This window comes from Ricinus communis, chromosome 1 (genome assembly GCF_019578655.1).
Source record: "Ricinus communis isolate WT05 ecotype wild-type chromosome 1, ASM1957865v1, whole genome shotgun sequence".
NCBI lineage: Eukaryota > Viridiplantae > Streptophyta > Magnoliopsida > Malpighiales > Euphorbiaceae > Ricinus > Ricinus communis.
In genome coordinates, this window is record NC_063256.1 from 33,944,259 (window position 1) to 34,016,347 (window position 72,089).

Genomic DNA, 72,089 nt, shown 5'->3' on the forward strand with positions numbered 1-72,089 from the left:
AACACTAAATTGAATAATGTGTCTAAATTAATACTCGCAAGTGCACAAACCGTTCTTATGGTAAAAATAGTAAAATACTTTAAGGTCGATCTCTTAAGAAATTATGAAGCCACTTATTATATAGACTAATTATCAATATAAAAATACTAAAAATAAATCTAAACTCTAAACTAGTATTTTGATAAAGTAGAATATTCATAAAGTAAAGTAACCAAACATTAAATAAATATGTAATGCAAATGTTTATGATTTAAAACTATATGATGAAAATAGTATTTAGTTTAGCCATTTACTTAATAATCTCATTATTTTACTTTAAGTATAGATTTAATTAATGAGATAGTAATGTGCCTTTTCCTTTAATTACTCAAGCTAATGATGAAATTAAAGTTTCTTCTACTAACATAGATTGAAGTAAAGATGGTATCTTTAATATATTCAACCTAGATATTTTCATAACAAGTATTATTATTAAATTAATATGATAGTCAACTAACAAGAATAATTGAAACTAGTAAAAATATGAAAGTAAAGAAATCACTCTTTAAATAAATAAATAATCCAATGATCATGGTATTAAATAGAAAGATATAAAAAATAAAACATAAAATAAAAGCTCCCTCTATATCCAGAATTTCTTTGATGTAGGAAGATGATTAGTCCTCACTCTTCATTTTTTAAAACCTCTTTAAATTTTGAAAGAATAATGAAAACTAATATTAAATATTTATAAAAGAACGGTAAAAAATTGTAGAAAGAAGAATGATAGACAGATGCAGATGGAAGATGTAGCAGAAAGCAGATAATTGGTTCTCACTCTCCTCTTTTTAGAACTAGGTTTGCGAGATATATATATATATATATATATATATATATATATATATATATATATATATATATATATATATATAAAGAAGAGTCCTCCTTAAAGATATGTATATCTAATATAAATATATTTAATAGATAAGACTATAGATATCCTTAAGTCCACCAAATATTATTCCATAAATAACTCTTAATATAAATCATACTAATAATACAAAATGACTAAAATATCCCTTAAATAAAGAATAATTTTTTACTAGCCCAGCAAACAGTAGGTCCAAATGTTCCAGTTTTGGCGTTTGATACAAACATGTCCAATTAAACTTCTTTTTTAGTATTTTTCTCTATATCTCTCTCTTGGCTAATATTATATCAGTATAAACAATTAAGCATAAATGAGGTAAAAGCACATATTTCCACTATTTTATATATAGAAATATATCATTAAAGCTTTAAATATCCTAAATAGTTATATATAATTTGGACCTATCATTCAACCAGACTTATAACCCATATCAACAACAAAATCCATATTGATTTGCCTTAAAGATTTGGAAAAATAAATTTCAGCGGAATATCATTTGTTACACTAGAAAAAAGATTTTTACATAGTCTAAGTGTATAAGTGCATGTCCATATTGTATACAAAATTGATAGATAATTGGCCATCTAATTTTAAATAATTTACTATATGATAATAATTCAATGTTAAAGTATAAAAATATAAAATTAACAAGAATAAAGGTAGAAGGCTCTAGCTTAGTTGCTAGATAGAAGTACCAAGGATATCTAAAATTCTCATTTCTCTATGATCCATATATAGAAATTCTCAATCTCTATGCTACACATATAGAACTCTTTACTGATCCATATTATGATCTTGTACCATGACCTCAAATTGTGGCTCCAGTTTAATTATTTAATTTCCTGCTTCATAATGAAACCTTTTTCTTTTCTATTAATTACTTTTATGTGTATTATTATCTTTTCCTATTACTTTATAATTTTTTTCCTCAAAATAATTATACCAAGAAAGGAAAATAAAGTAACATTATTTCATAAAAGAAAGACACATATAATAGCTCACAAACATGCTATTAAACAACATAAAGGAACATTTCAGGCCTAACTTAAGTGGCAAGAGTGTTTACTCATGGGAGTGAAAAGTCTCGAGTTCGAGTTCTCTCCTCTGCACTTGGTGAGTTTTCACCTTTATGATAACTGTAAGAGGATGACTGCCCCCTATTATTGTAGTCCGTAGCTTGTTGGCCCTCCAATGAATAAAGAAAACATATAAATAAAAGTTCAAAAGGGCAACAACCTTAAGCATTAACTAAGACTTTATGGCTTGGACAAGGGTCTACAAGCTTTACCAAGTACATGCACTTGGTGCAAGCCTAGGGTTAACCCTAGCAGAAAAAGGGACAGCTTTCTGCAATGCCAATCCAAAGGCCTCATCCATGTTAAATCTATCAACTCCATTGGTTATTTTCCAATCAAAAAAGTGTACTATTGTACCCAAAATGTACTCCACTAGCACAATTCCATCCTGATTCCTACACAACTTCTTCTTCCAGCCCCGAATGGAATCAATTCAAAGTCACTTCCTATTAGATTAATTTTTGCATATTTTTCAATTAAAAATTTTTTTGGGGTAAATTCTAATGGATTTTTCCACACATTAGGGTCTCTTCCTATTGCTCAAATGTTAACGATAAGTTTAGTATTTTTTGGTATATAATAGCCATTCATTTCACATGCTTGGGTTAATTCCCTTGGCAAGATTAAAGGTGTTGATGGGTGTTTTCTGAATGTTTCTTTACATATAGCTTATAAGTATAAAGCTTTAGTATGTTGGACTCTTCAAGTCTCCAGTTCTAGCCGATCACTTGATCCATCTCATCATGAGCACGTTTAAGTATGCTAGGGTTTTTAAACATCTCACTTAACGCCCATTCAATTATACTCGATGAGGCATCAGTGCCTGCAGTGAATAAGTTCTTACGAAAAAATAAAAAACAAAATAAAATTAAGCATATAAATTCTTAGTCAATATAAGGAAAAAAAAAAAGCAAATAAATAAATATGGAAACTAGATACGTAGGAACATAGAAAAACTCTAATTCTCTTTCGATAATCTCTTACTTAGGTTTGGTATATGACCCCACACTATACAGCAAACTGATAAATAATTGAAATATATTCACCAGTTTTAAATGATGGAGCATATAACAATCATCTAATACCAAAATATAAAATACTTATATATATCTATCATTCTCTTATTAGTTGTGGTATATACACCAAGGCTGGATAAAAATTTTCCTTTCTTAAAGTAATTGAAGCAGTAAACTTTATTATAAATAAAATATATGCATGTCATATCTACTTCTTATACTAACTTTATTATATACAATGTATTAAAACAATATACTTTGGCATATATAACCATACACCTAACCTTTCCCTAATCCAACTCATGCACATGAGAAATCTGAAGGTGATTTTTCACATATTTTACTAAATTAGTTCCAATATCGAGTTTGATTAAAGACAGCTAATTTACATAATTTTACTAGTTAAACTTCAGTTACTAAGTTAGTTAATAAATAATAGACATTTTCTTAACCAATAAAGATAGCCATTTTGTACTTTTACTAATAATTTATTGAAGATACTTATCCATACCAAGAGAAGAGCTTTAATGTTTGTGATACTAAGCCTTTCACCGTTAGAATTTTCTCTGTTAACCATAAGATATCAAGAAAATCTCGCTTCCCTTTAGGATGATGTGCAGTGGCCATATATTCCTCCATCATTTTTTTCAATGAAACATCAAACTTCTTATGCAATTTCTTCATCCTTGTCCCTATCCTTTGCAAATCCATCCAAGCAATGGAGGGTACAAAATGTCCAATGTTAAAGAATCCTGCAGAGGTCATGAGCTCTACAATACAATGTCTTTGAACTCATTAGACTCTGAACCTTTAGTGACAAACACTCGACGACCGAGTATAACTTGACCTATCATATTCGCTAGTGCATAGGCCAACATTTCAGGGACAACTACATGCTCACCTTTTTGGCTAGTGTCACACATAGCTTGAACCATGTGACCTAGCTCAATGGCTCGAACCTGAGCCCAATCTTCAAGAGCTTTGCCGCCGAGCATATGAAGATTACTCAACTTTCGTAAGAGTTTCAAGCTAAATGGATTAAAGACCATATCTTGTGCATTATAAGCTAAATGGATTGCTCCTGCATCTACAAAGCATTTTGAGAAGTTCAGGTCTAGGGTTTTGAGAAATGCTCTAGCAGCATCAAGAGTGGAAGCTACAAGCATACCACAAGTACCCATTTTTAAGTGCATTATAGGACCATATTTTTTGTCAACTCAGCTAGTTTAACATGAGGCATTGTTCCTAAAAGAGGAAGAGCACCTATTATTGGCCACCCTTTTGGCCTCGGAGGAAGTGGACGAGAGGGTTTTCTAAGAAGAGAGCAAATGAAGAAGTGAGTAATGAAGAAAAGGATAGTTGTTATAGCCATCTCAGAAAGAATGACTATGCTTAAGGCCATGGAGGAGTAGTGTAAGTAATGTTGTAGTAAGAAGTGGACTATGAATAAGGGTTGTATGAAAATTGTTCAGCGAGGCATGTTATTTAATATAATTGCTAATTTATAGTAACTCTTACTATTTTAATTTTGGTATTGTTGTTGTTAATTTACACAATTAGTATAGGTAAATTTTATTAGTTGTCTACTAGTTGGTTGCATTGATGCTATTATTTTCTTTAATATAGAAACTTTTAATTTGAAAAAAAAAATAAAAGTTATGCTTCTTTATTTAAAAAAAAAACTCATGCATAAATTTTAAAAATCATATGCTTCAAAATGAATATTATATTCTAGATATATTATAAATATAATTGTAGCACAATAACAATTATAAATAATTTAATGAAATTCTTTTAATATCTCAAGATTTCATAATTAATATTAGAGTAAAATAATACATCTACTTTTAAGATAGGATTATTGAATAATTATAAAAATTAATAATAATATCACGTAAGTAATTTTAACACATGAGAAAACTGGACATTACATTAATAATCTAAACACTTTTAGCACTCTGCTTTCTATATATGTATAGACTAAAAATAAACATATCCAAGAACTTTTAGGGTCAAATTTAGGTTTAAATTTGTATGTTGAGTAACTAGTTCGAGTTGGGTACCTAGAGTACACCTGAGTCGGTTCTTTTAATAGAAAAATAATGATAACATTAAAAGTTTAAGTATATAAAATTTTATTGTTTTTTAGATAGTTAAAATTGAATTTAAATTTATAAGAATTTAAATTTTTAAAAAATAAGTTTAAGTATATAAGAAAGATGATTCCTAGAAATTTGTTAACCTTATATTTTTATAATATTACTCTAAATTTAAAAGATAAGATTTAATATATTATATATTCAAATTAAAATTCTTATTTTGATTAATCTTTTCTAATAAAAAAATATTTTTATCTAAAAATTTAGTTATCTTATTTTCTATATGAAATTTCTATTTTTTATTTTAATTATGATTTTAATATAGATATTAAATATTTTTTAAAATAATAAAAAAACTAAAATCATATTAGCATGTTTCATATATTAAAATATACAAATCATTTTGATTTATTGTGAAACTTTTATATAATTTCTAATATGAAAAGAACAATGAGATTTCATATATAAATAATAAAACTTCAAAATCCATCTATAAAAAATAATAAATTTTAAATTCTTAAGAATTATAAAATTCGAGAATTATGAGTTTTATAAGACTTTAAATTTTTAATAATTTAAATTTTTACAAAAAGAATTGACTTTTAAAAAATACAAAACCTTTTTTTCACGTGCCAAATCAGAATGGAAGCTGCACTTTTAAAGTCGCCAAAAGAAGAAAAGTTCAATTATTAATATCTTGAAAGAAGCAAGATAGGTTGTCATCACTCTCTAAAGAGCACTAATTCCTTCAAATCCATTTAATTATATAAATATATTTTATAATTTAATTTATAAATAGTGGAAGCAAAAGGGATTTAAATTGTAAATTAATCACCAATCATGGGATGTAATTACAAACGAAAAACATCCATCGGTTCACAACTTAAACTCCTTTATTTTTTTGTAGAGAAATTAAAAGAGAGATTTTGCTTCTTCTTTTTCATGCTTTTTTTTCAAACATATGAAAAAGGTTATATATTTAAATTATTTCATTCACTTTATATAGATAATTCTCCTATGTAACTTTCATTTAGAAGTTATATAGTACCTACTATTTGAGAGCCACTCTTATTTCCTTAACTTGAGATTTACCATCTATTATAATAGAGCCGGATCCAAAATCTAACACCTTTTAAATCGGAAAAAAAGAAAAACATATTTGGATTTTTATGAGATGAATTTACATAGTGCAGAAATGATGTCTTGGACCTAGTATTTTTTACTCTCAAAAGCAAACGTTTTTATTGTATCATTCATATCTAAAATTAATATATATTTCCTTTATGATTTTATTGCAAGGAAAAATGGGGTTAGATATTGTAACACCCGAAATTTTTATATATTTAATAATGAATTTTTATTTAAGTTAATTTTAGCTTCATTATTATTGGGTTTAATTTGAAATGATTTAATGAAAAATTTAATATTAATCAAATAAATGAGTTATTTTCTATACCCAATTAGTTTGAAATTTTAAGAAATTATTCAAGTAAATTATTTGAGAAATGATTATATTTTGGTTATTCAAAATTTTCCCAAATGCATATTTATATAAGTAAAATTATATATTGAAAAATTTTGGAAGAAATTATAAAGGATGTTTTTATAAAATAATTTTGAGAAAATTGGTATTATAATTGATTAGTAGTATTAAATTTTAAGTTGGAAATTGATTATTTAATTTAATTGTGTGTTAGGACTAAATTGAAAATTTATTTTGGAATAAGGATTGAAAGTATAATGTTATTTTTATGGGGTTTTAATGGAAATTTGTGAGCTTGGTATTTTTGTAAATAAATATGTCGGTCAGGGGTATTTTTGTAATTGGGTATTTTTAATAATTCGGATTTGGCCCAAATTAATTAGTTAAGGGCTTAATTGAAAGGCTAAAGGAAAGTTTTGGGGTTAAATTGGAATTTTGATGGATGGAACTGTAAGTAATTAAGAAAGTTGAGGGACCAATTGTAATAAGAAAAAGTTCGGGGGCCCAATGTCGATATTGAAAGGAAAGAAAATTGGGGAAGAAGAAAGGAAGAGAGAGAGAGAGAGAGAGAGAGAGAGAGAGAGAGAGTCGGTGGCAAGCTCAGAGGCGCGGGCCAGGTGACGGCCCAGCAATGACTCCAGCGGGAATCGGCGTGTTGCGGACTTTCGGCCCGGCCGATCTCGGTGGCGATCGGCCTCCCCTTGGAGAGCTTCCTTTTGGCGGCGTGTCGGTTTAGTGGCCGGGATGAGAGAGTTCTGGCGAAGTGGTGGCAGCCGTGTTTTATAGTTTTTTCGGCGAGCTCCGGCGGAGGATGGACAATCGGAGGACGTATCCCGACTCTCCTCAGCTCAAGCTTCGTGATGGCACTGGTTTCGTGGCAATCGAGCTCCGTTTGCAAATCGACGGTCGTGATCGTCCGCAAATTTCTCCGGATGATCGGGTGTCAGATCAAAAAATTGGAAGCGGGGATCGTCATCAGCGCGTCGTTGTGAGTCCGATGGTGTGTCCAGATCGTCGATCGGACTCCGGCGGCCGAAGGCGAGTCGACCGAGCGTCTCGGTAATTTTCTCTGGCCGTTGATCTTGAAAATCCTTTGATTTTAAATTTGTGTTTATTGGGTTATATTGAGTATTTGATGATATTTGTGAGTAAAAAATAATTGTCTGTCAGTTTGCCTGCCTCGTATTTTGTGTTGTGTGGCGGAGTCGGGAAAAAGTGAAGTTTGGGGACCCGACTCCCGTTGTTTAAATTGTTGGATATTTGAAGTGTTCTTCTGGCAGGTCCTGGACCCGTTTTTACGGGGGGTAATGTTCGTGTTGTTGGGGAGGTTCTGCCGGATTTTCGGTAGAATTCTCCTGAGTCGAGATTCTTAGACAGTCAATCCTAGGAGTCTAGACCTAGGATTAAAGATCGATTGTTTCAGCGTTTTGATAAATTATTTTCCGTGACTAGATTGTCTGTTTGTTCGGCTCGCTCCAACCGAGGCACCGGAGCAGAGCTAGGAGGTCGCCCAATTCTGTGAGTTAAAGTCATTTAATCATTGCACTATTGCTAAGTTTGATTTTAATATGCTATTTTAGAAGTTTATGCTTAATTTGGTTATTAGTATCATGATGTAAATAATTTTACTTGGATTATTAATTAATGAAGATAATATAAGTATTATTATAGTAATGTTATAATAATACCAAATATAGTCAGTTTTCCACATGAGTTGCCTGATGTCTTACTCTTAATTGTTAATTGTTATTTTGATATAATTGAATGATTTCATTATACAATGATATTTATTATATGTGATGATTTCGATTTGGGGATGTGGCTTTCGTAGAACATGCCGTCTGATGGGTTACATCAGGACCGCGTGGGCACCGGTAATGATCATGAACATGTAATCAGATTTTTTATGGGTTTGCCCTAGTCGAGCATGGCTCTCTGGGCTGATTTGTGTAAATTGCCGGAGGTAAGGTCCCTGGTCGAGCATTGCTCTCGGGGCGCCGGCTTATTTGGATACTTAAGTGACCAAACTGGAAGTAAGGTCCCTGGTCGAGATTTGCTCTCGGGGCGCCAGTCTTATTGGATTAAGAGAGCCAAAATGGCTGTTAGAATTTGGGGTTAGGGTTCTACTGAGCCACTCGTCCCGTAAAAGTAAAAATATTTTTTCTTTTATTCATTTATTTATTTATTATGGTATGATTATAATATGGATTGTATTTACGTGCATGGTTGATATATTGATTTGAATAATCTATGTTTTCTGAGAAAAATGCAATAGTTCCCAGATTATTTGATTTTAACTCACTCTCGAGACTGACAGTTTCATTTGTACTGTTTTTCAGATTCGTGACTGTTAGTCCTCTCGCGACTTTTATTCAGTAACCCGACTCCTTCATCATCGGGTGATGTATTTGATTTGGTATATAAATTGGTAAATCTTAGATTCTCCGCAGTAGTAATAGTAGATGTATCAGTTGTAAATTTTCTGAGTTTCAGGTCTCGCCTAGTTTTTCTGGCAGACCGAAGTATTTATGTAGAATGTAGCTGTTAATATAAATTGTGGCTTCAATAACACATTTATTTATTTTGAAATAAATACTAGGTCATGCAAAAATAAACGTGTCATGTCATGCTTAAATAAAATAATTTTTCACCTACTACAGGATGGAGTACCTCAGCAGAAACTTAATCCCAACACTAAACATCTCGACTCTCTCTCATTCTAACAGAACTGGTGCCTAGAGAGCGAAGCTCGACTGGGGTTCTTAAATCCAGTTCAGACACTTAATTATCACTAACACTCTTAGCCTTTCGGCTCTCTTACTCCATTAAGACTGGCGCCCAGAGAGCGAAGCTCGATCAGGATCCTTAACTCTAGTCTGGTCACTTAGGTTTCCAATTAAGCCGGCGCCCAGAAAGCAATGCTCGACCAGGAATATTTACTCCGGCACACTCACTCTACTCAGCCTAGAGAGCAATGCTCGACTAGGGCAATTCCTAATTTACTCTTTTAAAATTTACAAACCTTATCCCCTTAATTTTTTGTCTCTGATTCATATACCGATGCATCTCATCGATAGCAAGTGCTACAGCTGCCTCATCCCGAGTCAACACGAAATAATAAAATCATAATGCAGAAAATGAAACTTATATAAATAGCGATTAAAATAACTGATTAAAATATTAAATCATGTAATCAAAATTATTTTGTAAAGTCTCAACATAACACATGTAAACGGACATATGACTTTAACTCATAGCTTTGACGACCTCCTAACTCTGCTCCGATGCCTCGGGTGGAGCGAGCTGAACTGACGGATTATCTAATCACGGAATATAATTAATCAATAATGTTGAAATATTTGACAATTAACCCTAGGTCTAGATTCCTAGGACTGACTGTCTAAAAATCTCGACTCGGGTAAATTCTACCTGAAATTCGGCAGAACCTCCCCTAGAATACGAACAATTACCTCCCGTAAAACGGGTTCAAGACCTGCCAAAAAACACTTCAAATATTCAACAATTTATTTTAACGGGAGTCGGGTCTCCAAGACTTTACATTTTTTTCCGACTCTGCCACACATCATAAGTCATGATCTAAGGCAGGCAGTCCGACAAATAATTATTTTTACTCACAATATCTCTAATGCTCAACACAATCCAGTAAACATAAAATTTACCAAAGAATTCTAAAATCAACGAGCTAGAGAAATTACTGAGACGCTTGATTGCTAGGTCGACTCGCCTCCAACCGCCGGAGTCCGATCGACGATCTGAATACACCATCGGACTCAAAACGACGCACTGATGACGATCCCCGCTTCCGATCCGACTCCCGATCATCCAGAGGGATTTACAAACGATCTTGGCCGTTGATTTTCAAATGAAATCTGATCGCCACGAAACCGGTGCCATTGGAAAGCTTGAGTTGAGAGGAGTCCAGATATGCCCTCCGATCATCCATCCATCACCGCTCGTAGAAAATGTGCCACCCGTTCTCTCTGTACCATTTACGACACTTAAAATGAAAGCCGAGTCGATCGCCACCAAGAGCGGTGGTTGTCGATCTTTGGAAGCATACGGCGAAAGGAAGCTACGACCCTTTCCTCGCCTCCACGCCCCATCATTGTTGTCGAGGCTTTGGCCACGCGGTAGAGCCACTCCCTTCCTCCTCTCCCTCTCTTCCTCAGCGACCCCCCGACGCCTTCTTCTCCTTTTCTTTCTTTTCTTTCTTCTCTACAACAACAATGTGTCCCTGAAATTTTCTTCTTTACCATTTAGTCCTTCAACTTTTTTAATTATTAACAATTTCATTCTGCAAAATTTTCAATTAACCCTTAAACTTTTTTTTAGCTTTTCAATTAAACTCCTAACTATTTAATTTGGGCCAAATTAGAATTATTGAAAATATACAATTATATATTTACCCTTACTTTTAAATATAAAATTACCAAAAAGCCCTTGCCGACATATTTAATTATGAAAATACCAAATATACAAATTTTCATTAAAACCCCAATATTAATAAAATTATACTTTTAATCCTTTTTCTAAAATAAATTTTCAATTTAGTCCTAACACACAATTAATTTAATTAATTAATTTGCTAAATGTTTTCCAATTAAGATTTAACAGCATTAGCTAATTTAAATGCCATTTTCTCCAAAAATTCTTTTATAAAATATCCTTTACAAATTCTTCCATAACACTCAAATATAGAATTTAATTTATATATATTTATTTGGAAAAAAAATTTGATTAACCAAAAATATAATTTATTTCTCATAGAATTTACTTAATTAATTCCTTAAAAATCAAACTAATAGGATATAGAAAATAACTCCTTTATTTGTCTAGCATTAAAATTTCTATTTAAATCATTCCAATTTACACCAAATAAAAATAAAGTAAAATTATTTTAAATAAAAACTCATTTATTAATTATTATTAACATTATCATTATTAAAGGGAAATTCTAGGTATTACAATAAATTACTAAAACATTTTTTTTCTACTAGTGACCAAAATAAAAGTTTTTTTTTTCTTAATTTTTAATGTGATATCTTGCATTTAAATGATTTTTTGCTATAAAATACAAAACTAATCAGCTCGGTAAATTTAATATTTAATATATATATACTGAAATATAAAATATTTTTGATATTTATATTTATTTTTGAGGCATAAAAAAAAATTTAACGTGTGCATTTATTTTTTTACATAGATATGATGCAGTATAATTTTTTTGAATAAATTGTAAGTTTATTGAATTGTTATATAGCGATTTATTAATATGTTGTATTCTAATTACATTAGATTGGACGTGAGTTGGAACTTAAGACCTCACAGTTTAAGAGAAAATTCTAGTACCAATTGAATTGTTGCCAATTAAATCTCTTAAAGCTATAGCCAATTGGTAATACCCATATATATATATATATATATATATATATATATATATATATATATATATATATATATATATATATATATATATATAAATAGTATTACTCATCATATGTAGTATACGCATAAATTTATTATTATAAAAGGTATAACATAAAAGTAATTGATTAATATATAATATAAAATTTTTAAACAAATTTAAGTATTTTACGACTTTTTTATCGAACTGATGTTATATTATATACTTTATAAAGTTAATGAATAGTTACTCTTTATCATATAAAATCATAAAACATTAAAAAAAATTTATTTAATGACTCATTATCAATATTAAATTTTATATATTTATTTTATCCAATTATATTTCTTATTAAAATTATTATTTATCAAAAATAATTTATATTAGTTGAATAATTATTTTATAAAAAATACTGAATTATTTTTTCATTTTAATAAAGAGACAAATATTAAAAAGTTCAATATTTTAGTTTTAATAATTATTTAATTTTTAATTTTATAAAATAATATTTTAATAGTGAAATCATAATTAACTAAAAAATAATTTATTTTAATTGAATATTTATTTTCATTTATTTTCTTATAATAATTTAATTATATTAATTTAATAATTATTTAATAAAAATATTGAAATAAATCCATGTTAACGAAAAAGAAATATAAAAAGTTCAATATTATAGTTTTAATAATCCTTAATTTTATAATATAACACTTTTAATATTAAAATTATTATAATTAAATAAAATATAATTTTTATTTTTAAAAAATAGTAAAAGAATATAAGAAGAGATAAATTTTATATTTTATGATAAAAAGGAAATTTTCATATCTAGATGAAGTATTATAATAATAATGAACACATGAATCAATATATAAATTAAATTAAATTAAAATTGTCATACCTATTTTTTCTTCTTATCTTCAATTTTTTGTGAAAATTGGTACCGAGTTATTTGAACTCCATCATAGGTATATTTATAGTGTGATGTGATAATTCCTCATTTTTTTATAGGATTAGAAATGTATATGAAATTCTGATAGGATTAGAATTGAACTGGATTAATAACTATAATTAATTCTATTAGGATTAGGAAATCAAATTAATTATATATAGAATTTGGATAAAAAAAATTATCAAATAATTAGAATAACATTAATAATTATTGATTAACATTAAGAAAATTTTAATTAGTTAAAAAATTCTCTTAGTTCGTACTTATATATATTTATATAAAAGTTGTTACTCATATATTATAGATTTTATTTTTTAAAAGTTGTATTACCCAATAATTACCTCTCTAGGATTTTCATTCTTGTTGTATATACTCTTGTTGTAAGTACAATTATATTTCTTTCTATAATAGGCCTAGGATTAAGGGATTTAATTATGCTTACTATATTAGACCTAGGATTAAGGGATCTGACCTTTTTTGATGTTTTTATATTTGTTATTCTTTTAATGAAATGATACTAAAAATATTTTAGAAATTCTCTTTTATTTTGTCAAATATTAAAAATAGAGTGAATTCACAACTCTCAAATTCTACAAATAAAGAACAAGAAGGTCTAATAATAATTTGATGGCTCAAAGATGTACAAAAATATTTCTTACTTGTATATAAACTTTGGAGACCATGAGAACCTCTTAATTTCATATTTCAAATGAGTATTTATAGTATCTTTCCTCCATATAGCTTAAAATACATTATAGTAAAAGGGGGAAGTGAATTGGTTGTTTACAAAAATTAACTTCAACTAAAAATTTTTGCTTTGAAAAACTTGAGTTTTAAAACTAATATAAGCGGAAGTAATTAATCAAAGCAATTAAACAATCCAATATAAGAATGTATGCAATAAAATAGACATAAGTAAATATAAGAGTTCAAGGAAGAGAAAATCAAATTCAATAATTTATAGTAGTTCAGCCAACTCCTTGCCTATGCCCACTCCTCAAGCTTCACTTTAGTTTGCACTAACAATGATCCTTTTATGGATGCAAGATCAAAACCAAGTATTTTCAAGCCTAAACTTAAACTTCTTACAAGTGTTTCAATGACTAACACTCAAACAGAAGTATCTTCTATGGCTAACACTCAAATCTTTACTACATAACAAACTTACTTCCTTCCTAACTCAACTCTCCTTTTCCAAGAAAGTGTTCCAAAAGTATTTATAAAGTTTTCACAAACAACCCAATCAAAATTCAACCTTCAATCTTATTAAAAAGATATTTTAATAATGTTATAAGAAAAACTCAGCTCACTCTCTATGAATAAGCTCAAGAACAAAAGTAAAATGAGTTCACTACCCTCAAACTAAGTGTTTCAATCCAAAAAATGAAGAACAAGAAGGTTTGATGATGATTTAATCTCACATTGATATTTGAAAATATTTTTTACTTATATTTACACTTTAGAGAGCTCAAGAACCTATGTATTTCATGTTAAAAATGTATATTTGTAGCTCCAAGCAAGAACTAGTAGTTATCCCCTCCAAAAGATGAAGCTATAATTGTTTAAAGGGTGTCACGAGCGTGAATAAACTTTCATGGGCATGAGGGATACAACAGCTATAGTTTTTTAACTTTAACAACTCTAAAAACTAAAATTTTTAAGTGCCCATAGCCGCAAATAATTGTTCATGGGCGTAAAGAACCTTTTACATGGTTGTGAATGCAAGTTGTAAATATTTCTGCTAATTTTCTACTATTGAGTCACATGCGTAAAATTTGTGTCACGGGCGTGACTATTTTAAAACTCAAAACCTTGAGATATAAAATTCCAAAAAGATAAAATTTTTATTTTGTTAGAAATTTTGGTCAATCCACGACAACTTTGTAATTTTGAGCAACTCCAAGATCAGCTATCTTCATGTTTTAAAAAATTAAAACATATTATTGTTCATCTAGTCTTGGTAGTTTGAACATGCTTTAGTATTTCGGCTATTGCACCTCCCATACACCTCGGATTGATGTAAGACCTTTTACATATGAAACTAGACTTCTAGAACTATAAATCTGGGGAAGGGCATATTAAAATTTCTCTTGTATAAATAATGCCACTAATTCTAATTGACCCCATCTTTTGTAATCCAATATGACAGCTTGAGTATAATTCACTTAAAAATCCAAAACTCCATCTTCCAAGCTCCTAAAATTATACTAATTTTTGTTCATGAAACTAGAGAGTAACCATCCATCCATACATGGCTTGTCTTTATAAACGCTTTCAAGTAGTACAATTTATTCTTTAAACTTCAGCAACCGTTTTACTCTCATATAGATCATCCTTGCTCATATGAGTTTCTTGTCTATACATGCTCATTGGATTGTCCTTATATGCTCTATCACTCTTCTTATCTTTATTGTTTCATGATTTTATCTTGATTTTTATATTGACTCAAGTTTTCAAGTCCTTAACTCTTAAATCAATATTCATGCTTACGTCTTTATCTTCATCTTGCATAATGCATACTCCAAGCCTTGCTATATGTTTGCTTCATTGCATCAATTGAAATGAAAGAGTACCTACTAACAATAATACTAGACAAGATTGCTAGCAGTAATAATATTTTGTATTGTCAAAATTACATATGAAACCTTACGGTCAACATAGTCATTACAATAATTAGTTAGAGCACCATTTATTTTAAAAAGTGCAATTTCTATAATAAACAACATCTTAAGAAATATTCAAATATAAATAGTAAAATATTTTATTTAAGTTTAATGGACTCTTTATTTCTTATTATTTATTTTACTTTTATTTTCATATGCATTAATTGTTTTAATTTTTATTAATAAAAAATGAGAATTACAAATATCAATTAAGAAACTTATAATGTATTTATTAAATATAAAGTAAAAAATGAAGTTTGAATCTCCATATATGAGAGTCAAATCAATTCTCTACTTCATATGTAAAGAATAAAAAGTGCATTAAAGTGTTGTTTTATGTTATGACTCTTTAAAGTAAAAAAATTTGACATATATAAAGAGTGCATTGGAGATGCTTTTAGGGTAAATATTCTCTAACAAATATAAAATCTGCATTTAAATGCATTGTTAGTTACTGCCAAAATCGTAATCAAGATTGTCATTTTGCGGTCAATAAATGAAATTCACAGTTGTAAAAATTTGATTGCATCTAATGGCTAGTGCCTATGGCTCTATCCTATTGGAGCACAAAATAATTGTTGGTGATTTACTTATTAGAAGATGAATCACGGTCTCTTTCACAATCATGATATAGGTCATGATCTCCATTATGGTTTTCTACTCCTTTTCGTAGGCACAATATTTTGTATTGTAGTAATTATTTCAGAACTTAAAATCTTGAGATATATAAATCCAACTGATGAACTATTTTCTTTAAAAACTTTAATCAATCTACTATAAATTTATAGTCTTGAGCAACTTCAAAATCATCCATTTTCATGCTCCAAAAGATTAATACATTTTATTGCTTATCTAGTCGTGATAGTTTGACTATGCTTCAACATTTCAACTATTACACCTTTCATACACCTCATATTGATGCAAGACTTTTTACATATGAAACTAGACTTTGAGAGCTACAATTTGGAGAACAACATGTTTAAAATTCTTCTTATGCTGTGATATACGCTTCCAAATAATACAATTTATTCTCTAAATTTTAGCTAATTGTTTTTGTATAATGAAAAGATCATCCTTGCTCACATGAGGTTTATGGCTCCATATGCTCTTTGCATTGCTCTTATCTGCTTTATATCTTTTCCCATTTTTAATGCTTCATAATTCAGTTAGATCTTCATATTGACTCAAGTCTTCAAGTCTTTGATTGTTGAGTCCATCTTCATACTTTTTTTTTTGCTCATCTTGCATATTTGCATATGAAACTTTAAAGTCAATGCGTCTAATTCTATCTATGTGCATTTTCTTTAAGGTATGCACAAAATGAAGAAACAAATAATGATCAAGAAAAGACTGATTGGATATACATACATATTATTGGGCCCCACTAATTAACTTTATTAAAATACTTATGACACGACAATTTTGAGATAATGATAGTTTAACTCAAAATTTATCACTTTCTAAGGGGGCATGCAATAAAATTTTTGTGTGATTTCCAGTGTGATTCCCAGTTTAATTTAAAAAAAATTGACTTGCCAATGTGAACTTACCCTAAATATAAAGTGTGTGCATCAGTTGATTCGGTTACTAAATCCAATCGAAAACTAAATGTCAAGAAAATCAAACCGAAACTGAAGCAAAATATATTTAAAATCGAATTGGACCGAACCAAAATATTTCAATTAAGTTCGATAAGTTGGGATTATAATATTACTAACTTTTACTAATTTACTGATAAAATCTTACTATTTTTTAATTATATGAGTTAATTTGAGTATTTGTTAATTTATTTTAATAATAAATAATATTAATAATGGATTAAGTACAAGCTTGATCTTAAAAGTTCATCTCTATTAGGACTAATTAATTATCATGTACAATACATAATTTTGCTAGGTCTATCTATTTCTTTAATAAAGTAAAGTTCATTTTTCGTTTCAGAGACTTACTAATCATCATAATTCTTTTGTGATTTGTCCCCTCAAGCTTTTGAATATTTTTATATTTGCTATATTTACTAATTTGTAATTTATATTTCTAATTTTTATTAGGCCATGTTTAATAATCTTAAATAATTATTAAGTTTAATTAACTCTAGAAGTCTAAAAAAAATAAGAAAGTAAACTTATTTATATTATACAATATTAATTTTATTTATGATACATGTTGGACCAGTTATAATATGACTTAAAATTATTCTTATAAAATATTATTTATATCTTTACTTTTTGTATTAATATTTACTCATTTAAAATATTTTTAAAATTAAAAATATGTTAGCAAGTATTAATGTTTATACTTAAATTAGGTTATTTTGGTTTAAATATCAATAATGTAATTAGGTGGATTACAATTATAGTTGAATAGAATCAAATTCGAATTGTAAATGTGTTAATCTATTATATATATATTTTAAAATTAAAATTGTTTATTTTTATTTTAAATTTAGTAGTTTTTTTTATGAATATAGTAATTTGTGAAAAATGATACAGATATGGGTGACCCGACTCCTATTGAATATTTGATAAATATTAGAAGTGTTTTTAGCAAGTTCTAGACCAATTATACAAAATGTAAATGTCCAAATTTTAAGGGAGGTTTTATCAAATTTCTAGTAGAATTTTCAAGTTGAGATTCTTAGATAGTCAAATTTTGAAGTATAGGCTTGAGGTTGTTTATAAAATATTTTTTTATTAATTGAATTATTTCCATGAATAGATAATTCGATGGATCAGCCAGTTCCGCCAAAGGCGTAGAAGCATCTAAAGGAAATTCAACAGAACTCTGAGTTAAAATCGTATAATCAACTGTATCATGTTACTATTTAATGCAATGTTATTTAATTATTATTATTAATATTTTTATTTTTATTATCGTTATTATTATTATTATTATTAATTATTATTATTATTATAATATTTACTATGAATATTACATATAACTATAATTTCATTTAGACCGATGCTATTCAATTTTAGTATTTAATATTAAATTGAATAATTATATGATTGCTTGTGATTTGTGTTATTCAATATTATTGATGCTAAGATTGTACTGTAATTCGGGATGAGAGGATAGTAAAATGTCACATAATATAATTTTTAAATGATTACTAATTATTCCATTATTAAAAATTAATTATATAGAAAAGTGAATATAAGAAATAAATTTTACTGTAAAATATGAATAATGTTAGTTTGACTTATTGATTAAATCTCTTTTATAGATCATTCATTTTCAGGTGGAGTAATGTAATAATTAAATGTAGAGCTGATCAAACCAAAATATATTTTGGTTCATGGTTCAATCAGCCAGGCCGCCGAGCCAGATTTAATAACTATAAACGAAACCCATAAACAAAAAAGTCTTAAAACTGAAATTGAAAATCAAACTGAATTTATAAAAACTGAATTAAAATTATTATTCGGTTCGGTTTTCTATTCTAACCAAATTGTGCACATCCGTACACATGAGGGGGCAAAATCTGCACCTTTTCCTATATTAGAGATAGACATGTTCATGGGCCGGGCCTAGGCGGGCTCGGACCGGGCCTGATCGGGCTTGATTTTATTTTGAACAAGCCCGAACCCTCCCAAGCCCGAAATTTTTTTAATATCTCTCAGCCCAAATCCGAGCCCGAAATTTTTTAAAAAGCCCGGCCCAGCCCGTCCCTACCAATTGTTAAACTTGTATCGGGTCTGAGCGGGTTCGGGTCGGGCTTGAGTTTAGTTTTATTAAAATATATTATTAATAACAATAAAACTATAAATAGAAATAATAGGTAGTTAAATGGTATGTAGCACTTAATTATAAGTTGAAGGTCAGGTTACAATGCTAGATACGACATTTTTTTTTCTAACTAAACTAAACATCGGGCCAGATTTGGGTTTTTATAAAAATCTTAAGCCCGGCCCGAAAAGTCCGGGCTTTATATAGATTCGGACCGGACCGGGCTTGGGCAACATGCGGGCCTAGGCGGGCCAGGCAGGTACCGAGGCCCATGAACAAGTCTAATAAGAGATTGCAGATGGTAGAATGAACCGTGAACGGAACAGCTTTGAATATTTCTAAAGAAACAAATTTCCGGCGCTAGTAATTATCGTCATATAACACGCCAGTTCCTCAGCTCTCGTGACAGAATATCTATTTACGTGCTGTTTTTTCTGTCTTGTCCAGAAAGAAAAGCGATACAAAATGGCAGACTCATCGTCGTCATCGGCGGCGAAATCTGATGTCGAGACGGAAGAGTTGCTGGATCGAATGCTTACTCGATTGGCTTTATGTGACGATTCTAAGCTCGAGGCTTTGCTCTCCAAGCTCCTTCCTCTCACTCTCTCCTCTCTTTCCTCTCAATCCACTGCTGTTCGCAACAAGGTAATCTCTCTCCCTTTGTTTGAATTGGTTTTTGTCTGTTTAAATTAGTCAATTACATTGAAATCTAGTAACAATTGTGTATAAAGCACCAGCTATTTTCTTGATTTTGTACTGTCAATATCCTAGTTTTCTACAATATTCAAATGCCTGTTTAATCGACTGTTAGTAATTTTTGGCTTTTCTGTTGGCAGGTTCTTGAGATTTTGAGTCACGTGAACAAGAGAGTGAAACACCAGTCTCAGATTGGTTTGCCATTACTGGACTTATGGAAACTGTATACAGATCTTAATGCTACTCCAATGGTTAAGAACTTTTGCATTGTGTATATTGAGATGGCATTTGAACGTGTACATGTAAATGTATGTATGCTATTTGTAATAGGATTCAAAAACTTTCTTAATTGAAATTTCATTGTAATTAATCCTTGACTACGTTATGTAGGAAAAAGAAAATATGGCTCCTATGCTTGTAGCTAACATTTGTAAAGTTCCTCATCAACACCAAGAAATCATCCTGAGAATTGCTACTAAGGTATGTTTAGCTTCATTAGCTCTTTGTATAATTTGCTATTTGTTAATAAGTTCTCCAATAATTGTTTTTGTTATTCTCTTTCAGTCGCATGGAGACTTATAGAGCTGTTCTTTTATCTTTATTGGTCCTTCACTTTATAATATTTCAATCTTTTCTTCTCTTGTGATTTTCTTTTTATATTCAGGAGATATATGATCATTTTCCTAATTATTACCTTCTTTCCTTCTATCTAGTTAATCCCCACTTGAACAATCTGTTGAAAATATTTTATCTTATTTTTTATTGTTATAAAAAAATTACAGATGCTTTTGGAGCTATTTTAACATATGGATGCCTTTGCTGACCGTCATTTGTGTTTATTGATTTTTCTTGAATTCAGGTGATTGGTGAGTGTCATGCTGGTCGGATTGATGATGAGGTTGCCATAAAATATAGATCACTAAGTAGTTCTGAAGATAGAGAATTGTTCATCGACTTCTGCTTTCATTTGATGTTGTATCAGCAGCCATCTCAAGGGTCTGTATCTTAGTTCATCACAATAGTAGCATGATCTTTCAGTGGTCTCAAAATTTCCTCAGGAGCTTATTATTTTGATGCAGTGGAGGATGTCCAGCTGGGCTTTCAATTGCTCAGAGCAATCGTGTTACTGGAAAGCATCCTTTGAAAAATGATGTGCTTCTGATGAGAAAGGTGATAGTAAAATCTGAAAAACTGTCCTGTACTGGAGCTTACAGTTGTTTACTAGTTTTCTACAATTCTTAAAGTGGTACTTTCTCCTGTTGGCTTCTATGAGCAGTTGGGCATTTTGAATGTCATTGAAGCTATGGAGTTGGATCCCGAACTTGTTTATCCTTTATATCTAGCTGCTAGTGCAGATTGGTACATCTTATGTTTTTTTTCTCTCTTTGCAACTTAAAAAACTTCCTTTCTATTGCATACTTTATTATGTTAAAACAATTTGAAATGTCGACTATATCTCGTTGTTTGGTGATTTGTTTTTCAAGCCAAGAGCCTGTTAATAAGAGGGGAGAGGAGCTTTTGAAGAAGAAGGCGTCTACTGCTAATTTAGATGATATGAAGTTGATGAACAAGTTGTTTTTACTTTTAAATGGTATGTGCTTTAAACCCATTTAATTAATTTTATTTTAGTTTTCAAATTTGTTATGAAATTTTTTATACTGTGTCCTGAATGTTGTTGCTAATTTTTAACTTACATAAGTTTGAGTACTCTTTTTATGATTGTGGCTGTGTAGGTCTTCATAGTTTCCACTGCATCTCTGCTTATATAAAATATGTGCATGAGTGTCTCAGATTTCTTATTTGAAAATAAAGATAGAAAACCAGTATCAAGATTAGTCAGTTTCAGTTTACAATTTAGATTGACAGAGACTTGTGTATGTTTATGGTGAATCTTTACCCATTATGCAATAGCATGGTTTTTGACGTGGAGATCATGGTGTCAAATGTTGGAAAGTCTTGTGCATTGGGACATCCTGATGTTATGGTGAATCTTAAAAAACTGATGTATGCTTTATGCAGGTTCTGCTGGAGCTGAAAATGTTGCTGCAGAATCTAGAGTTGCTCCTGCAGGTGTTGCATTGAAAGTGAAATTGATGTCTATATTTTGTCGCTCTATTAGAGCGGCAAACAGTTTCCCAGCAACTCTGCAGTGTATTTTTGGCTGTATATATGGTATGCATTATTTTTATTTTATTACACATCATTGCAATGCTGATGCCATATTTAGTATGGGTAGCCAAACTCTTCAAATAGATTGTAGATGTAGTCCTAGATAATAATTTATTATGATGAATTAGTGTTCTAATATTCTGACAATTTATTTTAAGCCAATCATACTGTATACATGTTAATGCATCTAATATTACATGTTTGAATGGCTAGAAAAAAATAAAAGCAAATAAATAATTGGTGAAATAATGCTTGTCATTAATATTACATATCAGCTAAAAACACCCATTTAAAAGCCCCTGAAGCCTAGAAGCCACAATAATTGCACAATTGATTTTGGTTCTCAAATATCATAGTGTTTCCTATCCAACCAACGCTCGAAATAACTGCAAATATAACACAATGCCTTAACCCCTGTTTGTTTTATCAAAATTTCCCTTGCCTAAACTTAACAATTTAAATGCAAAATTCCTCCATATACACATGGCTCCTTAAACATGCCAAAAAGTACAATGAAGAAAAATGATGGCGTTTTCAGTTCCCATATCATCTTAGTATTAATGCACTTCATAAGTCATTGCCCTACTATTGACATCCTAGTTTGCCTTTCAGTGGTATGTATCTTTTATATATATATATATGTGTGTGTATGTATATTTGTTTATTTATTTATTTATATATATATTTCTGTGCTTTTATACCAAATTTCTTATAATAATATCAGTTGCTGATAACTTGCTTTGTCTAACCTCTGTATTGCACTAGGAAGTGGCACCACTTCAAGGTTGAGGCAGTTGGGAATGGAATTCACTGTCTGGGTGTTTAAACATGTAAGGGCCGTATCTTGATTTGGGTTGTATTTTAATGTTCACAAAGTTGGAATGTGATGCCCCTTGACATCTTAAAAGAAAGATAGATGGATCGTTTGCTTAGATAGGAACTGTATACCTTCCCTTTGCTTAAGCAGAGGGTAATTTAGTTGTAGAATGAAAGAAGGATAATCATAAAGCAAAATTCAATATAAATGCTAAGTATATCATGCCATGCTAAAAGCCTGTCTTTATCTTTTAAGATCTTGCTGGTGTATCTGTTGCAATCAAAGCTTCTTTGGCATGAGAACTATCGAACCATTTATACCAAGTTTTCTAAAAACTTTGTTCAACTTCTGAAATTCCTTATCAAAGTAATCATTGTCATTAACATATATTACTTTCAAATTGGTAATTTAGGGTCTGGATAAAGAACTAAGCAACAATCAAAACCAAGAGAACTAATTTTCAAATTCGATTTTTTTAATGATCAATAATTATAACCTAATCATAGGGTGCCTTATCTTGGCACCCTCATATGTAATAGAAATTAGAAATGAGAAAATTGTGCTTGCCAACAGAATCGTAATGTACATAATACTTTAATATTCCCAAGTAGAACTTAACATAACTCAGCTCAGTTAAGCCTTAACCTCAAGTTAATTGGGGTCGCCTATATGGATTCTCTTTTCCATCCAATATAGTCTTTAATAACATCCTCAAAAGGATGTAAGGCCTTAAATTATTTTGAGCTACCTTTCTCCATTTTAGCTTAGATTTACCCTTCCCATTCTTACCTGCATCTACCCTAATATGATCTATCGGCTTGTTTAAAGTTTTGTGATCAGATGACCAAACCATCGAGAGCTCTGCTTCGTATCTCGTTTGAGTCTCATCTATGAGCATTATATGATCAGCAAACATCATACACTGCCAGGAATATCCTCTTGGATATGCTTTGTGAATTCATCCATGACTAGAGCAAGGAGGTAAGGGCTTGGTGCAACCTTGCCAATGTTAGGAAAGTCTCATCTGTCTTCTCCAATTTGTATGTACACTAGGTATCGCACCATTGTACATGTCCTTTAGCACTTGAATATATGGACGCACTCTTGCGCTCTAAAGCCCGCCATAAGACATCTCTTAGAACTCTATCATAAGTCTTTTCTAGATTGATGAACATCATATGCAAATCTTTTCTTTTCTCTCTATACTTCTCAAGTAGAAAGCTCCAAAATTTATTTGTTCACTATACAATAGTTACCTGCCTAAGAGACATGGGAAAATAACATTTTTGCCAAAATACACCATAATGTACATGAAACTGCAATATTCTCAATTAAAAGAGCTTCAAACTGCATTTTTAAAATTGAGAATAAAAACCTAATTTAATAGTCTATTAGGGTGCTCTATATAGGCAGCCGAACTTGCATAGAATAGGAAACTCCGGATGTGACTGGAATTGGAAAACTGCAAAGTACTTAATCAATTGCAATAATAAATTCTAGTGTTCTTAAAGAGAAGGCTTCTGAAAAGTAAATTTTATTGATAAAATTGCAAATCTAAAAGAAATACTTTTGATTTCTTTTATCGCTTATCTCAACTTTTCCTTGATGGGAGAAAAATTAATCTTCGATCTTGAAGAATCAAAATAACAATTGCTTGTATAATCTTGAATGGCATTTTGCAAGTAGCTTGAATGTGATAAGCCTGCCATTAGCTTTCTTAAAATCTAACTTAAAAGCAACAAGAACCTGTCCCCTTGCTGTTTTCATAGCCTAATACACCTAATGGAATACAAACTGACTTTCTTGATCATACTGTATTCAAACCGTTGATTAGTAATCTTCTACTCTATAGGATCGTTGATGTAGCTAATGAAGTGATCGTTGATGTAGCTTATGAATTTTATGTAGTGTATCTGTGTATGGCTCAATTGGCTTAAACATTTGGGACCCAGAAGTTTGTTCTCCACTTTACTACCACGGCTTCCACTGATTTGGTGCATCTTCGCACAGAAAATATTAGTACTGCTATGGAATTCTCATTTTAACTTTCCTCTATTATTTTCTTTCTTTCCATACATGTAGGCAGAAATTGATCAGCTAAAGCTTATGGGCCCAGTAATACTTAATGGGATTCTGAAGTTACTTGATGGATATTCAAATACAGAATCAGGTATTTTGCAAACAAGTTCTTTTATTATCTAGTACAAAGCTGCTCTTTTTAGGATATGTAGAATTTCATTGTCAATGATCCAATTTAAATTTATCATTCAATGCAATTGATCTAGTTTATCTCCAGATGTTATTGCAAGGGACACCAAGACCTTTTCTTTTCAAGCAATTGGTTTGCTGTCACAGCGCCTGCCCCATCTCTTTAGGTGGTTTGCCTATCTGTTCTCCTTTTTGTGGTTGTGCCTTAGTTTATTTGATACTTTAATTTGATGGCTATTCCCCTTACCTCAGAGACAAGATTGACATGGCTGTTCGGCTTTTTGATGCATTGAAATTTGAGGTTCAGTCTCTTCGTTTTGCAATCCAGGAAGCAACCAGTTCTCTTGCTGCTGCATATAAGGTTTATGTTTAACCTGGTCAATAGTAGCATGCTTTACTTTCGTGCTGTCAAGTGAAGATTTAACCTTCAGGCTTTATTTGCTGGCATTGCCAAATAGCGCAAATTACAGATTTTTTTCTTACTTATTCCTGCATTATGTGGTTATTTCTTCACTACATTTTTGTTATTAAAAAAAATAACTTTTCTGTACACTTCTGTAGGTATTCATCTTTCTTATTTTGAGTCGATTTATTTTCTTACTTGTTAAGTTATGGGTGGATAAATAAATTACAATATACTATGGCTGGAATTGAGTAATAGGGTAAGTACAGCTGCTTCTACTACTATGGTTATTATTAATTTATCTGGGACATTTATTTTTGAATGGAGAATTAGCAGAGTAAGTTTTCTTTTTTTTTTTAAATAATATTTGAAAGATATTCTATTGAGTTCTCCCTTGTTTTTAGGTGTTATTTGGATCTTTTGATAATACCCACTTTTTTCACCTTGGTAATGATTCTCCAAAATCTTCTGATATCTGGAATTTTGACTAGTGCCAAAGTCTTCACTATTCTGTACTGTTGTTGTTGCTGTCAACAATATTGCCATTAATGCTGGATGAGAAATGATTGTACTGGTATTTGGTAGGAAGGTGGAATGGTAGACATGGCATCTAGTAAGGGAAAGCTAAGAGATGGGAGATTGATTTGGTTTCTCCACGAGTAACATAAAATAAACAAAGTCCTGGTATGGAAATTAAAATTTTTGAGGTTGTTGGAGATAAGGAAAGGATGGGCAGAACAAAGATGACAAAGGGGAAAGTAGTGAGATAGGGATGAATGGCTCAAAATAACTCTGATGATTTGGCTCAAAATCAAGTGGAATGGAGAAAACAGATCCATATAGTTGACCTTAACTAGCTTCAGATAAAGGCTTATTTGACTTGAGTTCAAATGAAGCATAACTTGGAGGATAAGGCTGGAAATTAAGCAAAATAAATGTATGTGATTAGGAGATAACAAGAAGGAGGTTGGAGCATAAGGTATTCTCTTATAAAACTCTAAATGAAAAAAGCAAGCTAAACGAAGGAAAGGAAACTAAAAAAAATAATGCCTTCCATGTATTCTTATTCTTCTGCCTCAATAATGTTTCTTTTCTTGTGCTTGTCTGTTCGCCTGACATTAAGTTGTTCCATGCATGTCAATGGAGAAAATGTTGGGGTAGAGCAATAAGAAAATCCTAATCCTTAAAGTAAAAGGGGACAAGCCACAGGGTACACTTATGAACATTGCCTTCAGTCTATAATTTGTTAAAATTTCTATCATTCAGTGATCAGCTTTGCACCTGAGCTAGTTTTTGGCATAAAGACGCATATAAGTTTCTATCTAACCGTAGCAAGCTTTAGATTATAAACTATCTATATTGGACACAGTTTCCTTTCACCATGATACAAACTCATGGTGAAAGGAAATCTTGGAACTAAAATAAAAAATTTTCATGCTAGATTGATTTTGGAAACGATACAAATTAATCAATTTGAAAAAAGAAGGGGAGAAGATGGTTGGTGAGCTTGAAGAGTTTGCACATCTGTGCTTCATTAATATTTATCTATTGATATTGACAAATTTTTTTGAGGTTCAATACCCAATTTATGCAATTATACAAGCAAATAAGAAACAGAGATCTCATGAGTCATCAGTGTTCCTGTGGAGATCCCAAATAAAATTCTAAAAGCAGAAATTGATAAGGTAATGGCTTTTGGAATGTGTGTAATAGCTCTGTAAAATGGAACATGTGTTTTATTGTAAAACAATATAACTATTCTTGGTTCAAATATTATTGAGGATATTAAAGAAAGAAGGGTGTGGAAACATTCCGATTACTTTTCTTAATAGTGTGTTATGATTATAGGGAAACTTTACCAGGTTGTAATGCTTTAGAGAAGGCTCCAGTAGACCTAGACAAAGACAGAAACTTTAAACATAGTGAATGTGCGCTTCTTGTGACTTGTTTGGATCAATTAAGAAAACCCCCCTTCCATCATGTTCTTTGTTTACGCATGCATCACAACTGCTGATTTGCTACTTTATTCTTTGCCGTTATGTTTTGTCTTTCTAATTATAACTAATTCTGTAACACGATTAGTTTTCTTAAATTGTGTGGACTTGCTGCCTGGTTGATTTTATTTCTAATGATTGTTCTTTTATTTGAGCATCAGGGAGCCCCAGCTAGTGTGCTGATGGATTTGGAGATACTTCTGTTGAATAATTCCCAAGTGGTATGGAGTAATTTGTGAAAAGTAGTTTGGAGATGCATTGCAGAATTCCATTCATCTCACATTATCCTGGTTTGATCCATAACTCACTGCATTATGATTGAAACTTAATTTTTCTAGTGCCAATCAGGAACAAAATGAAGTACGTTTCTGTGCTGTGAGATGGGCGACGTCTCTATATGATTTGCAACATTGCCCAAGTAGATTTATTTGCATGCTTGCAGTGGCTGATTCTAGGTTGGATATAAGGTAGTGGAGTTTTTCTTCTAGCATAAACCCTACAAAAATTCATTTGCTTCACTTTGCAGAGGCTGTTTACGTTCATCTTGTTGCTCATACTTATGATAGCTCTGAAAAGATGTAGTGGAGATTAGAAGTGTTTGACTTGATATTTTCTGTCTCATTTTTCTGTTTTATGTTTTATAATTACTGTGTGATGTATCAAAAAGAAAAAAAAGAAACCTACGGGTAGATTTGACAGGATATTTTCATGGAGTCATGTAAAACTTGTTTCAGCCAAATATTTAGGCAATTATCTGTGGTTGTTTGATTAGTATGTGAAAAAGAAATCATATTTAAAAGTTGCTCGACTATCAGATGATTTTTCCCCTTCTTTTTTTAGTTTTATGATCTATGATTAGCTAATACACCTCATCTTCAGCTACAGCCTAGAAATTCTAGCCTCAAATCGGACATAGAACTCCTTGTAAAAATTTCTCATCTGCATCAAAATCACTGCACAGTTTCCAAACAATTCAATCAACAGCCCATCAACTTTAGATTGGTAGAAGAATATTCAGAACCTGAGCTGTCTTAATTGATGTGAACCGGCATATCTGTTAGGTGTTCGTTGCCTAAAGCTGCCTTAAAATGGAGAATACCTTAGCTAAGTGAATATCTATTAGATTAGTTGGCATACCAGACTTCAAACATGTGGCTTTCTGGAAAAGTTTACCATGTACTCTGGCTCCATCAAATTTGCTGCCCAGCTCATTAAGGCTCTAGGCCTAGAAAACCTTATAGTCTTGGTGTAAGCCTTTGCAAGGATAAGCTAGGTCAGATTATGCAGGGTTACCACCACTGACACATTTTAGTTTTAATGGTTGCTTTTTCATTTGAATATTTGAATTCTAACTACAATGGGTGGTCATACCAAAAAAAAAAAGGAAGAAGAAAGAAAAGGACCAAAATCCTTTACCCTTGTATCTAGCCACCAATCCAAAAGCAAGTGTGTGAACCACTCTCATCTTCCCCCTAGGAACTCTCTTGCCTTTCATTGTGTCCCCCTTCATGATCTCTGTCAAAGATAGTTCTTCGAAAAAGGTTCCCACTTGCGAGATATGAAAGATAAGTATCAGGAAAACCTGTTAACATGAAGGATTTCATTCCCAGCCATAAATTGGACTCAGCTGGAAATGGCAGATGCTTGTTTCGTTAAAATGTGCATCTATCTAGTTTCCATTCTCAACCCTGCTTTTCGATGCACATCAAAATACCTACTCTGCTTATTCTTAACCGCAGAAAAAGAAATGTAGAACTCCATACCAGGGAAATTTCTATCTATTTCATTCAAAACATGTTAGGCGGAGAATTCAATGCCACAACTTGTATCTAAAATTATTGTATTACTATTTCTGTGTACATGCTTTCTGATAAGATGCTAAGAAGTTGAATTCCTAATACAAATAGTGGAAGGTAAGAGCTTACATTCTAAAGGGAAAATTAACTTACATTTGAGGTGTACATAGTTCCTGAATTTTCTGGTGCTTCTCTGCCCAGCTACATTCCAATCATGAGGACTTACTGTACCTTTCTAGTCTGACCTACCAGCTACACACTGTTCAAAATAATATAGAGCACCATAAACAACCTGTTGGTAGTTGATAAAATGGGGATGGGGAATTTCAGGGTTTCCTTCCAAAGGAGTAGCTTTGTCTCCCAGAACCACTTGCACACAAATGCCATGTGTGTTTCATGCTATGATTCAGTGTTAAAAGCTCCACCACAATTCATTTTATAGTTCTGAGCTTGCTTTTTTTTTTTTGCCCTTTTTCATTTATAAGCTTTTGAAGAATTTCATTTTTGTTCTTCTTTTTCTCGTGCTTTGGCAACTCAACTATGTGCGACTAATTGTTCTATGACTGTGTAAATAGGGCCTTATCTGTTAGTTGTAATGCCCTTAATAGCAATTTTATTTAAAAGTTTGTCAGTATATTTTTTATCTTCCCTTATCCATACTATAGATGTCAAATACTTGTAAGTGACCATGAGATCAGCGTCATCAGATGCCTGAATCATCCTTATGAACTTTTAACTATTAGTCTTTTGTGGAGGGATGGACAAAAGAGAAAAAGGGGTCGATAGAGGGGGTTGCTTTATAGTATTTTCTACCTTATATTTATTCTTTTAGATCCAGTAACAATGATTAATTGTCAAACATATGAGGAGGAATGGAAACAGAGAAAAGAAGGACCAATGAATGGGGTTTACCACAGCATCGTCTATCTGTTTATTGTGTTACTGTTTCCAATAGGTTATTTATTAGCAAAGTTATAGCTCTTATGTTGTAGAGTTTTCATATGGTTGTCATCTTATGCTCTTCTTTGCTTTCTCCTTTTCTCTCCCTCTCTCTCTTTCTCCAGGGAAATGGCATTTGAAGGCTTGTTTCCTGTCAAAGAAGAAGGCCGAAGTACCAATCAAAATCTCGATCTTAGATATCCAAAACTCGGAGGCATGTTGGATTATATCCTAAAACAGCAACCAAAGCTGTTAGACTCGGGTGACTTGAGGGAACAAAAGCTTGTTTTTCCATCAAAAGTGTATGTGGCTATGATTAAGTTTCTGTTGAAATGCTTCGAATCAGAGTTGGGGCAAAATAACTCTTTGGAGAGATCATCTGAATTTCTGGCTGCAGTGGAAACAATGTGTTTACTTCTAGAACATGCTATGGCATATGAAGGCTCTGTTGAGTTGCATTCCACTGCTTCGAAAGCATTAATTACGATTGCATCATTTCTTCCAGAGGTTGGTTGTCATTGTTCCCTTTTCTATATTCTGCTTTTTTAGTTACATATCAATATGAATTTGTCTAATACTCTCTCTCTCTCTTATGCTTCTTCATAGATGATAGCATCCCATTATGCATCTAAAATCTCATGGCTAAAGCAGTTATTGAGCCATGTAGACTTAGACACTCGTGAATCTTCAGCACGCCTACTTGGCATATCTTGCTCTGCTCTTACTAGTCCTGCATCATCCAATCTCATATGTGAACTACTGTCCTCAATTAGCGGAACAAACAATTTGAGGTTTGTCACTACATAATTGATTTCTTATTGTAATATCATGCTGCTTATATGGTAATAATCATACAATTTCTGAGTCTGAAGGTGAATGAACTTATTGTTTCAGGTTTGAGGCACGTCATGGAGCATTATGTGCTGTTGGATATATCACTGCAGATTGTGTATCTAGAACGCCTGCTGTAAGTTGTTTAATCTGTAATTACTGCTGTTGGAAATTATGCAAGAAGAGTTGCATAATAGATACTCTTTTGGGCTTTTGTGCAAGAACTGCCATAGCTGGTAGTGGCCATTACCTATGTATCTTCAAATTTCCTTTGGGTAATGAAAACAAACAGGCTCAAACTCCATTACACGATGGCATTCTATTATGAGAATGGCTGGTATTTAATTGCATCCTAGGAGTTAGAACATATATGATTATATTTTCCATGGGTATCTATGAAAGAGGGAATTTTGTAGTGAATGCTGTTTGACAAAGGGGCTTGGGTAGAACTCATTTCCAAAAGCTAGCTCAAAGGAAGAGGGTGCCTAATCCACATATATACACCATAACAGCCCAGTAACTAGGCGATGTGGGATAAATACAACTTCTAATACCTTCCCTCACGCTTGGCGTGACATGCAAACCGGCAGGGTCCAAACCCATCATCGCAGACAAAAAGCTGGCTCTGATACCATGACAAATGGGCTTGGGTAGAATTCATTCCCAAAAGCTAGCACCAAAGAAGAGGGTGCCCAATCCATATATATACACCATAAAACTGTTAAACCTTATGGGGAACTAATGGGCATTTTCTGTTGCACTGATGTCAGATGTTTGGTGATTTTTTGTCACTTATAACATGCAAATGCTAATGTCAAGAACAGTTATTATAATGTTGAGCTGTTGGAAAGGGTTCAAATGTTGTAAAAAGAAGAGTGTTGACTGCTGACCTTCTTGTTCTGTTACCTATAGAACGAGAATAATAGAGTTTCTGATCTGACGAACAATTTCGTACTAAAGATAAGGATTTTGTGAATTTTCTCTTGATGTTGATTTTGAATGTCAATGCTTCTTGGGCACTTTCCATGATGCTCAGTAAGGCAGATGTTATTATCCCGCTTCTGCCATATAATGTACCTTTTCTTTTAATAATAAATTGGTTACTAAGGCTTGTGCAAGATTGCCATTATGTTCATATTTCATTTATAGTTTGTTCATCATATTTCTCTTTAGCTACGTGCAGTTTTTCTTCAACTGTTTCTGATATTACCCATTACAGATTCCAGAGACATTGTTTCGGAATATACTTAAATGCCTGACTGATGTTGTTAACTCTGAGACTGCAAGTCTGGCCTCTGTTGCAATGGAAGCATTAGGTCATATTGGGCTACGACTACCGTTACCTCCACTTGCTGATAATTTAACTTCAGGTTAAGTCTGTAGATTTAAAAAATAGTTATAGAAAAGCATTTTCACAACGCTCGATCAGTAACACCATCTTAATATTAAAACTGCAGTTGAGATTCTATCACTAATACGTGAAAAGTTGAGCAAACTACTATCAGGCGATGATATTAAAGCAACTCAAAAGATTCTTATCTCCCTTGGACATATCTGTGCAATGGAAACATCGACTTTACAACTGAATATTGCTCTTGATTTGATTTTTGGTCTCTGCCGGTCAAAGGTGTGGAATATCTTTTTCTTTGTTTATTGCCTGGCCTACTTTTCTTGCTTATCAGACTGCTACTAGCACTTTAGCTATCGTTTAAGTGTTTCACTTGATTTCTGAGGTACATGTGATTGGAAACATTTGTAATCCATGTAGTTTTGGAGCTGTACAGGTTGAGGATATCCTTTTTGCTGCTGGAGAGGCTCTTTCATTTTTGTGGGGTGGTGTTCCTGTGACAGCTGATTTGATTCTCAGAACTAACTATACTTCACTTTCCATGACATCAAACTTTCTCTTGGGAGATGTGAACTTCTCGTTGTCAAGATATAGCTTTAATGGGAAATGTGAAACTAATGAAGACTACCATGCCACAGTTAGAGACGCAATTACAAGAAAACTTTTTGACACTCTTTTATACAGTAGCAGAAAAGAAGAGCGCTGTGCTGGAACTGTTTGGTTATTATCATTGACCATGTATTGTGGCCATCATCCCACCATCCAACAAATGCTTCCCGAAATTCAGGTTTGTCATCTGTGCAGTAGTCAAAGTGTTTATCATTTCTATCATCTACATTTTTTCGTGAGCATATATATTCATGGTTTATGCTATGAGTCACAATTAATAGATTTTTCTTACCTGGTTTTCTTTAAAGCTTTCATGAGTAGGATAAACTGCTAATATTTCCTTTATCTTTCCCCCAGCATACCAAATATATTCTTAAGATGGTATTCTTTATTATTTTAAAACAGTGGCCTTACAATGCTTGTTTCTAAAGCATTTAAATCCAAATGGCCTTGAAAGATTTCTTATTATTTTGCTATGGCAATACAAATAGCAAAATGAAGTGCTGTTATTGGAGATTAATGATGCTGGGGAATTCCTTCTAAAAACACAAAAGGTTACAGCATTATTATGCTTTTATTTTTCATTTGTTAGAAACTGGTGAATTTAGCCCTTTTAGGACAGAATGTAGCTGCTAGATCCTTCCATAAATGCTAGTCCTTCAAATTGAACTGTGATTTTGGGGCTTGTAGATTTTAAGGTAAGGTGGCTCCACTTATAAATTTCAGTGAACAAACAAAGCACATGTTTTTATAGAAAAAGAATGAAAACCTCGAGTCGAAGCTGCTAGAGTTTGGATGTTGGAAAAGCTCTTGAAATTTAAGCATATTTACTAATTATCTGTGAAAATAGTGAATGAGGATATTGGAGCCCTTGCTTTATGAAAATTGTTAAGCGCGGGCTTAGTCGAGTTCAAGTATACACAAAATTGTTGCAACTTGGCTTAATCTTGATGCAAACTCATTAGGCTTGGCTGCAAGTTATCCCTTTTCTTTTCCTAATAGAAACGATACTGTAACTATAAAGAAAGTCCTAGTACTCTAATTATAAATAACTTCTTACGATCCTTTTGATGTGTTATGTTACAAGTTTTCCAATGCTAGTTTTGATTAGACATTTTAAGGATGCACACGTGTCTTTTCTGTTGCTTTTGTAATTATTTCATGAATACTGCTGTTAGTTTCTTGTTATCCCAGTTACTATGACTATTACGTATCTGGGGTGTCATCTTAAAAAGTTTTCAAATGAATACAGGAGGCATTTTCTCATCTACTAGGTGAACAGAATGAACTTACACAAGAGCTGGCGTCCCAAGGCATGAGTATTGTGTATGAACTTGGTGATGCATCGATGAAGAAAAACTTGGTAGATGCACTTGTATCCACTTTGACTGGTTCGGGGAAAAGGAAAAGAGCTATCAAGGTAAAAGCATCTTATTTGAAATCTTCATTTGGTGCTTTGTGTATATAACTTTGTAAGACTTGAGTCTCAAGATTTGGAGCTTTTAACATATAGTTGGTTGAAGACTCTGAAGTGTTTCAAGAGGGAGCTATTGGCGAAAGTCTCAATGGAGGGAAACTTAGCACTTATAAGGAACTTTGCAATCTAGCTAATGAGATGGGTCAACCAGACTTAATTTATAAGTTTATGGATCTGGCTAATCATCAAGCTTCTCTAAACTCCAAAAGAGGTGCTGCTTTTGGGTTTTCAAAGATAGCTAAGCAAGCTGGGGATGCTCTGCAACCTCATTTACGATTATTGATTCCACGGCTAGTTAGGTACCAATATGATCCTGATAAAAATGTTCAGGTAAGCATATTTGAACTCTTATGGACCAAGAGAAACTCAGTTTTCCATCAGGTTTATATCTGAGACAGTTGTGTTAATCATTGAGTTAGATGCTGATTTTTTCATCCTTTTTCTCATCATGCATGTTTCTACAAGTAACTATAATTATTATATTCTTATTGCTACCAGAAAATATTTACCATTTGTCTGGCAGTTTCCATATTGTCTCTCTTATTGCTCTTTCTTTGTTCAATGTTGATAGGATGCGATGGGACACATATGGAAGTCGCTCGTGGCAGAGCCTAACAAAACTATAGATCAGCACCTGGACCTCATTATTGATGATTTAATAACACAATGTGGATCTAGGCTTTGGCGATCACGTGAAGCTTCCTGTCTTGCCCTTTCAGATATTATTCAAGGACGAAAATTTGAACAGGTGATGGGCTTGTTTTTGGTTGTCTTAGTCAGTTGGCATTTTCCTATCTTTCCATAGAGGAGTCTCTAACTGATGAATCTTGGAAGAACGACTTGTAAAGTTCTTGCATTAAATTTACTCATCAGTGGTATACTTTTGTGAAAATTAGAAAATTAACTCCATTGCCCCATCTCAATTTACAAATCATGGTGTGAAATCCCTTCATGTTCTAGTGCTTCTCATAAACCAAATCCATATTTATCACGACTGTTCATTTGTATAGACTAAATAGCCAAGAAGTATCTGCTAATTAATTTTGTACTGCTGATAGTGAGTCAAGATCTTGTGATCTGAAAATAGACCGTTTATGCTGCAGATATTCAAAATCAGACAATTATGTCAGTCTGATTTCGTAGCAGCTATAAAATGTCTGGGATTGTTCTTGAGGTCCAGATTAACTATTATGTTTCTTAGATTTTCTCCTATTTCAAGAAGACTTGGATTGTGCAGTTTTGTTAGTTGAAAGTTGCTATTTTCAAGTTCCTGATCATTTCTTATACACGTATAGTATGCGTTTGTAAGTTCTAAATGCCAAAAAAAATTTCACAAATTATAATTAATTCTTTTAATCTTAGAAAAAGCAACAATGAAAGTTAAAAAGTAGTTTTAATTTCAAATATAAAACATGTTTTCAGGGTTGTCATTTCCTAATACAGTGGTTATGCTAATTAAACCTTGTTGATTTCACGAGGTTGAGGTTTTTTGACCTGCTTCAATCTCAGTAAATATTTGTTTTTTTTGTCTATCTTTTCTGGTTTCATAGCTAAACAGTTTTATATGCTTATATCATTGATAATGTTTCAATTGAGCAATATAGTATATGGACTGATAGCTTAAAACAACCTTCTCACTTGGATACCCATTTGTTTCCATATTCATTCCTCATCCTTGGGACTGGTTCTAATTAAACTTTGACAAAATCTTCTTCCATGCATTGTTGTTCAATTGAATTTACATATTATATGAGTACTCTGCAGTGTAATTGCTATTTCATGCATGGTATCTTTAACATTATGGCGAACTAATTGTGCTGGAGAAAAGATAGGAAATTGAAATGAAGGGAAAAGAAAAGACAAGAAATGAACTTCTCGCATTGTTTGGATGTGTTAGAAGGAACTACATTTCATGTTTAACATTATATCCCTTTTAAGTGATTCATGTTTTCTCATTATGAAAATGATAAAAAAGTAAATTTGAGTTTCATTAAACCTTTTTGTCCAATTCCTTTGATTTCCACCCAAATGGAAGAAAATAAAAAGTGGCTTTTAAGTGACATTTGGAAATCTAGTTTTCTCATTTTTTAACACCCAAACAAAGTTAGTTAGATTAATTCCCTTCTCTGATCCTCTTACTTTGCTCCCTCCTACCATAGTATAAATGTCAATATTTCCAAGCATGTTATATTCATCTGTTTTGTTCTTCTTGCACAGGTTGGTAAGCATTTGAAGCGAATCTGGACAGTATCATTCCGTGCCATGGATGACATAAAGGAAACTGTCCGAAATGCTGGTGACAGATTATGCCGTGCTGTATCCTCATTAACAATAAGATTATGTGATGTTTCACTTACTGAGATATCAGATGCCAGGAAGGCAATGGAGATTGCTTTGCCGTTGTTGCTTGCAGAAGGCATATTAAGTAAAGTTGACAGTATTCGCAAGGCTTCAATTGGAGTTGTCATGAAGCTGGCAAAGGTTCGCTATTTGAAACATTATCATGTTTAGTTTGGATAGGAAAACTTTCCTTATCTGTTTACAATGGACTAGCTCTGACTTGCTCCATGACACGTCATTTCTGCTTAGACATGAAAGTCACCTTTGAAGCTCAATATACCATAAAAGATATCTAGTTTTGTGAGATATTTGTGGCATAATATTAGTGTGCAAATCCATGTGTATTTGCATGTTTAAGCTTCAAGTGGTCAGCATAATCGTGTGTGTGTGTGTGCGCGCTTATACAAAAGCAACAAAATCACATATAAACTAATACAAGGAAAAATATTTTTTCTATATCACTATGGTGCCTGACAAAACTTTATTATGGGGTGTTGATCATCCATTATCTAATAGTGGAATTGCCTCAACCACTTCACCCTATTCCTGATGTTAAAAGGGGGTGACCCTCCAAGACCACATCACATCAGTGTTGGACGGGTTACCTAGTGGGGTTTGTGCCTTTTTATTGACTCACAAAATATGAGCAGTTCATAGTTAAGGTAACACTTAAACCTACACGAAGATGTGACTAAATGAATCTTTTGGTATCAATCACAATAGGTTGATTGGGTGGGAGCTCTGGAGGTATCCATAGGATAACCAGTAGTTTCTGATGAACTGACTAGTCTGTATCTTTTGAATGAGTGTGAAATGGCATGGAAAAAGAAGATAACAAACTCATTGAGGCTTGATTGTGTTTAAATTCTAGTAAAAACTCTGTTTTAACTGTGAATCCCTTCAAACACTGGAATATGCAGATCCACTTGGATGGAGATACCAAATGATTACCTTCAAGCCTCAATGAATAGTCTCTGATGAACTGGAATCTGCTGATCCACTTGGATACCAAATGATTAAATTGCAATTGGTTTTTGACTTGACTCTCTGATTTTCAAAGAGAAAAGCCCGCTCAGATTATCAATAAGTTCCTGACATGTGCTGTTAGGTTAACAAAGTAAATGGATTTTTTATTTCGTCTAGTTATTAGTTATTGACCAATTCTAGGGGTCAATATTTTATCTTTTCTTTTTATTGTTTCTTATGAATGCAATAACGGATATTATCGTATTTACAGGGTGCAGGGGTTGCACTTCGTCCACATTTGTCTGATTTAGTTTGCTGTATGCTTGAAAGTTTATCAAGTCTTGAAGACCAAGGGCTTAATTATGTTGAGGTTTGAGACTGAGCTTCTTTAAAAACTTCTTATGCTTGATCTGTTTCAGCAGTTATCTTATCTTTCTCTATCTTTCTAGTTGCATGCAGCAAATGTTGGGATACAGACAGAGAAGCTTGAGAATTTGCGAATTTCAATTGCAAAAGGTTCTCCAATGTGGGAAACTCTTGACCTATGCATAAATGTTGTGAACACTGAATCACTGGATCTCTTGGTTCCTCGGCTTGCTAATTTGGTTCGATCGGGGGTTGGCCTCAATACTAGGTGGGTGATATGTCAAATTGATAGGTAGTTTACTACTTATAAGGTGCTGATTCAGTAAATGATTCTTTCTTGATAACAGTTTGCCTTGATTTTTTTTCTTTCTTAGTTCAGTAGCTGGAGAGAAAATGAAAATCATATTATTTATGGTGTAGGTTGCACATGTGTGAAAGTGCTGATTTTGCTAATATAAAACTTACAGCTTCTCTCCATTTGATCTTCAGATGTTGTAATGATTAAGCAAGTATAGCAATGTCCCCACCCTAGCATACTGTATATCCTTCACAATTTGAACCAAAAGAATATGTTTCTCATAAAAACTATCATAGAGGCCCTTCAAGACAGATGCCGCAATAACTTTGAGATAGAAAGACTACTCATTCTCCCTAGTAGGTGAAACTCGTGCCTTACATTATGTTATAAATGTGACATTAGGTCTGAAAATGCAAGCTTTTGCCACTTGCTAGGATGCTTTTAATCAAATTGCAGAAAAGTTTGGATGCAAAGCAAGAGACTTGTGATATGCATTTTGTTCCAGTCCACTAGTTATGAACCAAATTAGTCAGAAAATTGAAAGTAAGACAAAGATTTTTCAATTCAAGTAATTCAATTATTTTGGTTTTGGGCTTTAGTTAAGCTTTTTCTACTTTAAGGAAATAGGCCGATTGAAGTCGAAACTTAATATTAGTTGAATAGATGCTTAATCTAAATACACTGTTTAAGGAAATAAGTAATTCTGAAAATTAACAATGATTATTATCTGATGACTGAATTGTAAATGAAAAGGTTTGCCTGGTTAAACCAAATTGTGTTAATTTCTTTAAGTTATTTGGATATAATAAATAATGCTCATTGCTTTCCTAATAATCTTGGTTGCAGTTTTCAAGCAATTTGTCGTAAGTGTTATCACAAATAATAGTGGAGTAATTCTTTTTGCCTTTTGGACTAAAGGATTGCATCCAATGTATAAGTTTTGGAGAATTTCATTTGTTTCGTAAGAATCCTAAATATTTGATTGCATTTTAACTTTAGCTTAAAATATTCTCTGAATTGCCTTTCATGCTTTAGTTAATATCACAACTACTTCTGAATTTCTTTGAAATTATGTTTGATGGGTAAATGGGTATTAGTTGGCAACTTTATTGATTATGAGCATCCCCATTGTTTCTATAATAATAAGTATTTTAAGGAATATCCAAATAAAAGAGTAAAATTTTTATTAAGTACAATGAACTCTTATATTTTGCTCTTAGTTTTATTTTTATTTCCATAAGTCTTAATGTTTATTTCTCTTTTCTTTTCTTTTTAACTTTTACCAAATATGAAAAAAAAATTAAAAATATCAATTAATAAAGTGCATAGAAACTTGTAACCATTTAGTAAATTCAAAATAGAGAGGGAAGTTCGGCTCTCCAGATGTGGAGACTAAACCAACTCTGTACTTCATATCTAAGGAATAAAGAGCCCATTGGAGTTTTATTTTATAGATGACTCTTTAAAATACGAGGATTTAACATATATAAAGAGTGCACTGGAGATGCTCTAAGCGTAAGTTTAATCCAGGATATGAATGCTAAGAAACAATGTTCAGCAACTGTAAAAAATGATGATACTGCATGCAAATTGGAATTAATGTGCTTTACATTACACCTATAAGTGATTCAACTGCTCTCACAATTCTTCATGCTTGTCTATTAGGAACATGTTTTATCATGATCATTAATATGAGCTAGATAAGTTTTAAAATATTTACATTTTTGTAGTCAAACTGGAAGAATGTCTTTATTAAGTTCATATAGTTCTATTAGCCTAAAAGATGTTTTGACTGATACAACTTGCAATTTGCCTAGGAACCTAGGAATGTTGCCTTAGGATATCAACACATTGCTTCATATGATGGGCTTGAGGAAGTCGCAATCGTCATTTTAGCATGGCTTTTACTTAGAATTCTCCTATATTTTGGAGTTTTTGGGTTTGGTTTGGTTGCATGGTTAAGCTTTGCTTATGAATTAATATAATTATCTATAGTTCTAATTAGTTATGTTGATAAAGCAAGAGCTGACATGGGTTAAATGTGTATTGGTGCGCATGTCAATTAATTACATATAAAGTTCATAATTAGTAATAACTTAGGAGTAAGCCAACCCTATTTCACCCTATTTGATACCCCCAAATAATGGTTGTGTCGTGGTGCCTTTATAATGCCATTATTAATTTTGAGAAAATCACAATTTCTTGTTATGTAGAAACTGCTAACATTGTCTCTGACGCCATTCATAACCTTAATATTTCTTCTGTTGCAGGGTTGGCGTTGCCAGCTTCATTAGCTTATTGGTTCAGAAGGTCGGTGCAGATATAAAACCATTTGCAAGCACACTATTAAGGCTGTTGTTTCCAGTAGTAAGGGAGGAGAAGAGTGCTGCTGCAAAACGTGCCTTTGCAAGTGCTTGTTCCGTGATTTTAAAGTATGCAGGTCCATCTCAGGCTCAGAAGTTGATTGAAGATACTACAGCTTTGCATACTGGGGAAGGGAATGCACAAATTTCATGTGGAATTCTTTTAAAAAGCTATTCCTCAGTGGCGTCTGATGTAGTAAGCGGATATCATGCGACAACTTTACCAGTTGTCTTTATTTCAAGGTTTGCATTGCGGACTTGTTTGTAGCCAAATCAAGATGTTTTTTTATCTTACTATTCCAATTTCCAAGTATTTGAATTTTCCTCTTAACTATAGTTGCTAAATGCTATATGACATGATTTATAGTTACATATAGGTAAATAATGTTATATTGCATTTGCTCAAAGTTTAAGTTGCTTTCCACTTTTCTATTTATTCTTTCTATTTTTCACTTTTTCCTTTAACTAAAAGCAATCACTCTTTGCATAGAATTATATTTTGTTGAGCAAGAGCAGAAAAAGAAATTGTGCGGTGGTCCTTCTTGCGTGGAAATGTAATGAAATCTGTCTTTTAATTGAACTTACTTGTTATTGATTACTTTCTTGGTATTGTACAAGTAACCATGAACCAAAAGCCTAAATAACTCTTGCAAGTTTATTGACTTTCAATCAGTATTGTGATAAGTCAGTTTCAGAACTGCAATAAATTGGGAAAATTGGTTTATCACTTCATGGTTGACCTTGCCATATTTCCAGAGTGATGGAGCTAGAAAGTCTTTTATGAACTCATCTTGCAATCTGTATATCATGACAGATAGAAGACTGTTTTGTTCGTCTCTCATCCTGTAAATTCTCACACTCAGGTCTTATTCTCAGATCTCTCGAAATCAGCAAGATTAAAACCATGCATCAATTGGTTCCATATCTCATGGAGACCGACTCAATATTTTCTTCTTCTTTATTACTATTACATTTATCTCTTATTGTCTACCTGAAATAGCCCCTCAGTATAGCAGCAGTTTGCAGAAGAAAACAAAAGAGAAGTCTAAAATATTCTAAGCATAATTTAGAAGTTCTTATGCATCACAGTCAAGGTTCCTTTTGGCATCGCACCCAAAGTTGAATTGCATTACACAACCTGAAGTAGCATGGATGCTGGAAGTTTCTGTCAGACTGAAAAATTGAATAATAAGCCCAATGTGGGTCTTAAAAAGAGAACTATTATCCTATCCTAAACCACTGAGATTCAGGTGAAACTTTAAAATAATATAGACTTTTAAGGTATTCTCAGAAATTAAAACTTGTTTCTGAAAACCCCAAAACTAGAGAAAATGCCCATGAAACTCAAATAACAATAGCACTCTAGAAAATCATTCTATAATATTCCTAATGAACCCTACCTTACATCTGGCCCATAATTCCAAGATTCTTCATTCTTTACACTCTTTTTGGAGTTTCTTGTCATTTATCTTTAAATGTTAATTCTTTTGCAGATTTGATCATGATAAGAGTGTTGCTGGGCTATTTGAGGAGTTGTGGGAAGATACCACAAGTGGTGAAAGGATTACTGTTCAATTGTATTTAGGAGAAATTGTTTCTCTAATTTGTGAGGGCCTTGCATCATCATCTTGGGCAAGGAAAAGAAAGGTAAATGTTGTTTATACTTTATTTTCTCATTCTTCTATTTTAGTTCTAAATAGATTGAAATTTTGGTCCTCGTTTGGTCCACTCATGATTTTAAGTTGTATATTTATTGCTGTTTTGCCCATGCAGTCAGCCCAGGCAATTTCCAAGCTCTGTGAAGTTTTGGGTGAATCCTTGTCTTCTCACCACCATGTTCTGCTTGAGGCTCTTATGAAGGAAATTCCTGGTCAGTTATGGGAGGTAAGAGCATTCACCCATATAGTTTAAAGTTTTAAAATGAGAAATATGGCACTGTAGACTTGAAAGGTTTAATCCATAAAATAAATCGTGAACTTTTTCTTGGTTCTAATTATGACCTATAGTTTGTAAATGATCAATTCTGACTCAAGTTTTTATGTGATTCGATTGTAAGTTTGTGATTACGTCATAGAAACTCATTTAATTAAATGTTAAATCAACTTTGGATATGGCTTTAATTTTAACAAATAGGTGGATCTGTTGATAGTAGACCATTAAGAGTACAGGTATATCTGATTAATTTTCTTCCGCAAGTAGGGATGGCAATTTTGCCCTGCCCTGCAGGGAAACCGGTAACCCACCCTGCTGCTAGTGATGGGGCAGACGCAGAGACAGGTTTAAGCCACCCTGAAACGCTGCCTGATTTTACCCCAAATATAAATATATTAGTGCTACATTATATATAATAGGTTATATGTATATAAATATATATTTCTGTGACATATATTAATTTTTGTTCAAAGTGAATTTTTTTTTCCTATATATAATATAAATTATACAAAAAGAAATAAGACAATAATGCCTAATACCAACCCTGGCCCCACCTCGCTATTATATTCCCCACCCGACAGGGTAGGAAACCTGCTCACGACCTGCCCTGTGGCTATTCCTGTTGGCATACGTAATCATTTGGTTTGGATGGCCTAGCCTTAATCTCAGCCAATAACTGAAGTATAGTCTTTAATTCTTGATCTCCAGAGCACTACTGTTGCAAATAGAAAATTATCTCAGGTTTTTTCCAGTGATAACCCAACTTAAAATTAATAAGGGTGTTTTACCTTACATTTTCATCGGAATATCTCTAGTGCTTATTATCAACTTGTGAAGTAATCACTCATGATATTCAACCAGACGTGCTTGTCATTATGTGAATGTGGTGCTGAAGGTTTACCAGTTTATTACGGTTTGTGTACTTAATTTCACCTTCTGTCTGCTAATTAATTTCACTATAACAGGGAAAGGATGCTCTCTTAGATGCAATAGGTGCACTTTGTGCATCTTGCCATAAAGCTATTGCCTCTGAAAATCCTTCTACCCCCAGGGCAATTTTGGATATGGTATCTTCTGCATGCACAAAAAAGGTGAAGAAATACCGTGAAGCAGGTTTCTCTTCCCTTGATCAGGTAGCCATTTAATAATAATTGCAAAGCATTTATCCAAATGTTTATATTGCTTTTAATAGAAATTTTCTTTTAAATCTCTGCACAAGTTAAATGGATTCTTATTGAAGTGGCACCAAAAAGTGTGCCTTTTAGGTGGATTAGAAAAATACAAAGTTAAGAGCTTCTATTAAAGTAGCTACAAACCAAATATCAAAAGACCTATTTGAAAATTATCACTGAACAGAGCAATGTAAAAAAGATATGGAGTTAGTTTGAGGGAGCCTCCTAATCTTGTTTTAGGGTTTATGGTAGAGTGTCAGGGGAAGTTTGATGGAGTCATAAGTTTAATTCTTTTAAACTCACAGCAGCCTTCTTTTTCTAAACCTCGAAGTGGGGCTTAAGGATGTTATCAGTTATGTAAAGATTTAGATGATCCATCAGCCTCCTAGTCTTGTGTAAAGCTCCCATACCAAATGAGGAAATCAACTATTAATTACATTTCATTCTACTAACCCCCTTTTTCATCTTAATCGGTAATGTAAAGATTTAAATGATCCATTAACTTCCTGCTCTTTTCTTAAACTACTATACAAAATAAGGTACATCAACTTTTCACAAGATTCATTCCATTTCATTAACTCCCTTTTCCATCGCCCTAGCTGCAATTCACTAATCCTCAGTCACGAAGCTGGATGTATGAAACAATAATAGATACTAGGACCCAATTCAAGTCTGTATTAAGTAGTTTTTACTATATCTGATGCATTGTGGAATGGTTTTTATGGTGGTTACTGAATTTTTACTATATTGAGCTGCCATTATTAGTTCTCAAAATTCATTGTTTCTGTTTTTTTTTTATTGAGAAGAAATTCATGTTTCATTCTTTTTACAATTTCACAGGTTATAAAAGCGTTTGCTGATCCAGATTTCTTTAATGCCATTTTCCCACAATTATGTGGGATGTGCAACTCAGCTGTTGCTAATAAATCTGGCCGAACACCTATTGCAGGCGATGCTGGTAAAGCAGGTGATTGCATAACTCTTGTTATTCACTCAAATTATATAATTTTGTGCAATTGTACAAGTGATGGAATTATCTTCAGCGGAGCACAACGGCAATGCAATTAAATTCTAGTTAAATCTGAAATTGGAGCACCTAAATTCACTTAGCATATCAGTTGTAACAATAAACATTCTCCATCCAAAATTCAAAATCTATTTCAGTGGAACTTGTAAAACTTCCACGGAGATCCTATTTTGCTTGTGTGCTTTTACTGTCTTCATCTCCTTCATATCCTTCCTCAGTTCAAAGAGTCTAATGCTCTGGGATAATTGACATTCCTTGGTACATTTTAAATAAGAACTTTCAGGAGCATTTTCTCTCCAGAATCTCTTTTGAGACTTTTATTTGTTGAAAATGGAAAAGTTTTGGTGGCAAGAAAGACGCCAAATTTTTTTAAAACTTGTTTTTTTCCCATGTTATGGATGCATATCAGAAATCAGTTCTTGTTCTTTAATTTGTTATGAGGGTATAGTTATTGGGGCTTTTGATTTTGGAGGCTCTTAAGGGGGATTTCCAAATGTTATCCTCTGACTTCATTGGAGGACCTTACTTTTTCAGCTTCCAATTCGGCTTGCATTTTCTTTCTCATCTGGTTTTGCAAAAAGGAGATTTTACTTTCCATGTCGACTTCTCCCCTTATCCTTTCTGGATAGAATTTATTTCTTTTGTAATGATTGGATGTTAGAAATATCTAAGGCACATGGTATTCTGAGTATTTTATTTTCTTGAATTCAGAATCAGATGATATTAAGGACTCTTCTATCCCACTGGAAAAAATTCTAGTCTGCCTGATGTCTTGCATCCATGTGGCACGCATGAATGATATTCTTGAAGAGAAAAAGAACTTGATGGATGTGCTAGTAATTTGTCTCTCACCCGGGTTTCAGTGGACAGGTATCTGCTTTTGCCAACTTTGTTCTCGTGTTTGTTGCAAAAGTTTTACATCTTTCTTAAAATGTACCCTAAATCATGTGGAATGGAGGATAGTCCATATAGCTAACCCAACTCGTTTGGGACTAAGGCTTAGTTGAGTTTATAAACTTTGCTAATAAAACTATTGAACTGTCATGGCCAGTCAAAACATCAGCATTCTCATTAATTAAAGAACTTTGCTCGAGGTTCAGCATCTTTGATGATGCTGAAGGACTGTCTCTACAAGCAAGCATAACTTCTATAGTTCAGGAGGTAATGACATTTCATTCTTGCCCATTCATCTTAGCTGACGTCCTTTTTTAGACTCCTGATTAATTTTTCTTTTGGTCTTCAGTTATTTCGCACTGTATCGCCTAAAATATTTGAATGCATAAGCACAGTAAAGATAGCCCAGGTATGTTGTGCTTTTCCCTTGTTTAGTTAGTCTATGTCAGATCTTCCTTTATGCAGATCATTCTGGAATTTATGGATCTGGATATTATTGCTTCATTGGCACATAGTATCATGTGCATGACTTTTAAATGGCACTTCAATAGACACAAATACATTGGTTTTTACTATGACATGTAGGAACTCTAGTTGGCTTTCAAAGGAAAAAAAAGAAATGATCATTTATTGCTATAGTTCGTTGAAATTCATTAATAAATTAATTTTATTTGCAAATGAATTTTAAATAGAATTCATTTGAAAATGAATTTCTGTATTTGATGTGTTAAATAATCACTGCAGAGTTCATGTAAAATAAAATAAATATTATTTTGGAAATAAATTACGATAAGAAAAGAGGAGACATATGAGTGAAAGTAAATTGAAATGATAAAATTGAATCGCTATTTTGGTCTTATAAAATATATTAACTTATTTAATGTAGAAGTCTGTTGGAAACTTTACCTAGTTTCTTAGAATTCAGTTTAATTATAACCAATCCCACAATTTAATTATATAGAATTTTAAATGAACTTTCATTTCAACCAAACACTGTTATTTCTTTTATAAGTTGGATGCATCTTTGAGAAGTGATGCATTAATGATTCATTCTGCCTTCTTTCATGCAAGATGCTAATATGTTAATCTGGAATATACTACCGTTCCGTTGGGTATACTCGGCGTAAATAAAATTATTACTTTCACATGAGAACTTTTTTAAGAAAATTAAGATGGAAAGAATAGACTTTGTGCACCTAAATCTCCTTGCCAAAGGATTTCCAACTTTCATTCAGATATGTTGAGTCAATTTAACTGTAATACCTGTTGTTGAATTTTAGGTCCACATCACTGCTTCAGCGTGCCTTCTGGAGATCGTCAAGCTGTACAGACAGCTTGCATCTGTGAATGGGGAAGATGTAGGGTTTAAAGGAGAGCTCCTTCATCAATACGAGGTGGAAAAAAATGAGGAAGCAAAGACATATTTGAGGAGATGTATAGACATCTTTGAAAACCTGCAAGGAAAGAACTTCTGAGCATTCAGAATTTCTGTACTCTAGGAAATATACATACTAGTGCTTTTTCACTTTCTATGTTGCCATCATTAGTTCAGCAATTATTAATAGTGAAAGTTGAGGTAGGTAGGAGACATATTCAAGTGTATCAAAATTTATACACTCTTTGGTTGTTGAAACATATGGTGCACAGTGAGGTCCGCATTTCTCATTAAAGGTCAGTCAGATATACAATTGTTCAAGGATTTCTCTACTCATTTTTCAAGTCAGTACTGTCATGGTATGGATGCCTCTGGTACAGGGTTAATGAAATGCAATTGTGACGGTTTGTTCGTTCGACACATGGATTCTGAAAGAGCGCAGACAATTGACAAGTGTTTTGTTAACAAAGTTAGAAGCATAGATGCTACAAACATATATCCTGTGTAAGTTTTATAGCAGAGAATTATTTTGTTAACCAAGTTAGAAGACAAACATATATCTTATGCAAGTTTTATAGTTATACTCTTGATGCTGTACCAACTCATTTTATGAAACAACTGATTTACCGAACACTGGCGATTTTTGACACAACCTGATTAAACGATACAATACGTAGTTAAACAAGTTTGAGTTTAAGTGGGTTAACTCGTTTATGACACGGAAAAAAAACTAGGTTTAAATGGGTTTGGTATATAACCGTTGAATTAGGTGTATATGATGGTAGTCTTTTAATGGCTAATAGAAAGGGTACATGTCTATACTCTCCTTGAAAAAATCTGTCTTGCAAAGGAGGGTATTTATTCACTTATAAAGCTCATAAATAATTTCTCTTTTAACTGCTCGATAATGGTTGCACTAGTAATGGATAGCTGAAGTGCTTTAAGTTATCTCTTTAGGACTAGAACTGTATGTTGATGAGCATTTGATTTTGTTTCTATATTGCTTCTTCCCTTCTTAGAATATGAAAGTAGAGCATGTATGTATTGTAAGTTTTCATTGTTCTTACTCTTGCTTGAATTTGTATTAAAATGTACAAATTTCTTTATATGAATGAATTTCTTTGATTAATAAGAAAAAGGGGATTACATGTTATGCTAAGCCCACAATATAATTTAAAGTATATATTATATGTGCGTGAGAAAATGCTATAGTTGGGAGAATTGTTATCATTTGATCAGAGATCATAATAGTAATTTGTAGTAAGCGGTAATTATAGTTTTGTCTTATACCACTATTATTAAACAAAATTCATATTTTTATAAGAAAAAAAAAAAGGTATATGAAATTAGAAACTATATTTAATAACCACGAAAAGGTTATAAAACAAAAGAAAATTATTAAGGCAATAACTTGAATTTTGTTCAAACTCAGTCTAAGCTTAATTAAATCAATCAGGACTCGATGAATCGAGCTTAACAAAAGCTAATTGGAAATTAGCTCGATGTTTTATAATATGAAATAGGCCTGATGGTAATTAAAATTTAAGCTTTTGGGTGTTAATGCGATTTTAGACAAACTTTTGAAATTGTTATAATAGGCTGATTTGCACCGGCGAGTGCAATTTTAGCCCACCTCCTCTCCTAGTAAAAAATGAATTGACATGGTAGCCGAGTCAATGTCCATGTTGGCATGTGATTAATATAGGTTTATGGAGTCCATGTCTACATCAGACCAACACTAATTAATTTGAGTTAGCTTAATTTACTCAAAAATAAAAAAATAAAAAGAAACTTAAACCTAATTTATTCAATTTTTCTATCTGTCGTAATCTCTAGGTCATTGTTTTTTCATCAGTTGTAAATTCTTAATTTTCTGAGCAATTGCAAATTTTCTTCTTAATGGAAGTAATTCTTTCTGTCTCTCGTCTTTGATCGTTGTTATAACGCAAGGGAAAGGCGATAGCATCAAATTTGGGGTGCTAGGGTTTTATTTGGGTAAGAGGTTTTCTAATTAGGATTTTGGCTTATTAGTTATACGAGGATACTAGAGGGTATTGGTTCAGCCTCAATACTTCATCTAGAAGTGGAGTGAAATATTATTTCAAGCACAATATTGAGTTGTGATGTTATACTTCAACAACTAGGAAAAATCCAAACAGAGAGTTCTTTTGATGTCCTTTTTAGAAGGAAGGTACTTGTAACACGTTTGAATAGTATAATCTAGAAAGTTCTCTTGGAGATAAAATGGCTTTTGAAGTAAAGTGATGTTAATAAAGAGCTATTAGTAAAGAAAAATGATAGTCTCATTCACAGATTCTAAAGAATATTTATATACATCAAGTAGAGGGATTTGTTGTAATATAGACCAACATAGTCCAACAGTTCATGCCTCATATAATTAATTGTTGCAACAACATGAAAGCATGGGATGCCACTTATATCCCATGCTCTACAAGAACATATCCTTGGGGCCAAACAAATCACAAATTAGTCTTCTTCCACCATAACTTGAAGCTTATCTCCAACGGTTGGCTTGACAACACATAATCTAGTGCCATACTTAGCACTTCCTAATTTCTTCCTAATTTTTGGACGAATCTCATGTTCACATTTCTTTATCAACTCAGTCTTATGATATACCTTTTCCATCGAACATGTACTAGTTTCTTCCAACATATTGATCACATGTATTATTCTTGTGTTACATATGTAGTCATTAAATGTCTTAGCTAGGTTTGATGTCACCACATCACACTTGGGCCATATACTTATAAGTGCTTTGCAGAAATGAGAGAGCCCTTGCTGTGAAAACAGAAACAGCAAAGTAAAGAGAAATAACTAAAATAGATGTATTTTTTTTATATAATGAGCACACCAAATATATATGACCTACTTAGAACAATCTAGATGATAATAAATATACTGAGATAAATTATGAGACTCTTAGATATACTAAAGTCATCACACTAATACAAGAGCAAGAAACCTAATGGCCATAAAAAACAAAATATATAATTAATGCATAACCAAAAAGAATTTTGGTATTTCCAACACTCCCCCTAAAATTGATTTTGTGATACAACTCCAAGCTTCAGCCGCAGCAGCTCAAATTGACCTTTTGGCAGTATTTTGGTGAATATATCAGCAACATTCTCTTTGCTTCGCACCTCAACATCATCAATAGTTCCATCTAGAACCTTTTCACGAATGAAATGATGCTTTAACTCAATGTGTTTTGATCTAGCATGGAAAACTAGATTCATTGCTAGTTTAAGAGCACTTTGATTATCTTTGAATAGCAAGGTGGGCCTTTTAATAGGCAAATGAACATCTTCAATCAGTCTCCGAAGCCAAACACATTCTTGAGCAAAGAAGAGTTTGTCGGCCTCAAATTGTTGAAAGTGACACCGAATGTTGTTTTTTACTGCACCACGAGATACCTGTACCACCTCATAAAAAAACATATCCAGATGTTGATCTCCAATCATCAAGGTCGCCACCAAGATCAGCATCGGTAAAGCCATATACCATAAAATCAACTCCCTTCTTGTACAGTATGCCAAATTCTAATGTTGAATTGACATATTTCAAGATTCTTTTGGCTGCTCCATATGAGGCTTTCTTGGAGCTTGCATGAACCGACTAACAAGACCAACATAAAAGGCAATATCTGGCCGAGTTATCGTCAAGTAAAGAAGACTTCTAACAAGAGCATGATAAGATTGAGGATTATCCAAGACAGAACCTTCATCTTTTTTTAACTTTAAACCTGCATCTAAGGGAGTGAAATACCTCTTCGCTTGCTTTAAACCAAACCTGTCCACAAGCTTCTTTGCATAACTCATTTGAGAAATAAAAATTGAATTATCCAGATTTTCTACTTCAAGACCAAGAGAATGACTTAGCTTCCCAAGATTTTTCATCTCAAAATGAATTGAGAGTTCCTTCTTAAGCTTACTAACTTCTTTCTCATCATTGCCCGTAATTATCATATCATCGACATACAAAAGGACAATGACATGTTGTTCTTCATGTTTCTTAACAAATAAACTTGGATCTGAATGTGAATAAGTGTAACCATAAAAATTTAAATATTGAGCAATTTTTCCGTACCAGGCTCGCGGTCAATCCGTAAAGAGCTTTCTTGAGTTTACAGACAAAATTCAGATGAATGCTTGAACCATATCCAGGTGGCTGCTCCATAAATATTTCTTTATCAAGTTCTCCATACAAAAAAGCATTCCTAACATCTAGTTGCCATAAATTCCAACCATAGCAAGCTGCTAAAGAAATTACAACACGCACGGAAGTCATTTTGGCAATTGGACTAAAGGTTTCCTCATAGTCTTCTCCAAAGTTTTGAGAAAATCCATGAGCAACCAGCCTTGCTTTACATATGTCAATGCTTCCATTTGCTTTCCCTTTTATCTTATATACCCATTTGCAGGTAATAGGCTGCACATCTTTGGGTTTCGGAATAAGAGTCCAAGTTTCATTTTTCATTAGAGCATTAATCTCTTTGTCCATTGCAATCTCCCATTCTTTAACACCTTTAGCATTTTCAAAACAAGATGGCTCCTCATCATCTAATGGTGAAGCAAAGAAACAAGAGTAAGAGCTTGTGAAACTTTCATCTCGAAAACGGGCAGGTTTCACAATATTTTCCCTTGATATGAGATTAATACCATGAATCTTAGAGGTGCCCTCCCTTGGTTCAGTTTGTTCTTCCATATCAAAACTCCCCTTTGTCTTTGTTCTTTCAAGTTACAAACGTCATGACCCGTGGTTGATGGAGTCAAGGATAAAGTAGTTGTTTCAGGTTGTGCAACCTCTGATTCAACTGTAATTTTGCTGTAATAAGAAGATAACTCATCAAATACTACATCCTTTGAAACAATTGACTTGTGAGTTGCAGGATCCATACATTTCCAGCCCTTCTTTCTTGCATCATACCCAACAAAAATGCATTTTATTGCTTTTGTATCTAACTTACTCCTTTGTGACTCTGGAACATGAACATAACATATGGAACCGAAGACTCGGAGGTGCTAGACAATCGACCTTTTCTCATATACTTGTTCAAATGGAGTTTTCATATTTATTGGACTAAGAGGCATGCGATTAATTACATATACTGCACATTTCATACCTTCTGCCCATAGAGCTCTAGGTAAATTCTTTGCATGCAACCAACTCTTGCAAGTTTCCACCAGATGTCTAATCTTCCTTTCTGCGATGCCATTTTGTTGCGGTGTTTCTGCACATGAAAGCTCTCTTTTAATTCCATTTTGTTGACAAAAAGTAAAAAATTCATCAGAAGTGAACTCACCTCCATTATCAGATCTCAATCTCTTAATCTTCTTACCAAGTTCCCCTTCTACAGTCACTTTGAATTCTTTAAACACATCAAGACAATCTGAGTTATGCTTTACAAGGTAAACCCATATAAATCTTGAGAAGTCATCCACAAAAACCAACATATAACAACAGCCAAAATATGAAGGAGTTCTAGTTTGTCCTATCAAATCACAATGAATTAATTCTAAGGGAGATTTGCACCTAGAATGAGATCTTTGAAACGGTAGCCTGTGACTTTTACCGTATTGACACCCTTCACATATTTCACCACCACCAAAGCTAGTTAAGTTAGGAAGACCATCCACCAAATTTCTTTGAATCATAACTTTCAATTTATCCATATTCAGATGCCAGAGCCGAGCATGCCATAGAAGAGCAATGTCATTTCTACTGATGTTCTCAATATAGGAAATGGAGGAAGAAGCAGACAAAACAAACAAATCATTGATTCTCTTTCCAGTATGAATAACATCAGCTTTTACCTCTTGAAAGTTGCGAAGAAACTTTACTTCATTTGGGCCAAATAATACATAATGACCAGCATCCACAATATTTGACACCGATAAAAGGTTCTTCTTTACCCCTGGAATATGATACACATTGCTCAATGTAAGATCTTTACCGTTATTTTGATGAACAACAACAAGACCTTCTTGTTTCACCCGATGAATCGAATTTTCAGCAATAATGATAGCTTCACCTCCTTCATGATTTTGTAATTTTAAAAAGTTGGATTCATCACCAGTTATATGATGACCGCAACCAGAATCCACAATCCAATCTTTTTTAAGATTAATTGAAGCTAAAGCATTAACATTTGTCATCTCCGTCAGAAAACATGTCATCCAATCTTCTTCATTATTTGACCCTTTTTCTTTCTCCTTACACTCAACTCGATTGTTCTTAATTCCAGCCACATTACTTTGTTGTAACTTCACACGATAAGTTTTTCTCATGTGTCCAATTTTGCCGTATCGGTAACACTTGATGGGCTTCTTTGGATGATTAGATGACCCCTCCTTTTCTCTTCTTTCGTTCCTCTTTTCCTCTGTTCTAAAATTAAATTTCCTCCTAGCAAGTAGAGCACTTCCTTGTTCAGCTTTGACAGACACTTTAGCCATTTGACTAGCTAGTGACTCCTGAGAGGACAAAAGACTTTCAAATTCTTCTAAAGATGGTTGTTGAGTCCACCCTTGAATGGAAGTAATGAATGTAGTATATTCTGATTTCAAACTCTGAATTATGTGTCGCTTCATTCGTGCCTCAGAAACTGGTTCGTTTAGCTCCAAGAGAGAAATTTCAGTGCATAAATTCTTCACTTTCAGAAAGTATTGACTTATGGATAAATTTCCTTGAGAAGTGGTTGTAAACCCATTCTCTAACAATGGCAACCGAGTCACATCCTTATTTTGAACAATCTGTCCATGGTCTGCCATATCTCGCTTGTTGACTTGCAACGAATGATATGCTCAAATAAACCATGAGAAATGGATCTCTTCAAAACAAACTCTACTTTTGCATTTTTGACCCTCCATTGCTTGAAGACGTCTGCATTTCCAGTAGTGTTTTTTGGTTGTGTGACTTATGTGCCTCCAACAACTTCCCAAAGATCCTCACCAACAAGATAAGACTCCATGCACGTCCTCCATACCTTACAGTTTGACTGATTTAACAGTTCAATACCAAGTCCAACAACAAAGTAAAGAGAAATAACTAAAAGAGATGTATTTTTTTATATAATGACCACACTAAATATTTAGATATATATGACCTATTTAGAACAATCTAGATGATAATAAATATACTGATATAAACTAGTAGACTCTTAGATATACTAAAGTCATCACACTAATACAAGAGCAAGAAACCCAATAGCCATAAGAAACAAAATATATAATTAATGCATAACCAAAAACAATTTTTGGTATTTCCAACACTTGCGTCATGAAATCTTCATGAGTAGTCATATCCATAGCCTTTAATCCCTTCATTGATTTTTAAATTTAGCTTCATTAATAACATTACTTGCTCTTCCAAAGATCTTGTATTCTTGCCCATTATGCTTTTTTCTTCAATTAGCATGGACATGACTCGCACAATCTTTGTGCTCTGCATGGAGTATCGGCTCGAGTATTGCATTGGCAAGTCCCTATAAGACATTAACACACATAATTAGACATATAAACATGAATATAGAATAAGATAAAGGCTGTCATCACCTTTTGCTTATCACTTATTAGAGTTAGGCGAAGTCCTGTTGTAATGTTCAGATATTAAAAAAAAATGTTAAAAACTATTTCCAAGTTTTGCTCAACCACCCCTTCTATAACTACCCAAGAGATTGGATACATTTGGTTATTCCCATCTCTTGCAAGTGCACATAGTAGTGCTCTTCCAATTAAAGTCTTTAAAAAATACCCATCTACATAAAGGATAAGCCTATGTCCTTCAAAATACCCCTTCCTTAATGCTGAAAATCCAATGTAAAATCTCTTGAAAATAGGCTACCCATCTCCCATTGGATCACCCATATCAAACTCAAAAGTACCTTTTCTATCCACCCTTTGAAGTTTAGCGTTTTGTGAATGAAGCTTTGCACATTGTGCTTCAAGGTTGCCTCTCAAAATTTGGAATGCCTTCTTTTTGGCCTTGTAACACACCTAAGTAGTGATAGTTATTCCATATTTTTCCTTCATTTCAACCTGCATGTCATCTATTCCGTATGCTGGTTTTCTTCTAAACATGCTCAAAAATTTCTTTGCCAACCATGTGGAATTTGCTTGTCTATTTGTATCTCTCCCGAAATAAGTATGCTCGTTATTTATTCTCCTAATAGTAAAGGTAGACACAGTTTGCTTTTTGGCATCATAAATACCCTATTTGTAATTTTTAAAACACTTGGCTTCTAATATTTTCTTACTTGACCTCGGCTAAACAAATACCAAACCCCCTACTTATACCATATAATTGAACAATAGACTTGAAAAAATTCCAGCACAAATTCTATGGTCTTATGGTCACATTTGGGATTGTACACTATATTTTTGTCTCCTTTCTCTTTAGATTAATTTTCAAATCCCTTTCATCACTGCTATAAGGAGTGTCATAGCCCTCCTCACTACAATCAGAATATTTACTAACTGGTTCACCATCATTCATGCCCCAATCTTCATTAACAGCTCTAAATTCCCTTATATTTGTATCCATACCATGACTGTTATGTTCTAACAGGTCATCTAACCCTAAACTATTACCATGATCAACTACGGTAGTCTTAAAAGCTTTTTTGTTCTTCATTACCAGCATAAACTCCTTATCTCTTTATTTGAATCATTCAACAAGCTAGCTTCACTATCACTTTCATATTTAAACTCAATATGTGGATTCAATTCCACTTCAATAATACCCTCACCACCTTCATCAATATGCACTATAAGAGGTTCATCAATACGCACTTCAATAGGTTCCTCACTGCCTATATTATTACTATGTCCATCATTTGTCTTCTCATAACAAGTAGACCTGTTCATGGGCTTGGGTACCCGCCAGACCCACCCGAGTCCATTCTAAAAATATTCAGGCTTGGACAATAGATTTGTCATGTAAGCCTGGATCGACCCGAGCCCATTAAAAGCCTGGTGTTTTAGCAAGCGGCTTGGACTTATTATATGAAATTCGGGCCCATCCGGCTCAAACAGCTATTAATATGTTAAAATTATAAATATATATTCCATCTACTGATTTGAGCTCTTCTTGTCGATAAGTGCAACTCTAAAATCCACATACAAGGAAAGCTTATGTGCCTTTTTTAGTGTAGTTGCAATATCAATATAATGTAGTTGCAAAGCTTTCTTTCGTGAGCTAGCCTTGTTTCCTTCCTCTTTTCCTCTCTGTTTTAGATATCCATCCAATCTTTGATTCTAGTTTATAACTTTCTTGAATTTAGCACTTGTTGCTCTTCTTTGGCTAGAATGTCACTTATATGGCTATCTTTTCTTAAGATATATGTACACACACACACACACATTAAAATGATAAAGGCGAGATTTAGACCTTCTACCTTTGCATAAGTCTTAAGACGTTCCTCTACCAAGCTATTTTATAATTTCTAATAATTGTATAATCTATATATATTATATATAATATACTACTTCTTAGTAAACCCTAGTTCCACTATTATAAATATGAATCTTATATGAAAAGATATACTTTTTTACCGTCATCTCTCTACTCATTACTCTTACCTCTCACAGTCCTAAAATAAACCCAATTTTATGTTTAATCTTTTACGTTCTTCTTATTATTATTGAATCAGGTTCTTCTTATTATAAAGCCCCATAATTATAATCATTTGCATAGAGGTTTGTAATTCATTATTTGTTCTTGTTTTTCTTATTTTAAAGATTTGAATCTATTCATTTGTTGATAAAGACATGAAAGAAATTATGCTAATCTTAGAGAATCGATAATATTTTGTTCATAGACAATCATTTTCTATTTGTAGCAAGCAGGGCAAGAATTTTGTGTCTGTAGAGAAATTTAAACGGTACAAATTGGATAGGCTAACTGTTGTTGTCTACTAAGATCTAAGTTGAAAAATCTAAGTTCGTACTTTATGTATGTCTTTGTCTTAGCATTTTGCAATATCCTATATTATGCATGCATGGTATAGGATCTATGGATCATTCTCTTATGGGTCCCATACCAAAAAGAGAAAAAAAAATTTCGCGTATTAAAATGAAAACAATCATATGACAATTAGCTTCTCTACAATGTCCCTTTGTTAATGATATTTTTGAAAACCAATATGATTGAATCCCTATTGGCCCATCATATTATGTTGACAAAAATATGAAATTAAACATTTGTATTACCAATTCGTAAATACCTTAGATTGAATATGTACAGCTTATATTTAAAATATGTACTTTAAATATGTATGCTACCAATTCTCTTCCGGTTTGAATAGATTACTATTTATATTTTGAATATGTACTTTGGATACTATATTTAATAATTAAGTTTATTTTTCTGTCATTTAATATCTAGGTCCATGGCTGAAGAATCTAACTCTAAGACACTTTAGTGCAATAAGGAACACGTGAAGGATGGATTTAATGAATATGAACTTACTGAGTAAGCGGCCTAGCATCACTTTAATTGTTTGGCAGAATTTTAAAGCGACTTCCAATGCAAAAATCAAGAAGAAACAAAAGCAAAATGCAGATTTTGTAATATTCTTCTTGCTGCTGCTTTAAAGAATAGGACTTCTCATTTGAGGCGTCATATAGATAAGTGTCTAAAACGTGTGAATGGTGATAATGGTGATATTAAGCACTATATGCTAACAAATGAAACCTTAACCGATGGTAGTAATTCGATAAAAAAATTATAAATTTGACCTTGATGAGCTCCGTTGTTGCATTAGTCTGTTTGTTGTTGAAGGCTCTCATGCATTTACTATTGTGGAAGAGAAGGATTTTAGGAACATGATATGTAAGGCATGCCCTCAATTCAAAGCATGTAGTAGGCATACTCTTAAAAGAGATATTCTTACTTTATATGTGATTGATAGAGATAATTTTATAGATTTAATAATGAATGTGCCTGATAGAGTTTGCTTCATAACTAATAATTGGAAGAGCCAACATACTAAATAGAGTATATTTGCATTACTGCTCATTTTATTGATCATGATTGGAAACTGAAAAAAAAAAAAAAGATCTTGTGGTTTAGAGCTTTAGTCCTTATTTATGATTGCATGTGCATAACTGAAGAGATTGAATTATTTTTATCTTAATAGAATTTGAAGCATAAGATATTTTCAATTGCTGCTGATAATCCGACCTATAATGACACTATAATTTCTATTCTAAAGGGTCGTCTTGTGTTGAAACAAACTCTTGTATATGATGCAGCTTTCTTTCAAGTTCGTTTGCGCTCATATATGGATTGGAAGCTATTGAAGACATTCTTCATAAAGGGAAGTTATAAAGTACATTGACCGATCAACAATTAGAAGGAATTTTTTTTTGATGTTGTAAAGAAAGATTTTCAGTTAGAGGGTAGGAGAAGATTTAGGCTTGATGCTCCTATAAGGTGAAGTTTAACTTATTAAATGCTTGAAAATGCTTTTTATTATAAGGATGTGTTTAATCATCTTAGTGGTTGAAATCATGCACTTAGAGTTTATGAAATTTCAATGTTTGAATGGCAAAATATTGCCATGATCCATAAGTTCTTAAAGGTATTTTTTGAAGTGACATGTATGTTTTCATCCTATAAATCTCCTACTTCAAATCTAGTTTTTTAAAAGAGTATGGAAAATTCATTCAAAGTTTATAGAACTAGGAAATGGACCATCTAATATTTTATCTAGTACCGCTAAGGCTATGCAACCTAAATTTAACAAGTATTGGGCTGAGTATAATGAGATTTTAAGTTGTGCTGCACTTTTGGATCCTAGATTCAAGGTAAAGTTCTTACGGTATTGCTATACAAAATTTATGGTAAGGATAATGTGGCACATCAGACTGAGAATATTATATCAACTCTTTGTAAGTTGTTTGAAGAGTACAAGCAACCAACTTATGCCCTTTCAAGTGTTGGCAGTTGTATAACCTCAACGACATACCCATCAAATGGTGGGAACTTTGACAGTATTATAAGGGATGCAATTTGGAGATTATGCTGAACTTTTGGATGAGCCAACTTAAGATTTAAATGAAGAGTTGGATGTTTTAGAAGTTTGGAATAAAAGCTCAATGAGATATTCAGAGCTTTTAAAATTGGCACGTGATATTTTGTCCATTGTGGTCAGTAGTGTTGCTTCAGAATCCGTTTTAAGCACGAGAGGTAAAATCATATTTGTTTCAAGGAGTTCTCTAAAGTCAAAGACTATTTAAGCTACAGTTTGTCTTAGAGACTGGATTCAAGCATAAGGTAATTTGTACTATCATAGTTATTTTATTATATTTCACTGTTGTTTTCTTATTTGGTTATGTAATTGCTATTGAGTATTTAATTAGTATTTGATATATAGGTGATGTTATATCCAAAATTGATTTTGATAGCTCTAGTGATGATGATTATAATGATGATGTTGATGATAATGACAATGGACTTAATGATTTTATTTAGGTAAAAATGTATTTTTTCCTTAATTCTACTAATATCAGTGGTTACAACTTTCTTTGTTTTGGAGTTTATGTTGCAACTATTGTATCAGGTTATTTACTCTTTGAAAATAATATTGAACCTGATATCTTGACAATTTTAACACAGACAGTGGATGTCATGTTGTTTGAAAGATCAACTCCACTTTTAAAGAGTAGGAAAAGATCTTTGGATAGCTTTACCATGATTCCCAACATTTGGACAACTTTCAGTATTCAATTAAATTTTTTAGTTCTAATTGATTTGAGATGCGGTGTACTAATTAAATTCTACAACTTATATTATTACTGTTTTATTATTCTAAATTATTTTATTATTTTTAGTTGTTATTTTATTGTCTTTAGTTGATATTCATTTGATATGAAAACTAAAAATAATTAAAGAAAATATAACAGGTTGGGCCGGCCTGGGCCTGGGCCTCCATTTAACTATCGGCTCGAGCTTAGACAAACAAGAATTAAAAATTTACCGGACTCCTGTGGGCTCGAGCTTGCATAAAAAGAATAAAGCTCGAGTAAGCCCGACCCAACAAATGAACAGATCTAATAATAAATATCCAACTCTTATATATAAGTTTTTATAAAAAATTGGAAAAAATTTCAATAAACTACCCTATGGTTTAACATATTTTCACTTTAGGGTAATGTGGTATGCTTTTGTACTTTGGTTCTGTATGAATATGACCGTCAGCAAATAATGACCAAATTGTACTAAACTGTTAGCAAGTGTTAACGTGGCAGTTGAAAAAATAGTGGTTATCGCGTGCCACACCAGAATCTCTTAATAGTGTTATGCAATTTGACTGTTATTTGCTAACGATTATATTCATAGGATACTAAAGTGACAAAAAGCAAGCCATAATATCCTAAAAGAAAAACACGTTAAACCATAAGGTAGTTTAATAAAGTTTTCCCTAAAAAACTTTTAAAAACCAAAATCAACCTCATCGTCACACATTATTTTTATTTTTGTATCATTCTTTACTGATGTTTGAAACTCCTAAATAAAAGTTCTACACTAAAAATACCTAATCTTCTTAACTATCCCAAACCTCAACTGTTTTACCCTAGCCACATTTTTGACATCTACCCACTTCATATCCCTATAATCCCTCCAACCACCAGGTATAGTATGATCTCTTATGTACTTAGTTATAAGACTATCACTAAACTTACCTTCCACCCACAACTCAACAGAAACCTGCATACACAATCACAATACTAAATACCTATTGTCAATTCCAAAATCATGACTAAATACTTTTATAATTATATGTTGATAATTAAATTAACTCAAATATACAATAAGTTAGAAGAAAAGCACGTTTTCCAATAATAACCATCTTTAAATCAAATTTCTAATCCTAAATTCCACTTTTAAATTTCACAACTTAAACACTTAAATAATAGCAAAAATGCACTAACAATATATAATATATTAACCCTGTTTTCCTTTTTTGACTTTTAGCCATCACATTTATGCCTTTTTTCTGTAGCTTTGGACCACTGACAACCTTTGACTTCTTTGCTCTTTGGCAAAACCACGAGCTTCACTTGATTCCTCTAAATAAAACTATCCTTCAGCAATATTATTGACGATTTTGATGTATAGAGAGTAAAGAAATAAAAAAATTAAATTAGGTTTACATTGAATGAGAAGACAATGAGATACAACAGTAAGATTACTAAAAAATAAAACATCTAGATTTTTCTTACATTAAATATTCTAACATTAGTTATTACCATTTCTCTCCATTTACTTAAAGTTAAAAGGCTAACTCAGGTTGGTTAGTCTTTTACATGGCCTACCATCGAGTTTTAAATAAAATAAATATATAATTCCATATCAGATGCTATATTAGTTTAATTTTGAATAGGAGAGGAGGTGGGCTACAATTACACTTACTGTTGCAAATTTCGCCTATTTTGATAATTTTAAAAATTTGGGTCAAAATCAAACTAACACACAAATGTTTGGATTTTATTTACCATTAAGCTTATGAAATATCACTAATGCCCTTCGACTGACAGGTAGGGAAGTTCTCGCTGAGGTGTTGTTCTCGGTATGGCCCCATCCTTCCTATCTCGCATGGACCTTCAGTCAAAATAATCGAGGGATAAATTAAAGATCAATTTGTTATATAAATTAGGGACTTTTACATAAGCATGGGAAAGCGGCGATAAAAAAAAATTTTACGGTCAAATTTTCTTTTATATGATTTTTTTTTTCAAATTCTTTTATGATTATTTTTAAATTTTTATTTTGCTGTCTTTTTGGGACTGCATTATAATATCATTTTGATATTTTATCGATATTTTTTAAATGACTTTTTTATTTTATTTTAATTATATCTTTATGTATTTTAAACTACATTTAGTATATTTTTAGTATATTATAATTTTTTTTGAAACACACATCTTCATGTCATCAAAATATACTAGTTGCTATAATAAAACATGTAAAAATTATGCAATTTATAAATGCCAAACACAAAGATATAAAACAGAAATGATAAATTTACCTTATTTGGCTTATTACATAGTAATATAAATTAAAATAATATCATTTCAGTATCTTATAGATATATTAAATTTTTTTTCAGATAAAATTCTGAAAATAAGATTCATAATAATAAAAGTTAAAATAATAAAATTTTAGTATCTTTTAGTTATACTTCTAGTATATTTTCCTGACAACATTTTGAAAAAAATAAAAAGATATAAAATAAAAATTAAATTTATTATAACACAAATTAAAAATAATATCTTTTTAGTATCTTTTAGGTATGTTTTTAGTATATTCCTTTGGACAAAATTTTGAAAAGAAAATTCATAGTAATACAAGTTAAAATAAATAAATTTTAGATATCTTTTAGATATACTGTTAAGTATGTTTTTAGTATTTTTTTTCTAGCAAAATTCTGAAAAAGTAAAAAAAAAAATAAAATCAAAACTGATTTCACAATAGTACAAATTAAAATAATATATTTTTAATATCTTTTAGGTAATACGGTTGGTATTCTTTTTTTGATGAAATTTTGAAAAAAATTAAATAAAATAAATTTTTTTGAGAAAAACTGTAAAAAAAAGTTCTTTTTTTTTCTTTTTCTTTTTTCGTATTTTACACCCATTTAAGGAGAAACCAATGGCGGGTGAGGACAAAACTGCTAATTCTTAAAATATATAGATGAAAGTGGGTAATGAAGCAAATCTTGGGGTATTTGTAATTGAAAAGGAAATTATTGGGGCTGAAACTTAGCCAACTATTTACAGACCTATGATCATATAAGGTGAAAATCAGAGAAATATAGCTTCTAGTCTTCAGTCTTCGCCATCTCAAAGTAAAAAGAAAGAAATGGACGAAGAAGAATTTCGACGGCGGTTGAATCTCTTCCCTGTTGTCCGACCTCGTGATTACCATGTAATTAACTTTTCACTTTCTCTTTCCCTGTCACTCTCTATTTGTATACAAAAGTCTTATGTTTCTTCCTGTTTCTGTATCAATCTGCTAATACTTCTTTTCTTTCTTTGCTTCTTTATTCCTTAAATTCAGATTGATTTGGACCCATCAAGGCAATCGACTTCTAGACCACCACTTGATGAGGCAATAGCACTTTAAAAGTTGCTCTTTATAATCATTTGTATATTATGTTATTTGGGGTTTGATTCGTTATGATTCACATTTTTGTACTGACAGGCGAAGAAGTGGCAGGATGCGTGGGAGGAGGAGCCACCTGAATGGGGTAAAAAGGAAATTGACAATCATGGTATTTTCTTAGTTTTCTTTTCTTAGTGTCATTGATTGAGTGTGATTTAGGTCAGTTTTTGTGTTTATTTTATCTTTATTCATGTGGTTTTTGTTTGAATAGATGCATTCTGGGAGAAACTAAAGGCAGCAGCTGAGAGAAAGGCATGGACTTTTCACAACTTTTCTACTTGTTTCTGGTTAATTAATTAGCATTATTATCCTAGTTATTATTGTTTGTATGCATCTGTAGGCTTTTGTTGTAGACCAACATATGAAAATAGTTTATATATATTATGAAATAGGAGGAATAGTGCGAACCTTGAATGCTGCTAAGGTGCGAAGTTCATGATACATCTTACTGGAAACGGAACTACATTTACTTGAGTTGTGACAACAATCTTATTAGTTACTGGTATCAAGCCGTTCTTGTTTTTCAGTAGACATGGACACCTACGATGATGGTTTGGCAATTGTTGAACTCTTTAAACTGTTTATTATATTTTGGTTGCACAAAGACAAAATCTGGTATTTGGAGCTTGATAGATTCATTCATGCTTACATGCTGAAAAAGTATTGTTGATCATGATTTCTTTGAAAATGATATTTCTTATTGAAGAGCACAATTGTTCAGGTCGTGAAATATCAATGGTCTACAAGTAGCTAAACTGAATCACATTGTAAGAATATAGATCAACAGTTTAATTGAAACACTATGATTTTGGTCCCAAGTTTGAGAATAACTAATTCTTAGTTCTAGAGCAGTTTGCTTTGGTATGGGTTGTTGGACATGGCATAAAATTGCAATTCTGGTCGACTTTTGGTAAATATTTAATTTGTTATCATGCAAGTGTAAACCATAGACTTTTGATCTTTGAAGAAGATATTAGTGCCACTCGGCGATTAGTTGTATTCTGGCATATTGTTGGTCGTGTGAAGCTGACTGCTATGTTGAAAGGGCAAACCCTTGCTTGTTTCGCGATTGAAGCGATCAGATGAAAGCAATTACTGTTGTAATAATGAGTTGGAGGTCTATACTGATATGATTAGAGATCATCTATGAAACTTGGATTTAGTTGTTTTAGTGACAAAAACATTTATACTATGTGGAAAAAAGTGGACTACCATTATATTTATGGGGAAAATTTAAGCAATAAACTTGAAAAGAATGCTTTAATAAACTTATATAGTCAAAACCTCTTTTGTCCATAGAAGCATCTACAGCGACAAGCCTTTAGGTTTTCAAAAAAGAAAAGAATATTTCATTCCTCAGTGAAGAATTGATGCTTTAATGTGTTGTTATTACACTAACAAGTTTTGTCGTGGTTATGTGGATTTATAGATGGGTGCAGCTGAGGCTAAGAGATTTTGCAATGCTTTCCAAAAAGTTCACAGGCAACTAGTATGCACCGTATTCTTTAAAATCATATAACAATTTACCATTTCTTATGTTGTTATGCCAAAAGATTTCTTTCCTTTGACCAGGTATATAAAGAGCTGAGTTTGGATGCTGCCTGCAACTTTATAAACTCGACGAGAAAGTTTTGAACAACAGTTATCTTCCTAGCTATATGCTTATTTTGTTCTCTTGTTGCTTATGCAGTTGCCAAATATTTTGATTCAGAAGAAGAAAACATTGTAATCTAAATTTCAGAAAGCAAAAATTGATCACTGATGTGTCATATTTTAAGTATCTCTTTTTGCTTTTCATCTGGCCTGCAAATTCTTCAAGGGATGCAGGAAAGAGTAGACTTTTGGAGAATTTGTGAGATGTGGAGGATTGTCTGTTTCACTCTTGTATATCCAAGGATGAATATGTTCTTTATGAAGTTGAAAAGGACTACCATTGGTCAATTTTAGGCCTGATGACAAATAGATATGGACAATACATATAAGGAAAATTACGTGTGCGTTCTCATCTATACACCAAGATAGATGTCATATATGTATTAGTTTTAAATAATAGACTATGTGTCAATCATTCAATATTAAACTGTATAATATTCACATGTATATGTCACTCTTCTATTAGTTATAATGTATACATCAGGACTAGATAAAAATTTTATTAGATATAATTGGTTATAATTAACACTAATAGATATAATATAATTTCATAATTGATCTTTATATATTAGATATATGAGTATAATGAGAGTAATTCGACGGAGATAATAGTTTCATCAGCATTATCTTCTACAATTTGTGACTACTTAATCAAATTACAAACAGATCCGTCGTATCCTTAGATCTCTTATTGCATTAGAGGGAAATGCTTTCCTTTCCTAATAGTTCAATTCTTACCTTAGGTTTTGGATAATCATTCGTGTATTTTGAGAAATATTATTTGGGGTTGAGATTTAGTTCATAAAGGGATTAAGGAGCAGGTTTCCTAATTTGCTTCAGCATAATAGTTTAATTTTTATTTTATTTTATTGAGCTTCTGGATCTTTATTTTTATTTTTGAAGTAAAATTCTACTTTATATATTTTTTTGAGTGTACATAATTATTTCTTTTTTTTTGTTTAAAATATATATTTCTTAATTTTATTAATGGAAGATTTATATTTCTCTATCAGTGCCAATGCAAGTCGTTGAAACTTTAGATTGATCAACTACTTTCAATTTTTGTATTATTAATAGATATTAATATAATTTATGACAATTGAGTTTTTTTTTTTCATTTTAGAGGATTCGGAATATTATAAGTTAGTTGATCATAGAGAAATTTAAGTAAAAGAAAATAAATTTCTTTAAATTTTCTTTTCTTCAAAGCAAAACGAATAGAGATATAATTATATTAATTCTTTAAATTAACTATTTATTATTTAATTAAGTATTTATAGAGATACAATTATTTATTTATATTTTTTTAATTCATGGAAAGTATAAGAACTCATCTATATATAATTGAGATTCATTGTTTTGTATAAGTTAATACTATAAAGATAATAATTAATAATTAATAATTTTAAGAACACAAGGTAGGTACAAAAGTGCCTTTAAATGAATTGGAAAAGTACAATTGAGCCCTCATATTTTAAAATGTCCTAAATAGACCCTTTAACTTTGTAATAAAATCCAATTAAACCCTAATTTTAACACTGTTAGAACATCAGTTAGCGGTGGAGTCTACTTTAGGGGGCAAATAAGCCGAACCGAGCCAAGCTTTTCATTGTTCAGGTTCAGCTCGAAAAAATTTAATTGACGAGCTCGAGCTCGATAATTTTTTTTGTTTTAGAGTTCAAGTTCGGCTCATTTGTAATCTTTAATATGTTCGAGCTCAGTTCAAGTTCGGCTCATAATTAACTCGATAGTACATATAAACACTATGAACTCGAGTTCGACTCATTATTTGCTCGGTACTTATATAAACGAGCTAAGCTGGGGCTTCAGTTCGATTTCAAGCTCGTTAAGCAAGCTCTTTTTACCAAATATGTAGTTATAAATTTTGTAATTATAAATAAATTATATATAAAAGTAAAATATACATATAAATTCAGAAACTAAGTAATTAAATCAAGCTGTTGATTAAAAAAATGAAAAAGTTCAAAAAACTCCATAGAATTCTATTTCAAACTCGTTCCAAAACCGTTTGTAATTCGATAAGGACTATGAGTGCAAACGAGTCGAGCCTAGCTTCATAAGCTTCACATTAAGCATATTACAAAAATATTCACTCATATTAATTTATAACAATTCTTACTCTAGTACCTTTCCTCTATCAATTAGACTATAATACTTTTTATATTAATTTATAAAGTTCTTACTCTATTTACAAGTTTCATATTAAGTATATTTACTCATGCTTTGTTAATTTACAAATGTATAGACTATAATTTTCAAATATCCTTAATCATTTATATAATATATATTTGTTTATTCAACGCTAAAACTACATAATTTTATAGTAATATCTTTAAGCATTTACATATTGTATGCTTGTTTATTCCTATGTAGTTTTATAGTAAAGCTCTATTGATTTAAGCTAACTATATTATACACAAAATTATGTAGTTTTATTATTCTACTTAAATTAATTTATGATAAAAAATTAAATTGGTAAGATATTAATAATAATTAAATGTACATAATTAGATGTCAACTTAATTAACAATATTATTAAACTAGCACTAACGCATACTAACACTAAAATTATTTAATTAGATATTTATAATTAAAATTTAATTTTTTAGTATATATTGTTACTTTAATGTAATAAAAGTTGAGTTCTTATGATCCATTTATTTATTTTTCTCTTTTAATTAGAATATATTATTTATTTATTTATTTATTGAGCTAATACACAATCGAGCTTGCGAGCTCCTAAACGAGCCAGGTCCGTGCTCCTTAACGAGCCAGCTCACAAGTTCATTAAATGAGCCAGCTTGCGAGTTCAGACGAGTCGAGTACTACTAAGTTCGAGCTCGAAAATGAAGCTCAAGCTAAGCTCGTTTATTCTGATGAACAAACTCAAACGAACTTTTACCGAATCAAATTTAGAATAGCTCGCGAGCAGCTCGGCTTATCTGCAGCTCTAGTTTACTTAAAATGTTAACCATGATGATATGTAAGCACTATATTTTACTTCTTTATTCAATTAAAAACACTAAAATAATTAAATCACTTTAATCTTTCTTCTTCTTTTTCTTCTTCAACTTATTATTCCAATCCCTAACGCATTTTATAATTTTCTATGTAATTTGCATGTAAAGTTTCTCAATGACATTGCTTCTCCATACACATGTTTTCCTGTTCATAAAATATGCAGGGGCATATGCCACCGCAACATCCATCCATTCTACTTCAGCACCCATACTAAACTCAACAATCTTCCTTTTTTTTTTTTCTTTCTTTGAGAAATTTTGGTGTAGAGTAAAGCGAAGGAGAGACTTTAAATTCAAAAATATAGCAGTGACAGTTCTATTTTTCTATTTTGTTACTGTTGTTTTTGATGGAGAAATTAGTCAGTAATGGTGGTGATTTTGTTGCTGGTGTTGATGGAGAACATCACTATCACCTAACTTGATGATGGTGGATTAGTATATTTTTCTGTATTCTTTTTTTCATTCTCGTTGAATTTGAGTTTGTTTGGATAATAGGAAAATAAAAAAGTGAAATAGAAAGTGAAACAAAATAGATATTATTATTATTATTATTATTTTAGTAAAAAGAATATATAGTGTTAAGTATCATTTTATCATTGGATGTGAATTATAGTGGGTTCCACTACTAGTGATTTGGATTCAATTGGACATTTTTTTTTAAAGATTAAGAGTCAATTTGAGATAAAATGAAGCATAGGGACTTAATTGTATTTTCTCAAAAGTTCAGTGAACTCAATAAAAAACAAAAAGCAAAGAAACTTTATTTATTGTATGAGATAAGAATAAGCTGTGCAATTTTATGAATTCAAGTCTTCAATCTTTGAATCATATCACAAACCCATAAATTGATTCAGAAATAAATTATTTACAACCTCTTAATCAAAATTTTAATTTTTCTTTTTTGTTTAAATAATTCCTATTGGAAATTATATACTTTTTTTGCCTATTATTTTTAAACTAAAAATTTATTTCCAAGGAATTTCTTAAGATTATTTCCTTCTTTCTGTTCTCTAATAAATTATCAAAGCTTCGTCTGGGTTAGAATGAATTAGAATTAGGAATTGTTAAAAGATGATGTGTTAATTTTATTTTTCTAAAATAATTTAATCTATTTTTGGAATCAATTTCAATAAAATTTGTTTCTTGAACAATTTATTTATTTCATCTATTCCAGGCTTTATTCGTCATGGACCATCTAACTTTGTTATTTTTCTTTTAGTCATAAAAAACCAACCTTTTTTGTTGATGTAATTATCTTGAACTGGTTTTCTATTTATATTATTTTAATTATCAAATTAAATTGATAGATATAATTTAATAAAAATTTATATTTCATGTGTCAAAATAAGAATTTTATGTGTTAAAAATTAATCATACATGTTAAAAAAATTTTAAGTTTCAAAATTTATATATATATATATATATATATATATAGATTGCTAGACCTATTTTGATTGTTTTTCTTTGTTCGGTTTATTTATTTAAATTTTGTTTTGTATTAAAAAAATTCTTTTACTAGTTAAATGGATTAAAAGTTACAAAAAGAAAAATTCATGTTGTTTTGATATGTATAATTAAAAGGGTCTTAGCAAAAGGATAATAAAGAATTATAAAATGCATAATAACACTATGAAAATATAGTATAACGAAGATTAAAATGTGAAGTAACAAAGAATTGGAAACACATTATCAATCTATATCAAGATTATTCATTTGATCAAAGTGGCTGCAAAATGTGTAAGAAGTTATAAGCATACAAGATATTTAAATAATAAATAAATTGAGGTGGCTAGGAAGTTTATCATGAAGGTCGCAGTAAAATATTTTATTTTTGCATCCGGAAAATATATATGTAGCATTATATTGGTATATTATAATATATTAAATTTGTCAGATTTAGATTCCGAGATTAGACTTAAAGTGCATTAGGGAAGAGACTATCAAAAAATTAGTTTCCGCCAACATCTTATTTTTATTGACATTTATCAAAATTCATTCCCTTCTCAAATAAATTCAATCAACATTCCATGCCATGTTTGTCATTGTTTTTTTGAAATTGTTCATTATAATTTCAAGAAAAAAAAAATATTAGTAACATACATTCATGCAATTAATATTTTTCAAATATCATATATCTTTCATGATAATATAGTTGGTTTTATTCTAAAATTAAATAGAAAAAATATAAAGGATATGTGTATAATTTCATGTTTATTCAATCTAAAATTTATGTTTTTTGTATTATCGATAATTTTCAATATATATACTAAATTTTTAATTTATACTGATATAGTATTTTTATTATGAACTTGACACAAATGTGGCTCTGATGTAGCAACACAAGAATGTTCCACATTCTAAATCTATAAACCACTCGATTATTTTTATAAAAAAAGACAATCTATATAACACTCGAGTATTTAAACATTACTTTACTTTCAAATGAAAGTTCATTGATGTTCGGTCCATTCAAATTTAATATTATTTATAGTTATTATTTAATTGAGAAAAACTCAAGGTATTAAATAATTATTTAAAAGATTTAAAGATAAAAATTATTTTGTATATAAATATATTAGTGTACGATTTAAATAGTATATTTTAGAAAAGGTTTCAATGCTTAAGCTTTTTAGTGTTGATCTTCCCCTTACTTTATTTTTTTGCTCGGTTGAACCCCTCTCCTGTATGGGGTTTACAAAAAGGACAAAATAAAATAAAATTGTATAGTTATTGCTAAATAGTATGCCTTGTCGCTAAATCAGCATGTCGTGTTGCTGATTTTTTGCAGTCATTAATTAGCCGCCAAACTTTTTAATCCAGTGAATGGCGCATCATTTGCCATACAATTACAAGATTAAATTTTATGAAAAGAATAATTTGCTCCAATATCCTAGATATTTTACATATATTACACTAAATTTAATCCATATATATGTATTTTATGTGCAGGATCCTCAGACGAGGCAAACACAGAGCAAACACTTGTAGCTTATTATCATGAAAATGATCAAGTTTTTGATGTGCAAGATCCTCATACGAGGCAAGCACAGAGCATACACTTGTTATCGAATTATGCACAAAGAGTAAATCAAATAACAAGTTCTTATTTAATAAACAAATATACAAGCTTTGAAATAAAAGCTTTCAAAAAAAATATAACTTACAATAGTAGAGTTGTAGAATACAAGAGAAAATATTTTCTCTCTCACTCTCAACACTCTTTTCTCACTATATTTCTACTAATTTCCAGAGAACTTGAAGAATACAAGATTTTCTTGTGATTTTTCAGTCTGCCTTCTTCTTTGAAATCTTCTTTATTTATAGAGGTCTTCAACCTTCAGCTTCAATAATTATTTCTTTGGATGCTTTTCATAATGGAGTAAGTGGCTTCATTATTTTTCTGAAATGGAGCAGAAGTTGTCTGCAATATTTCGAAATAATGGAATCTTTTTTCTTTTCAGAAACAATAGTGCAGGATTAGAGAATCTTTTGTCTTCTTTTTCTTTTGAAAAGACTTTTTTTTTTATATACATATATAAATGGGCTTTTAGCCTATATAGAATGTTACTATGGGCCGCTATTCCTGGTTTTCAGCCCAAGGGCTTTACAAGGCTTTTTAATATTTTATTTTATGGGCTTGAATGTCCTAAAACAATCATCTTCATTCGAGTCACTATCTAAGTGAATGGCTGTAGAGCTGGTACTTGAAGAGGATGACGAGGCTTTAGACTTTTTTTTAGAGGAGGCGATTTCTGACAATTGTTTGATTAGTTGTAGGAAATCTTTTTCCATTTGGTCTGCTACTAGTTTTGGAAGTATAAAAGACTTATG

General features: G+C 31.7%; 2 protein-coding genes and 1 pseudogene across 3 annotated transcripts; 2 read left to right on the plus strand and 1 right to left on the minus strand.

Moving 5' to 3' along the window:
* Positions 1-2,194: 2,194 nt before the first annotated feature.
* LOC107261791 lies at positions 2,195-4,404 on the minus strand (annotated as a pseudogene).
* A 15,266-nt stretch (positions 4,405-19,670) lies between these two features.
* LOC8258239 (proteasome adapter and scaffold protein ECM29) lies at positions 19,671-47,960 on the plus strand. Of its 2 annotated transcripts, XM_048370451.1 has the most exons (35): positions 19,671-19,998; positions 20,190-20,357; positions 20,440-20,529; positions 20,909-21,045; positions 21,129-21,219; positions 21,326-21,408; positions 21,534-21,640; positions 22,069-22,221; positions 22,984-23,048; positions 25,118-25,205; positions 25,332-25,410; positions 25,496-25,604; positions 27,802-27,861; positions 27,989-28,107; positions 30,501-30,882; positions 30,982-31,166; positions 31,270-31,342; positions 32,426-32,576; positions 32,664-32,833; positions 32,991-33,341; positions 34,416-34,583; positions 34,677-34,970; positions 35,212-35,388; positions 36,858-37,121; positions 38,218-38,316; positions 38,396-38,580; positions 40,881-41,216; positions 42,467-42,620; positions 42,747-42,857; positions 43,871-44,038; positions 44,918-45,044; positions 45,816-45,974; positions 46,156-46,265; positions 46,348-46,407; positions 47,279-47,960. In XM_048370451.1, exons 1-35 carry the CDS (start codon positions 19,819-19,821, stop codon positions 47,471-47,473), a joined length of 5,448 nt encoding a protein of 1,815 aa, XP_048226408.1. In that variant the 5' UTR covers positions 19,671-19,818; the 3' UTR covers positions 47,474-47,960. The 2 variants fall into 2 exon arrangements, with proteins under 2 accessions (XP_048226408.1, XP_048226409.1); XM_048370452.1 differs by lacking the exons at positions 42,747-42,857; positions 43,871-44,038; positions 44,918-45,044; ... (2 more) ...; positions 46,348-46,407; positions 47,279-47,960 and adding an exon at positions 41,464-41,527 and having other exon boundaries at positions 42,467-42,605.
* Positions 47,961-63,131: 15,171 nt separating this feature from the next.
* Positions 63,132-65,344, plus strand: LOC107261793. Its single transcript, XM_015723502.3, has 6 exons — positions 63,132-63,327; positions 63,460-63,510; positions 63,604-63,673; positions 63,776-63,816; positions 64,994-65,053; positions 65,137-65,344. The coding sequence occupies exons 1-6, from the start codon at positions 63,262-63,264 to the stop codon at positions 65,197-65,199; spliced, it is 351 nt and encodes a 116-aa protein (XP_015578988.1). The 5' UTR covers positions 63,132-63,261; the 3' UTR covers positions 65,200-65,344.
* Positions 65,345-72,089: the final 6,745 nt, after the last annotated feature.

Coding starts and splice junctions, on each gene's coding strand:
- LOC8258239 (XM_048370451.1), top strand. CDS start 19,819: ATGGCAGACTCATCGTCGTCATCGGCGGCGAAATCTGATGTCGAGACG. Junction 25,605..27,801: donor CTCTTGCTGCTGCATATAAG/GTTTATGTTTAA, acceptor TTTGAGCATCAG/GGAGCCCCAGCTAGTGTGCT. Junction 42,858..43,870: donor TTCCTGGTCAGTTATGGGAG/GTAAGAGCATTC, acceptor TCACTATAACAG/GGAAAGGATGCTCTCTTAGA.
- LOC107261793 (XM_015723502.3), top strand. CDS start 63,262: ATGGACGAAGAAGAATTTCGACGGCGGTTGAATCTCTTCCCTGTTGTC. Junction 63,511..63,603: donor CTAGACCACCACTTGATGAG/GCAATAGCACTT, acceptor TTGTACTGACAG/GCGAAGAAGTGGCAGGATGC. Junction 63,674..63,775: donor AAAGGAAATTGACAATCATG/GTATTTTCTTAG, acceptor TTGTTTGAATAG/ATGCATTCTGGGAGAAACTA.